Raw genomic sequence first — 72,089 nt, 5'->3', positions numbered from 1 at the left:
CAGTCTGACCCAGACGTGCATTCCACAGGCAGCCAGAGGCACGGGATGATTAAGCAAGAAAATATCCACTTTCTAAAAGTGGCATTTTCAAACAGACAATCTAAAAACCAAACTCTACCAAAAGATGTATTTTTAAATTGTGAGTTCAGAGACCCCAAACTCCAAATCTCTATCTGTTCCAAATGGGAAACTTCACTTAAAAGACATTAAAAGGCAGTCCCCATGTTGACCTATGGGAGAGATAGGCCTTGCAATAGTGAAAACAGAATTTGGCAGTCTTTCACTATCAGGACATGTAAAATACACTAGTACATGTCCTACCTTTTAAATATACTGCACCCTGCCCCTGGGGCTATTTAGGGCCCACCTTAGAGGTGATGTAAATGTAGTAAAACAGAAGGGTTCGGCCTGGCAAGTGAGTACACTTGTCAGGTCGAACTGGCAGTGCAAAACTGCACACACAGATACTGAAGTGGCAGGTCTGAGACATGTTTACAGGGCTACTCATGTGGGTGGCACAATCAGTGCTGCAGGCCCACCAGTAGCATTTGATTTACAGGTACTTTACTAGGGACTTACCAGTAAATCAAATGTGCCAATCATGGAAAACCAATTCATCATATCTTTTAGACAGAGAGCACTTGCACTTCTGTCCTGGTTGGCAGTGGTAAAGTGTCCAGAGTGTTAAAACTAGCAAAAATGAATTAGAGCAGTCCAAAAATAGGAGGTCAAAAGCAAAAGGTACATGGAAACCATGCCAAGAGCTGCCAGGTCTAACACACAACGATAGGGATTTCCCTTTAGACTGTATTTTTTCCTAGATAATAAACCAGAAACTGTGACCACTGGGGAAGAAGCGATGGCAATCCTCAAATTGAATGATGACCCGGAAGGCAAGAGCACTGGAATGAAGATCAGAGACCCTCATGGAGATGATAATAATCTAGGATGGAGCGACACTGACAGCTTACAAAAAAGCACCAACGAAGCCAACAAGAGACTGTGGGTGACACTGGTACCTCATATCTGTAACAGCTGGGAGAATTGACATGCGATCAAATCTTGGTGACAATGTGTTTGATGTTTTTAGATTCAATTGGCTGCTGAGTGGCTAGAGTGGCTAGAGGACGTGGGGAATGTAGTTGGTCCTACCAATGCTCTGTATACTTAATGTTGACTAGAGATGGTCGGGGGTGTGGAATGCAGCAAAAGCTATAATAGCGGGGGAATTAGCAAACCATACTGACTCTTTTGTTAGAATGGCTCAGGATAAGAAACAATATTTAGAAATGGAAATACTCCACCTGAAATCCAAACATATAGGGGTCACAGAACACTTACAAAGCATTACTTAGGGCCAGAGGAGAAACTGAACTTGTCCTACAGATACAGCCCACAGACTATTAGATGCAAAATAGCAATATTATGAAAAAGGCAACAAAGCAGATAGGCTATTGGCCAATCAAGCGCACCATCACCAAACAAGAAATTATATACGCAAGGTAAGAGATAGCATAGGCCATTCTCAGATTGCTGACTAAGGGTTATAGAGAATGTTTCACATTTTTATCACCCCTTTATATGAGTCAGAACCAGGTAATTCAAAATTGAAAGAACATGCATGATTCACAGAAATCACTCTGGAACAGAAAGAACAACTAGAAAATCCGATATTATTGGAAGAAGTTCAACAAGCCATAAAAACGTTACCTACTAATAATGTTTGAGACCAGAGACTTTCCCTAATTCCTTTTAGAAGTCCTGGGTGCCTACTTTGTCTGCTCTAATGATCAAAGTATTTAACTCCTTGGCCGAAACACAGTCTGTTACACCAACCATTACAGAGGCAATATTGACACTGATACTGAAGCCAGAAAAAAACCTTCAGAAGTGTGGAACATATAGGCCAACAGCCCTTTTGAATACAGGAGATAATGTTAGTATACCCCTAAATATTATAGACAAGACTAACTAGGACAATGCCACTAGATGTGGAAAAGGCATTTGCTGGAGCTGACTGGGCATACATATGAGAGACTCTAGCTAAGGCAGGGTTAGGCCCACACTTTCGGACGTTACTTTTGGCCACTTTATTGACCAACAGCATGATTAACACTTAGAGCTCATCTTTTCCGTCCAATAACACTTCATGAGGTACTAGGCAGGGATGTCACCTTTGATTTTTGTTCTTTGGATGGAGCTGTTTTTCCAGAAGGTACAAACTAACCCCGATATAAAGGGCATCCTCACAAACACAGGACAGTTGAAACCGGCCTTGTTTGCAGATGATATGTGTTACAATATAGTGGGATGTGGCAGCCTCAGCCTTCATAGTTACTTTGACCATGATGTCACAGTCTTATCTGGGGTGATTACAGAAGGTGACAGTTGATGTAGAGAAGGCGAGGGAGCTTCATGCATGTAGCTGACTTATGAATAAAGTGATTTAACTAATTTAGGTTAAATTTTAGTGATGTAGCTCGTCACAGAAGTTATCAGTATGTGACAGTTTGTGCACTATGTTAATCAAAAGCACTAATGGCTTAAACATAGAAATTGCACAGACAGGCCGTTATTAATGTGCATTCATTTACACTGTAGAGTTCGAAATACGTGGTATTTGAATTAAATGAAGTGTTTGCAAGATTTAAATGATACAATGTTATAGTTTAGGCCTTTGACTAACAGACTGTATTGAAACAATATTGAATTTCTAATGATTAATTAATTAGATATACGTTCAAACATGAAAGAAATGAATGAATGGAAGTAAATGTTTCAACCTGGATTAGTGTGATTGAATATTATAGGATGTTGCCACTTCAACGTAATGTGGACTGCTTTTCAGAGCACATCAAATTGCTTTATGAATGCTAATATATTGTTGATGAGTTGGATTTTGGTCAGTTCTGCAGATTTTTCTAGATACTTGCAGATTCCAGATGCCCTGCAAGTAGAACCTTTGCCTTTGAAGAACACCGTATGCTGAGCCTTATGCTGAGCCCCTTGGAGAGGCATCTTCCTCTCTGCTTGCCCCTTTGATATGCACAGCTGATACTTAGAGGTTTTTACCTAACCTCCTTAGACTCTTAAATGAGCTTCTGATATGCTGATGCTTTCCCTTTTTACCTATCTTCAGCCCACCTTAGTTAGCATCCTTTTGACAGTGATTATCTTTTTCCAGATTATGTTGTCCTTTTTGTCTTTTGCCTACATGTGTTCCTGTCCACACATGCTAATCCTTAATTTGGTCATGGAAGGGTTGTCCCTTTGCTCAGCTGAAAACTGCAACTTTAATGATTTGAAACTGACTGATGCTATTGAAGCCTGAACAACGCTTACTTTATGTATCTCAACTGATATTATTGATGTTTTGCATTTTCCTTATTGAATGCCTAGCTTTGTTAATGTTAGTTCACCTGAATTTATTTTATTTCCTAGGGAAACTCTTGGTGATTCTGTATCTTTATGATTTTGTCCTGAAAGTGATTTACATGACTCTGCGCTTGAGTTTGTAATAAATCCCTTAACTTTATTTCTGATGGGAGTTTTCCTTACAAGGCCAAATGGGTCACACAGTCTAATGTAATTAGTCTGTATTGAGATTAAGTCAAATGGTTTTACCACACACTGTTGCAGGGTCCAAAGGTCCATTGGCCCTCATGAGCATTGATGGGTGTGGGATTGGCAATGGAAAATACAAGACAGATAGCAAAACATCAAGGCTTTGACTCATCACACATAGAAATAGCCTACCTTGGAGTGATATTACCCCCTAAATTCAAAGATCTATACGATAGCAGAATACCCCCTTCATTGGAAACATAGTATGAAGATTTATACAAGTCAGGAAAGTTTGAAATTTCTTGGATAGGGGGATGAATTGTGTCAAAATGAATTCCATGTGAAAACTGCTCTATAGTTGTAGGTCTTTACCTATAATGTTCCCCCCTAAGATCACCCAAAAACTATGCTAAAAACGGTACAGACTTTATCTGGGATAATAAAGCACCTTGCATAGGGAAATCCTTCAGAAGGAGTCTTGGGCTTCCCAACAGAAAGATATGCATTATCCACCCAGCTACTGCAAGCCTTGGCTTGAGGGTCTGAAGAAAATGGCTTCTCCAATCTATATAAATCGTTGGTGCAGTTTAGCACTAGAGATCTGTAAAGCACCACACTTCAGGTTGCTGCTTCTCCCCCCAAGGACACATAAAATAGAAGGACAACTATGATCAACAACACTAATAATCCTACCCTACTTGACAAAGGCCGTCCGACCTCGAAATGCCACAACTTTCCCTTCCCCTCTGACCCCAGTGGTAGGCAATCTAGGGTTTTGGATCACTCTTTTATAGGCAGAAACATAAGGGCAGAGAACAATGTGCAAACACATTTAAGTTATGACCTATGGACCTACATGACTTCACACAGCTGTCACACTGGGCACAGAGTATGTGGGTGAGGGAGGGAGTGAGTAGGAAGTCAAAGAAAATTGAAGAGATGTGCTTAATGGAGGATTCAGTCCATATTATTTCATGATCTACAAAGCAAGGAATACCGAGTCCATAACTGAGGTATGCACAACAATTGTCAGAAGATCTGAACTGTAAGTTCCCTGAAAGTGATTGAATATTGATATGGCAATGTGCTGAAAAGTCACTGATATGTACACAAATACTAAGCTAATTCCATTACACCTATGTTATGACGGTAACTGACCCAAGTTCATTTTTGAGTGATCTACGGGTGATCAGATGGCTCTTGGCAAGGATGCAGTGATAGGTGGTTCAGACATGTATATTTTGTGGAGCTGTGTACAAATTATAGTCTTTTGGAATGAGGTACTCAATATGATTAAAGATATTACCAACACTATGTTACTGCTAGATCCAAGAATATTACTATTGGGTCATGTTGAGAAGGAGGTACTGTGCCTACTCGCCTCACTAAAACCCAGGACCTGATAGCTTTGATGGTGCGATTGATTAAAACAGTGACTCAAGTGGTAGAATTTGAGGAGGTCATTGCAAAAGATATTCAGAGAGTTCATCACCTTCCTTTTAAACTTTGGGAACATGTCCTTGTGGTGGCATTGAAGCAGAAGACATTAACTGTGGATGGGGTGTCCTTTGAAATCAGGTCCGATGTCTCTAGCATGACTCTCAATAGTCAATGGGAGTTGGGGAAGAGAATTGATTCATTGAGGAAGCTGGGGGCCTCCGCTCACCTGAAGCGTTTAGAGATGTTTACAGCAGAGTTTGGAAGGTTGGTGGGGTATTTGGTCAATAAAGATAAGAAAAAAGTCATGGTCTGGAATCTGCCAAAGAAGGGTGATCCACAGGAGGAAATTAAAGTAGAGGCAGGTGGAAGAGTTTCTAAGTTTAAATATCTCTAAATTCATAGCTGGATGCAGAGTCTGGACAACAAGGTAGGGGGTTTGAATGAGCTGGAAGAACTTTTATATCAAAGGATTCCAATGAAGAAGGAAAGTTACAAGATGGTATTGGTTAATGGTGGACCTCGCAGATGGAGACTTTATGCTACCAAAGGAACTAGAGAGAATGCTTGCCGGGGATCCAGATAAGAGATTTATGGCAAGTATCTATGAATCTTTTGTACAGCACAATTAAATGCTCCTATTTAAGGAGAAATCACTTGCTTTCCATCCACAGGGCCTTTTGGGCCCTAGAAAAGGCTTTCTAAAATTGAGACTGGTGGCATGGTCAGGTGTAAGAAATATGGGCTTGGGGTGCTAATGACTTGCATATGTTCTTGAAGTGCCCAGTAAATTTTGGAAAGATGTGTGCACTGCAGTAAGTGAGATTATTTCTTTAACATTTCAGGTAAGCCCCTTTCTGGTTATTTTTGGGAATCTGCAAAACCAAGTAAAGCTGAATAGTGACAGTGCTAAATTACTTACCTTTATGATCCTATTAGCTTGGAGGGAGATAATTAGAAGATAGCTTAGTATCCTTCTGCCTCTATATTCAGACTAGAGAGGTCGCTTACATATATCTTGAATCTCAATGTAAAGGATGTAGAAAGTACAAGATCTAAGTTCTGGCTCCCCAGGGCTAACTTTAATGAGGCCATATTTTCGCTTTCCCTCAATTTGTCCTATGATTATGCCTTATAGCTACATGTTACGTTCTGACATTGGGCTGAAAGCCCAGGGTACAACACAGAGGTGAGGCAGGTCAGCTGTTCTTCCTGTCTGAGATATGAGACAAGGGCGGTTTCCGCTAAAAGATCTGAAGGGGAATACCTGGAGGTGAATGAGGACAAACAAAAAAAGAAAAAAGATGCACCCTGTTTGTGACATATGTTAAAAGAACTGAGTCAGCTACAAGACTACCTGGACTACAAGAATTAGTGAGAGTAGTGAGGATGAGTCCCACATTGTCAGATACCTTAGAATGAAGTATAAAATGTGAGTGTATTTTGAAAGGTTCTTGGAAGTGAATATTGCTGTTTTGTCCTGATGTTTAAGGTATAAGATGGAGTATTGTTATTTTCTGCTCATTACGCTTTTGAAAACAAAAGCTAAGTAGAGTTTACAGCCCTTTGTCAATTCAAATGTACAAGTGTGTTCACTCTGGACTGTTAATGTTCCTATATGTGTGAAGCCAATCCTAAATGAAGTTGGTAAAAAACCTAACTGATCACACCTCCCACACTCACCTAACACAATTAAGCCAATTAATCAATCACTTCTAAATCTTCTTTACTAGAATTCAGTATACACCACTGGGACAGTTGGCAGCTCTGCAATCCTCTTCTCATTTCTCTTTCTTAGTTCACACTTCCCCAATTGTGACTCACCATGAACAACTCAATTCAAATACCACTCTTACATGCCTCTTGCACGCCCTTCCATAGCAGATTTCCCAATGAAGATGTTTGCTGATGAGCACGTGATCAATGAGAAGGAATAGACAAAATAACAACAATCTCAAGGAGAGCAAAGTCACTTATAAACTTTTCAGTGGAAAACCAAAGGAGACTTAGCACTGATGTTCAAAGAACCCCTTAAAATCTCCAAATGATATGACTTATTCCTGGCAGGATGGAATCCTTTCTAGGAAGATGCTCCTGCTTCTTTCTGAAGGTCTGCAATCATCACGGTCAAAGGAAGCAAACCTATCTCCTAGGCCACCATTTTATCTCTTTGGTCCATTACAGTCCTTCAGGTCTTAATGTCATGACAACACCGTCTTCTACCACATAGATATAATAGGAAAAAAGAACATAGCAACACTCAAATCTTACCTGAATTTGCTTTCAACTCTGGACCAAAAACAAATGTCAAACAGTTGCACGTTGGTTTAAGAAAGCATTCAGCGAGCTTCCATACACCAAAACACAACCCAAGATACTGTGCATCGTTTAAGAAAATTAAACCACAATTGGCTGCTGTGCATCAGTGGAAATATATTTAGAATAAAATTAACAAAATCCATAAGCAAAGATTCAACAATATATTCAGATCCCCCATCAAGAAAGCAAAACAGCTCAAAACAGGGTACCCAGAGCCAAGTGCCCAACTATGGAGTCCAACAAAACATGCTCAGAATTCTGCAACCTGGAATGCACCTCTTCAGAAACTCATCAATGAAAAGACCTCTGTATCTCCAAGACAAACACTTTTCCTTTAAAAAGCAAAGATACAGGAACTCTATATTGCCAGCAATGCATAAATGTATAAATGTATGTATGTATGTATGGTATGCACACTGAGTTTCTAAGGCATGAACATAGCCAAAAGTCAGCAGAGCCCTATATAGGCTCAAACACAAGCAGAAAGTCAAAGAGTGATAGGAGAGGTAGCTGAGTTGTCGATGATTAATGCATTGCAATGTACTGGTCTTCAAAAAAGGAGAGACTTTAACTCTTTCCTAAATTAGAGAAGTGTTAGGGCAGCCCTGATGCATACTTTCATGATCTTCCAAATCCGAAGTGCACAGATGGAAAAGGCCTGCTGGTTTTCCTTTTCACACTTCTTAGTTTACAGAGTGTTGGTGGCCCAGCTGAATGCACGAGCACTGTCAGATATGGTGAGCGTGTTGTCTGTGATTACTTTGTGAATGAAACAGCTGGTTTTGAAGATGGTGCAGGCAAGCAAGGGGAGCCAATTTAGTTGCATCAGAATAGGGGTGATCTAATCATTTTTGTTGATGCCCTGGATGAGGTGTGCTGTGGTGTTTTAGGATTCCCTTAAAGGGTGCCACTGTGGAGTCCACTGTAGACGCATACCTGGGTTTGGTGGACTTTTTGGCCTAGCAAAATTGCAGTACATAGCAACATGAACTGCTGATTCCCAAAAGGAGAAGTAAGGGGCTGATTTAATACCCTCCAGCACCATCCTAATGACACATTAGCATCATTTTTGTTTTACGCTAATGTGGCGTTAGATGGCCAAAAATGCTGTGCCATAGTTACAAAGTGGTGCAAAGCATGCATTGCGCCACTTTGCAACCCTTTGCGCTATATTATGCCTGTGTCAGACATAACGTATGCAAAGGGTGCCTTCCCCCATTAGGGGGAGGGGCTGAAAAAATGGTGCAAGGAAATCTAAGAGATTTCCTTGAACCATTTTTGTTGCACTTTTAACACCTGCTCAGAGCAGGCGTTAAAAGAGGGCATGTCATTGAATACAATGGGCCCCTATGTACTCTGCAGGATTAGCCCCAAAAATGTTGGTGCTACTCCTGCAGAGTACATCAATAGCATCAGGAATTCTGATGCTATTGTCCCCTACCCTGTGTCATGGTGCACCGTATTTTAAATACAGCACACACATGGTGGCGGTAGGGGGGCCACAAAGGGGCGCAAGGAAAGTGGTGCTGCACTGGGTGCAACACAACTTTCCTTAAAGCAGCCCCTTAGTGTCTACACTCCCAGTGAGTTGTAGTGGGATATTCTGACCACCTTCTTGCAGAAGATACGAAGATGTAACAAAACGTTTGTTGGGATTGTTGAATTTTGTACTGGAGTTTTAATTAGTTAGTTTTGAAATATAACTCCTTTGTAGATAACCTGTATATGGGGAAGAATTATACTTTCTGACGGGAATATACCATTCTGAGGTCAAGCCTTCTGACAAATATTCCAAATATTGGAATTCTAAGCACCATTATTGAGTTTTGGTGAGTCAAAATTGAATGTTTTTCTTTTCCATTTTCATTTCCATTTTCTTTTTCTTCTTTTTTCTCTTATCTTTCAGGATTTATAAATATCGAAGGCAGGTAATAGGTGCTTCCTTGTATAAACTGTCAGATATAATTGTGGGGCCAAATAGTGTTGAAACACAGTGGTATTTTTATTGAATCTGGTGGTCATGAAATGTTCATAATACCATCTTTCTTTACTGTACAGTAAGGCACGAACACTGTCATTCAAATATATTTTTTTCTTTCTGTCTGCTCTACTGGGAATCAGTAATATTCTGTGGGTATAAAAAACTTTGTTTAATTTCGATGTAAAGTGATTACTCCATTGCATAAATTAACTTTGAAGCATGATGTTGAACACCGCTGTTCATGGTATTTCTTCCACTATGATTGTGATTAATCAGAGTAAGAGGTACCCTTACCTTGAGACGAGATTGAATTTGGTATTTTAAGATTTTAATTTTCATTTGAAGTAGTGTTGTGATTATAAGATAAATACACACTGTTTTGTCGCTAGTGTGAACATGTGTTCATTTCTCTGACACGTTTTTTGTATACATTTTAAGAATATTGCATATTTATCTTTACATCCATGAAAAAGAGGACATTTCTCGAAACGCATGTTGGCTGGTTATTCTGTATGTTTTTCTTTTTAGATATAGAGAAATGAAGAAATGTACTTGAATTCCACAATAACCCCTTCGCTGCCAGGCCTTTTCCCCCTCCTGTGCCGAGACTTTTTTTGGCTATTTGGGGCAGTTCGCGCTTAGGCCCTCATAACGTTTTGTCCACATAAGCTAGCCAAGCCAAATTTGCATCCTTTTTTTCCAACATCCTAGGGATTCTAGAGGTACCCAGACTTTGTGGGTTCCCTTGAAGGAGGCCAAGAAATTAGCCAAAATACAGTGAAAATTTTGTTGTTTTTTTTAAATGGGAAAACGTGGCTGCAGAAGAAGGCTTGTGTTTTTTTTCCCTGAAAATGGCATCAACAAAGGGTTTGCAGTGCTAAAATCACCAGCTTCCCAGCTTTAAGGAACAGGCAGACTTGAATCAGAAAACCCAATTTTTCAACACAAACTTGGCATTTTACTGAGACATACCCCATTTTTACAATTTTTTGTGCGTTCAGCCTCCTTCCAGTCAGTGACAGAAATGGGCGTGACACCAATGCTGGATCCCAGAAACCTAAACATTTCTGAAAAGTAGACGAAATTCTGAATTCAGCAAGGGGTCATTTGTGTAGATCCTACAAGGGTTTCCTACAGAAAATAACAACTGAAAAAGAAAAATATTGAAATTGAGGTGAAAAAAACATCACTTTTTCTCTACGTTTTACTCTGTAACTTTTTCCTGCAATGTCTGATTTTCGAAAGCAATATACGGTTACGTCTGCTGGACTCCTCTGGTTGCGGGGATATATTGGGCTTGTAGGTTCATCAAGAACCCTAGGTACCCAGAGCCAATAAATGAGCTGCACCCTGCAGTGCGTTTTCACTCTATACCGGGTATACAGCAAATCATTTGCTGAAATATAAAGAGTGAAAAATAGCTATCAAGAAAACCTTTGTATTTCCAAAAAGGGCACAAGATAAGGTGTTGAGGAGCAGTGGTTATTTGCACATCTCTGAATTCCGGGGTGACCATACTAGCATGTGAATTACAGGGCATTTCTCAAATAGATGTCTTTTTTACACACTCTCTTATATTTGGAAGGAAAAAATGTAGAGAAAGACAAGGGGCAATAACACTTGTTTTGCTAATCTATGTTCCCCCAAGTCTTCTGATAAAAATGATACCTCACTAGTGTGGGTAGGCCTAGCCCCCACAACAGGAAATGCCCCAAAACGCAACGTGGACACATCACATTTTTTGAAAGAAAACAGAGGTGTTTTTTGCAAAGTGCATACCTGTAGATTTTGGCCTCTAGCTCAGCCGGCACCTACGGAAACCTACCAAACCTTTGCATTTCTGAAAACTAGAGACCTAGGGGAATCCAAGATGGGGTGACTTGTGGGTCTCTGACCAGGTTCTGTTACCCAGAATCCTTTGCAAACCTCAAAATTTGGCAAAAAAAACACGTTTTCCTCACATTTTGGTGACAGAAAGTTCTGGAATCAGAGAGGAGCCACAAATTTCATTCCACCCAGCGTTCCCCCAAGTCTCCAGATAAAAATGATACCTCACTTGTGTGGGTAGGCCTAGCGCCCGCGACAGAAAATGCCCCAAAACGCAACGTGGACACAGCACATTTTTTAAAAGAAAACAAAGGTGTTTTTTGCAAAGTGACTACCTGTAGATTTTGGCCTCTAGCTCAGCCGGCACCTGGGGAAACCTAGCAAACCAGCGCATTTTTGAAAACTAGAAACCCAGGGGAATCCAAGATGGGGTGACTTGTGGGGCTCTGATCAGGTTCTGTTACCCAGAATCCTTTGCAAACCTCAAAATGTGGCTAAAAAAACAAGTTTTCCTCACATTTCGGTGACAGAAAGTTCTGGAATCCGAGAGGAGCCACAAATTTCCTTCCACCCAGCGTTCCCCCAAGTCTCCCGATAAAAATGATACCTCACTTGTGTGGGTAGGCCTAGCGCCCGCAACAGGAAATGCCCCAAAACACAACGTGGACACATCACATTTTTTTAAAGAAAACAGAGGTGTTTTTTGCAAAGTGCTTACCTGTAGATTTTGGCCTCTAGTTCAGCCGGCACCTAGGGAAACCTACCAAACCTGTGCATTTTTGAAAACTAGAGACCTAGGGGAATCCAAGGTGGGGTGACTTGTGGGGCTCTGACCAGGTTCTGTTACCCAGAATCCTTTGCAAACCTCAAAATTTGGCTAAAAAAACACGTTTTCCTCACATTTTGGTGACAGAAAGTTCTGGAATCAGAGAGGAGCCACAAATTTCCTTCCACCCAGCGTTCCCCCAAGTCTCCCGATAAAAATGATACCTCACTTGTGTGGGTAGGCCTAGCGCCCGTGACAGGAAATGCCCCAAAACGCAACATGGACACATCACATTTTTTTAAAGAAAACACAGGTGTTTTTTTGCAAAGTGCCTACCTGTAGATTTTGGCCTCTAGCTCAGCCGGCACTTGGGGAAACCTAGCAAACCAGCGCATTTTTGAAAACTAGAAACCCAGGGGAATCCAAGATAGGGTGACTTGTGGGGCTCTGACCAGGTTCTGTTACCCAGAATCCTTTGCAAACCTCAAAATGTGGCTAAAAAAACAAGTTTTCCTCACATTTCGGTGACAGAAAGTTCTGGAATCCGAGAGGAGCCACAAATTTCCTTCCACCCAGCGTTCCCCCAAGTCTCCCGATAAAAATGATACCTCACTTGTGTGGGTAGGCCTAGCGCCCGCGACAGGAAATGCCCCAAAACGCAACGTGGACACATCACATTTTTTGAAAGAAAACAGAGGTGTTTTTTGCAAAGTGCATACCTGTAGATTTTGGCCTCTAGCTCAGCCGGCACCTAGGGAAACCTACCAAACCTGTGCATTTTTGAAAACTACAGACCTAGGGGAATCCAAGATGGGGTGACTTGTGGGTCTCTGACCAGGTTCTGTTACCCAGAATCCTTTGCAAACCTCAAAATTTGGCAAAAAAAACACGTTTTCCTCACATTTTGGTAACAGAAAGTTCTGGAATCAGAGAGGAGCCACAAATTTCCTTCCACCCAGCGTTCCCCCAAGTCTCCCGATAAAAATGATACCTCACTTGTGTGGGTAGGCCTAGAGCCCGCGACAGGAAATGCCCCAAAACTCAACGTGGACACATCACATTTTTTTAAAGAAAACAGAGGTGTTTTTTGCAAAGTGCATACCTGTAGATTTGGGCCTCTAGCTCAGCCGGCACCTAGGGAAACCTACCAAACCTGTGCATTTTTGAAAACTACAGACCTAGGGGAATCCAAGATGGGGTGACTTGTGGGTCTCTGACCAGGTTCTGTTACCCAGAATCCTTTGCAAACCTCAAAATTTGGCAAAACAAACACGTTTTCCTCACATTTTGGTGACAGAAAGTTCTGGAATCAGAGAGGAGCCACAAATTTCCTTCCACCCAGCGTTCCGCCAAGTCTCTCGATAAAAATGATACCTCACTTGTGTGGTTAGGCCTAGCGCCCGCGACAGGAAATGCCCCAAAACGCAACGTGGACACATCACATTTTTTTAAAGAAAACAGAGGTGTTTTTTGCAAAGTGCCCACCTGTAGATTTTGGCCTCTAGCTCAGCCGGCACCTCAGGAAACCTACCAAACCTGTGCATTTTTGAAAACTAGAGACCTAGGGGAATCCAAGATGGGGGTGACTTGTGGGGCTCTGACCAGGTTCTGTTACCCAGAATCCTTTGAAAACCTCAAAATTTGGCTAAAAAAACACATTTTCCTCATATTTCGGTGACAGAAAGTTCTGGAACCTTAGAGGAGCCACAAATTTTCTTCCACCCAGCGTTCCCCCAAGTCTCCCGATAAAAATGATACTTCACTTGTGTGGGTAGGCCTAGCGCCCGCCACAGGAAATGGCCCAAAACACAACGTGGATACTTCACATTTTTTGACAGAAAACAGTGCCTACCTGTGGATTTTGGCCTCTAGCTCAGCCGGCCCCAGGGGGGCAGAAATGGCTAAAATAAATACCCCCCACCCCTCCAACTCCCCCCCGGGGAGCGACCCTTGCCTACGGGGTCGCTCCCCCTGCGTGACATTGGCACCAAAAAAAAAAAATCCCCGTTGCCTAGTGGTTTCTGCCCCCTTGGGGGCAGATTGACCTAAAATCGGCCAATCTGCCCTCAGGGGGGGCAGAAATGGTCTAAATGCAATTTTCCCCCCAGGGGATCGACCCTTGCCTAATGGGTCGCTCCCCATCTCTGCAAAAAAAAAAAAAAAAACACTCAATGTTTTTTTGCCTTGGCGCCTAGAGGTTTCTGCTCCCGTTGGGGGCAGATCGGCCTAATAATAATATGCCGATCTGCCCCCAAGGGGGGCAGAAATGGCCTAAAATAAATCCCATCCCCAACCCCCTCCCCTGAAAGTGACCTTTGCCTACGGGGTCGCTCCCCCTGCGTGACATTGGCGCCAAAAAAAAAATCCCCGTTGCCTAGTGGTTTCTGCCCCCTTGGGGGCAGATTGACCTAAAATCAGCCAATCTGCCCCCAAGGGGGGCAGAAATGGTCTAAATACAATTTGCCCCCCAGGGGAGCGACCCTTGCCTACGGGGCCGCCTCCCCTGCGTGACATTGGCGCCAAAAAAATAAATCCTCGGTGCCTAGTGGTTTCTGGCCCCTTGGGGGCAGATTGACCTAAAATCGGCCAATCTGCTCCCAAGGGGGGCAGAAATGGTCTAAATACAATTTGCCCCCCAGGGGAGCGACCCTTGCCTACTGGGTCGCTCCCCATTTATGAAAAAACAAACAAACAAAAAAAAAACACATAAATAAAAATTTGCCCTGGCGCCTAGAGGTTTCTGCCCCCCCTGGGGGCAGATCGGCCTAATAACAATAGGCCGATCTGCCCCCAGGGGGGGCAGAAATGGGCTAAAATAAATCCCCCCCCAACCCACTCCCCTGGGAGCGACCCTTGCCTACGGGGTCGCTCCCCCTGCGTGACATTGGCGCCAAAAAAAAAATCCCCGTTGCCTAGTGGTTTCTGCCCCCTTGGGGGCAGATTGACCTAATAACAATAGGCCGATCTGCCCCCAAGGGGGGCAGAAATGGTCTAAATACAATTTGCCCCCCAGGGGAGCGACCCTTGCCTAATGGGTCGCTCCCCATCTCTGAAAAAACAAACAAAAAAAACAAAAAATTGCCCTGGCGCCTAGAGGTTTCTGCCCCCCCGGGGGCAGAAATGGCCTAAAATAAATTCCCCCCCCCAACCCCCCCCGGGAGCGACCCTTGCCTAATGGGTCGCTCCCCATCTCTGAAAAAACAAACAAACAAAAAAAAAAAACACAAAAAAAAATTTGCCCTGGCGCCTAGAGGTTTCTGCCCCCCCTGGGGGCAGATCGGCCTAATAACAATAGGCCGATCTGCCCCCAAGGGGGGGCAGAAATGGCCTAAAATAAATCCCACCCCCACCCCCCCAAATCCCCCTGGGAGCGACCCTTGCCTACGGGGTCGCTCCCCCTGCATGACATTGGCGCCAAAAAAAAAATCCCCGTTGCCTAGTGGTTTCTGCCCCCAAGGGGGGCAGAAATAGTCTAAATACAATTTGCCCCCCAGGGGAGCGACCCTTGCCTAATGGGTCGCTCCCCATCTCTGAAAAAACAAAAAAAAAAAAAAAAATTGCCCTGGCGCCTAGAGGTTTCTGCCCCCCCTGGGGGCAGAAATGGCCTAAATTAAATTCCCCCCCCCCCAAACCCCTCCCCCGGGAGTGACCCTTGCCTAATGGGTCGCTCCCCATCTCTGAAAAAACAAACAAACACAAAAAAAACCACAAAAAAAATTTTGCCCTGGCGCCTAGAGGTTTCTGCCCCCCCTGGGGACAGATCGGCCTAATAACAATAGGCCGATCTGCCCCCAAGGGGGGGCAGAAATGGCCTAAAATAAATCCCCCCCCCCAACCCCCCAAATCCCCCTGGGAGCGACCCTTGCCTACGGGGTCGCTCCCCCTGCATGACATTGGCGCCAAAAAAAAAATCCCCGGTGCCTAGGGGTTTCTGCCCCCTTGGGGGCAGATTGACCTAAAATCGGCCAATCTGCCCCCAAGGGGGGCAGAAATGGTCTAAATACAATTTGCCCCCCAGGGGAGCGACCCTTGCCTAATGGGTCGCTCCCCATCTCTGAAAAAACAAACAAACATTAAAAAAACAGAAAAATAAAAATTGCCCTGGGGCCTAGAGGTTTCTTCCCCCCCTGGGGGCAGATCGGCCTAATAATAGGCTGATCTGCCCCCAGGGGGGGCAGAAAAGGCCTTCCCAAAAAAATGCCCCCCCTGGGAGCGACCCTTGCCCAAGGGGTCGCTCCCTTATGTCAATTTCCCAAAACAAAATAATAATCCCTGGTGTCTAGTGGGGTTTCAAAAGCTGGATTGCAAGCAATCCGGCATTTGAAACCCTGGGAGAGACTTCAAAGGGAAGGAAATACATTTCCTTCCCTTTGAAGCCTCTCCGGGCCTCCCCCACGTGATTGAAAGAGAAATGCTGAGCAGAGCTTCCAGCGCGATGGGGGAGACCCTGTGACAAATCAGCGCGCGCTCGCGCGCTGACGTCACGAGGGGTGGGGGGGTTCGGGCGTGGAACGGGAAGGGCTTCCCCTTCCATCCCTGACTTGGGGGGTGGGGGGAAGCACACAGAGGGATCAAGAGCGCTCCCTCTGGGCTTTGTGCCGAGGACGTAGTGGTTACGTCCTCGGCACAGCAGCACTGTGCCGAAGGACGTAACCACTACGTCCTCGGCACAGAAGGGGTTAAACAGCAGTTCTGGAGTACTACAAGTGACTTTGGTGGAATGGGTGATTTTATTTTGAATTGGATTCTTGCATTACCTCCTATAGGATACAATGTGCTTTTCATCCACCAAAGGGTTCTGTGGAAGAAGCAAATGGTGCCGAGCTATTGATCCTGCTTACCTCTCTTATGGTAGTATCCATGTTGAAAAAATATTTTTTCTAAGATTTCTGATACACAAAGATCAACCATTGACCCAGATGGAGGGTATAACAGTAGGCTTCAAGTATATTTGAGGATAGGATTGTGGTCACAAGCATGCCCACTGGAACACATCACAACAAAGATGGATTACCTGCCCATCCCACCACAACCTGTCTCTAAAAATCTGGGTGCATGTTATAACATTGTTAGCAGAAATATGGTCCAATTGGGTGTTTGGTTATTAACTCCAAAGGTTAATAACCAAACACCCAACGATATTACTATACAATATTTCTCTCAGATGATCTTTTGGATATGATCTTTTGGTACTGTTATATGGTTCCTACTAAGATAATAGGACTGCATATTTGGGATGGCAGAACTTCAGAATGTGAGGTACTGAGTCCTTCCACACCATTGAAAACTGACAGCCTAATTTCTGGCTAACTCACAGTGCCTCACTTGCCCCCTGCCGGGGTGAAAGGTGATTGTGGCAACCTATACATAGCACTCTGACTCCTCAGGGAAGTCGAGAAAATAGATCTCATCCTTTCATTGTATTACTTTTGCATTCCCAGGTGAAACACAAGAGAAATATGAGATAAGTTTTCAATACATTTAGAGATTCAATCATAATCTTGCATAAAGAGAATGAGCTGTGATAATTAGGCAGAGGAAACAAAGCAAAGTTACCGGCATAAGGAACATGGTGAAGACAATCAACAATCCATCCATGGCAAGTGAGTTTAGAGGTTCTAGAGATTCTAGAGATTCATACCTGACCCTAAAACTATACCGGGTGTACACTTCTGCCTGCCTGATATATAGGATTAACCTCAGCCCCATACCTGGAAATGGTGTCAGGAGTCAGCCTGTAGTGTGGATGGCAATCCTTGCAGGAGGTGGTAGATTAGTGTCAGAAAAGCTGCATGTCAAACACAGCATTAATCCCAGGATGGTTGTGGCTGGAATGCCCCTCTGCCCCCTCCAGGTCAGTACATCATTTATATAATAAAATCACACTGTGCTGGAGGCACAGCCCTGATGCAATGCTTTGTCTAGATGGTAGAAGCTGTCTCCTGAACGGGCAATGAAAGCACTAGGATATTGTGTACAGTGTTCCTAGACTTGGACAGAATGTACTGATTACATGTCAAGAAAGGCTAACTAAAACAAGCAAAGCGTACAATATATTCCTAGAATAGTATCATGCAAACAAAGTGAAATAAAAGTGTGTAAAATGACATTGCAAAAAGCAATGTAGTTCAAATGTGTAAAATCTAAAATCTAAAATGAAGATAAGAAACATGGGGAACCATTTCGGGTCTGAGAGGTCCTCATATCAGTACCATACCCTAATATTTACCCAAAGCAAGAATCCTGAAACAGTCCTAGATTCTGCTGTGTGTGTTAGATCCACAAGGATGCCTGTGTACCTCCTTAGGGCACCAGCACAAGTAAAAAAGCCACAACAAAGCCCTCACAGAAAACTATGGGACACTACTCTCAAGAAGAGTGAATATTTAATGAACAGCTAAGGCACTTTAGTTTCTATGTGTGGCATTCTACTGCACTTTCCCTTTTATTTATATTTTTTGCTTTTCTGGGTGACGCATGGCACCTGCACCTTCTAACATTGTTGGGGGCAGCAGGGGTGGGTATCTGGCCCCCATGGCCCTGCTTGCTTTACAGTGGCAGAATCCGACCATTCTCTTTAATTTGTGGATGCCCTGCTCCCACCTGGGCCACCCAACAACTCTGAAACATTAGGAGCCACGGAGGGAGGCCCAAGGCCCCTGCAACACCACTGACTCCCCAGTCGGCATCCATCCTGTGTGCAGTTGGGAGCCAGCAAATGTGAATGTGCTCCTGCCTCGCAGGATCAGCCTTAATTTCTGCTCCTGCAGTGGTTCCACATTCAGTTCCCTGTCTGTACCCTCAATGATGTAAATGAACATATCATGAGTGATGTAATATGTGAGGTCATAAGCAGTGCATGATGAGGCCGCAAGTTATAGTCACAATAACTTTGGCACCATTTGATGAATCTTCAGGAAGCTTTGCAAAAAGTTTACTCTTTCAACCCCTTCATGAAAGTTTTGGGGTGCTCCACCAAGTGAGGGCTGAGAAATAAGGGGGTCCCAAAAAGGCAATTTTTCCAAGCAATTACCATTGGAATTTTTGAACAGCGCTACATCTAAGATGGCTGCAAAGAGTTCCACCAAACTTAGGAGAAAGCTAGATCATTACTCAGAAAGCATAGTTTTGTGATTTGGTGTATATCAGTTCAGCAGTTTTTGAAAAAATAAGGTTCAAAAAGATATCTGAATGGTTGGGTACTCAAGACTAGTGCTGGAGTCCAGCAGACATTCAATTTCAAATATTAAAGAGATCTTATCGGCCAATGGAGCTTTTTTCCCCTATCTACCACCTTGCTCCAGCAGGAGCAAGATGCTCTTGTGAGTCCCAAGGGTGCTCATGCTCTAACTTGCTGGTCACAACATGAGGAGAAATATTGTGACTGCCATGACAGCATTCGAGGTCTTGGTCCCTGTGTCCTGAATAGTAAAACCAAAAAAGTAGAAGAGGGTGGAGTAGAGGTCCCCAGACCCTCCGGCACTTGAAGGGGCTCATAGAAGGATCCCTCTGAGCCATGTTGTAGTATAGGTTCTTTTAATGTATTTAGCAGTCCCACAGGAGTTTTGCAAGTGTACTCGGGTGGTATTAGCTCCCGCGAGTGTCCCCAGGAATGTATGGAAACTAAAAGTCCAGTATATGATCACAGCAATTTGATACACTAGAACATACTTAAAGCACTTTGAAGAAAGATTAGTGCTTGACTGGACTCTTTAGTTCATGCATGTTGCCAAGGAAAAGTGGTTGGCCCAGAGAGGCCAGTCCCTACCCACACCCTACAGCACACACCCATTGTTCTGGCAAGCAGACTGATCAGAGAGTCCTGTCCCTTGCCATACTCTACAATGCACACTCGTATCGTGTCCTCTGCACAATTAATTATGTTGTTCATTTAATGTCAGCCCTGGCAACTCCTCCAGTTTGTGTGCATAGAAGCTACATCTTCCTATTCTGTCTTATTACTTGATATTTGGACTTAGTCTCAGTCTCCCACATCTGACTTTGTCTCTGTACAGGGTGAACTTTGATAGGCAGTCTCATCTGGTTGTATTTGAACTTGCTCTTTGGCACCAAATGAGTGTACTGATTTTGGCACCAAATTGCCTGCAGACGTTCTCTCATGTGAATTCTGTTAGTATCCAGGGATCTGATGAAATGTTCGATCAGCCTCAAGTGTGACCATACCTCGTCTGCACGATGAAACATTTGATTTTTTTTAAAGCAGGCATTTTGCCCTTTTACATGGAGTTGGCCAATCTTTTTGGAAATAGCAGCTTGTTGGTTCCTGAAATTGGAGCTAGAGTCATTAGTGGTTACCTGTGGTACAACTAAAATATGTGGCGTCTTCATATGCTGTGGTCACTTTCGTTGTCCTCTTAGTTTATTTCAGAAATGGGCTGCATGCAGCCACTGTCAGTTTGCACTATTTTTTTTATGTTGCTACTAGTGTACATATGCTGATGATTCTACTTTTTATGTGAGTTTTCCCCGCTTCTCCATGGCACTTTTACACTTGGATTTAGTGTCAATTTGGAATGTTTCATACAGTCCTTTTATGGAGTCAAGATCCTGCATGTATTGATTTTGCATTCTTAGGGATGTGTGGTGATCGAGACGATCAGGTGCACATTGCCATGAGCTCTGTTTTGCAGGTGACCTAGTAGTGTTATGAGCTGCACGTGTCTCCCATCAAGGTGATGAATTTTTTTAAGCGGGACTGTAGAGATAAAACACTATGAGATGGCGAGTCCTGATTGATGTGTGGATTGAATTCAAATATGGCTCCTCCTCCTGAATGGAACATGGACCAAAGGTTTTCAGAAAAGTTGTGGCCACCTTCACTAAGGTTTACTTGTTCTGATCTGGGAGCTATATTCGTGTAGGTGGTGCTAGATGCTTGTGGATTCCATTGGCATAACAGTACTTTCTGCATATGATATGTGGGTCATCCGCAAAGGGGGTTCTGTATAGGAGTGATGTTAGTGCTAATATGGACTGCTGTGCAGGTGTTGCTTTTGAGCCAGTAGCTGGAATGTACAGAGCTATAGTTGTAGACTGTACACCAAGTTTTGCCCTTCTAGTTTATTCTCTTTTAAAGGAAGTAGTATACAGTAACATCTTCATGAAGCTTTTTCTATGGATGATCTTCTAATAACACTGTAATCATTGGGTATTGAGAGTGGTGTCTTCATTGCACTTCACATGCCATCTGTCATCTAAATATCTGCTTTTCACACAGCCATTTTATGATTTGTGATTTGTTGTGGAAAAGACTGTTTTGTCAATTTCATCTACGTTACTGTAGAGAGCCATCTGGACTCTCACATACTTTGTATCCTGTTCCGCGCATCTGGACGGAGCGCGGAACAGAGGTTATATAAATAAACTCGGGCTGTGCTGATGCAGTTCTCCCCTGTACACTGACTACGTAGCATGTGTGCTTATTACAGAGGTAACACGCGGCCTGCTACATTGGTGATGAGTGGGCCTCTGAACTCCTGCGTCGCTTGATAAACGCAGGAGCAGGCGAGTGGCGCTGAGCGGAAGGGGCCCTGAAAAGCACAGTAATCCCGTGCCGCGCTGGTCAGACCACCTGATTCAGTCGGGACGGTCCGGGAAGGAAGCGCATTGCACGTCCTACCCGAAAGGTGAGCCCTGCCTCCACGTCAAAGAGAGCGGCCCGGCGAGGGTAGTCGCTGCCTCGCTTGAGCCAGCTGGGCGCCCGGTGCCTCGCGGTGCCCGCCGCGGCCTGAGGAAAAGGGCGAGCTGTCCTGCCTCCGGCGCTGCATCCAGCACAGCGCTCAAGACGGAGGCCCGAGAACACCACGTGGGGTAGGTGTGCGCTTCAAGGTGCACGCGCACACCCCGTTGCCTAGCAACGGGGAGCTCAGGCTGCGTTCCCTGGAGGAAGGAGCGCGGCACACGGAGCCGGAGGGGCAGGAGCCCCAGATTAACTAAGAATCAGAGACTTGGGATGGAGCCCCAAAATAAAAAATAAAAAAATAAATAGATAATGACTTCGGGGAGAAAAGACACATATGAAGCCCCACAAAAGAAAAAAAAATCCTTTGAGGAAGGCACACACACAAACAGCCTTTTGGGAGAAAAGACGCATATGAACAGTGTTTAAACAAGCCCCACAAAAGGGAAAAAAAATGTTTTTTTTAGAAAGGCACACAAACAGCCCTTGAACTGTACCACCCCAACATAGCAAAGTGAAGATAATATTGAAACAAGAAAGGGACAGCAAGAAGGAAACCTGCAGCATAACAGCAAAGTGACCACAAGTGGCAAGGTACAATGAGTGCGCCACCCCAGGAAAACCCCCAGCTGCCCATGCAAGCGTGCGCCAGTGCTCACTCCTCAATCACTGCGCTGCCCCCTTTTAGCCAACTAATTGACCCGGCCACAGCAGCGCCAAGATAGCGCCTGTGGTTAAATCGCTTAGAAAACTATTTCTGCGCCACAAGAGAAACAGACGGGGCAGTGCGCAGATTCCTCATGCTGCTGATGGGAGGAGATGAGCTGCAAGAGCTATTTTATTCACTCCGAGGTACAGGAGATAAGTTGGATTTCAATGCGGCAATTGAAGCCCTAAATAAACATTTTGACCCACAGCTGAACTCAGACTATGAACGCTTCAAACTCCGACAGGCTCAACAAACGGATGTCGAGTCAGTAGATATGTTTTATGCACGTCTGAGGAAGTTAGGAAGCCCGTGCATAGGGCTAAATCAACAAGAAGAGATTAGAGAACAGATTATTCAGGGGTGCCAGTCAAATGTATTGAGGAAGCTCATCTGACGCCAGCAAGGCATCTCCCTCGACGACATCTTGGTTCTGGCATGTTCACACGAACTATCAGCGGGCCGGGCGGACGCTATGGCGGCAGTGAGAGGACAATCGTTGGCAGCTGCTTCAACCACACGTCCAGTCCAGGTGAAGGAAGAACAGACAGACACCATTCAAACCCGACAATCGCAAGGACGCAGACTGAGCTCTTTTAGACCGGGTGAACACACCTGCCGAAGCTGCGGGTATGAACACAAAACAACAATGGGGTGCCCGGCGAAAGGAAAAACATGCAATCGATGCTGTAAAAATAATCACTTTGCGAAAGTGTGCAAGTCAGGGAGAGGCAGACAAGGAGACCAGAAAGGAAAGGACGCCAAGGTCAGGAGTGTAATCAAAGAAACTGATGACTCCAGAGAAACCACAGCCCAAGGAATTCCAGTCTTTGAAGAAGACGAGGATGAAGACATCTTTGTAATCTCATTCACTGGCAGAGACAACAGAAGAAGTGACCGCCACCCATGAGCAACGTACAGATCAACGGCACGTCAGCAACAGTGCTCATAGATACGGGAGCATCTGTCAATGTAATGGATGACACCCTATTTCGACAGCTGACCCCTACACCATCGCTTACCCCAACTACCACCAAGATATATAATTACGGGGGCAGAGAGCTGCTTCCTCTAAAGGGTACGGTGGAAGTGGCAGTAACTAGTGGACAAGTATCAACACAAGCAAAGTTTTATGTGGTGACCGAGACATTCTGTTGGGGTGTCACACCGCGGAAGAGCTGGAGTTGGTATTTTTCGCACAACAGGTATATGACTCCCACGTTGAACATCTTATCAGCGAGTTTCCGCAGCTCTTCGAAGGGTTGGGACGACTTAAAGGTAAAAGAATCAAATTGCACATAGACCTAGGTGTCACTCCAGTCGCCCTAAGACACCAACGTGTGCCGTTCCACTTGCGGCTAGCGGTGGAAAAAGAGTTGCAGCTGCTTGAAGACCAGGGAGTAATAGAAAAGGTAGAGGGACCAACACCGTGAGTTTCGCCTTTGGTGATAGCGCCAAAGCCCAAGCAGCCAGGAGCCATCCGCCTCTGTGTCGATATGCGCATACCCAACAAGGCCATCCGAAGAGAGAGACACATAACACCTACGATGGATGACATCATGGCAGACCTGAACGGGGCGCAGTGGTTCTCGAAATTGGACCTTAATGCTGGATATCATCAGCTGGAGCTGGATCCCGAGAGTAGGAACATTACCACATTCTCAACGCACGTGGGGCTCCGCCGATATAAGAGACTGATCTTTGGGGTATCCTCGGCAGCTGGGGTATTCCAGAATGCGATCAGAGAGACGCTGTCAGGACTGCCGGGGGTGATCAACTTGAGTGATGACATCCTCATACACTCCAAAACTAGAGAGGAACATCATCGGCACCTCAGGGCCACACTGCAGAGGTTAGCAGAGGCAGGGCTAACACTCCACAAGAAGAAATGTGCGTTTTATCAAACATCAGTGGAGTTCTTTGGCTATGTCTTCTCCAAAGATTGTCTACAAGTGGACCCGCGTAAAGCTGATGCCATTCGTCAAGCACAGATTCCCAAAAATCCCAAGGAGGTGAGAAGTTTCCTGGGCATGGCGACGTATTGCGGAAGGTTCATCCTGCAACTTGCTACGATGGCGGAACCCCTCTGACAGCTCACCAAAGGAGGGCACCGGTGGGAATGGAGACCAGCAGTGGACAAGGCGTTTACTGACATCAAAACAGCGTTACTGGATAAGTCAACCATGGTCTACTTCAACCCTCACCGACGTACCGAGGTGGTAGTTGATGCAAGTCCAGTGGGCCTTGGGGCCGTTCTTCTCCAGGAACAGAACCAGCAGGAGTGGGTTCCGGTTGCGTACGCCAGCAGGGCGTTGTCTTTAGTTGAAACACGATATGCCCAGATTGAGCGGGAAGCCTTAGCGATTCGTTGGGCGTGCAAACATTTTTATTTGTATCTATATGGACATGAATTTCAAGTGGTGACTGATCAGAAGCCTCCAGTGTCACTATTTGCCGGAAGCCCGCGTCTGGCACCTCCCGGAATAGAGCGGTGGACTGTTTTACTTCAGCCATACCAGTTTACCGTTGTTTATCGACCGGGGGTGAACAACCCAGCTGACTACTTATCTCATCACACATTCCCAATAACGACTGATGATTCCCAAGAGCAAGATGAGGAGAGCACCGAAGTGTTTGTCAACATGGTCATACAATCAGCATGTCCCAATGCCCTTGGTGTAATAGACATTGTGAATGCTACCAAAGGAGATGTGGTATTCAACCAGGTCAAGGAAGCGTTGGATCACAGAAAGTGGAAGCATTTCCTGGAAGAGACAAAAGTGTCCAACCATGAATACAAGGCAGCGATGCAGGGGATGTGGAGAGTGCGAAATGAGCTGTCCATGGATAGTCAAGGGCTGGTTCTTCGGGGCAGGAGAATTGTGCTGCCTTAAAGTCTGTGGGCTCGAGTGGTGGAGATAGCACATCAGGGTCATCAAGGTGCTGCAAAAACCAAGGCAAGGTTGCGAGCAAAGGTGTGGTTCCCTGGCATGGACTCTCAGGTTGACGAATTGGTGGGGAAGTGTCATTCATGCGTCATCACATCAGGGGAACCACCCAGCTGCCCAGTCATCACTGAACTGGCTAGTCAGAGGCCATGGGCAAAAGTGAGCATGCATTTTGGGAGTTTCCCGGATGGGCGGCTGACTGTCGTCCTCATTGCCTCATGCACAAAATTCACTGTTGTTGACGTCGTGTCATCTACGTCATTCGAGAATGTACGCCCAGTACTTCAAAAAGCATTCACCATGTTTGGGCTCCCTGACGAGGTCAGGACAGACAATGGGCCCCCATTCCATGAACAAGAGTTTCGGTCTTACTTGGATGGGCTGGCCATACATCATCGCAAGGTCATGCCCTACTGGCCTCAGGCTAATGGGGATGTTGAGAGATTTATGCGAACTCTAAACCGAGCCCTCAGAATAGGTGTCGAACAACGAGAAGATAGTGAACAATGTCTGCAACGATTTCTGAGTGCCTATCGCCAGACACCCCATAGTACTACTGGATGTGCACCTGCTGCGTTGATGTTCAAAGTCCCGCCTCGGTATTGTATCCCAGCTGGTCCTCATTGGGTGTCGCCAGAACTAGATGTCGAAGCCACCCAGCGTCGCTGAGAGCTCACGAACCAAAAAACTACTGAAAAACGGCGAAGTAGATTTAGAGACTTTCAGGAAGGAGATATAGTGGTAGTTAAGAGTCGCCGGCCAGGAGGGAAGTTCCAAACACCTTTTGAGCCTGAACCATGGAAGATCATCAGCGTTAGAGGCGCCATGATAACAGCAGCCCGAGGCAGGCAGAGGGTTACCAGGAACGTGTCACACTTCAGGAGAGCAGGGGCCTCGTTCCCATCTGGAGAGGAAGGAGAGATCGATGAACCGATGGCCACATCTCCGGGTGAAGATGGAGGGACAGAGAGTGCTCCGGTAGCGGTGTCCAGTGCACGTGATTCGCTCGCTGTGCGAAAATGCTGGTCATGAAGGATCACTCACCAGAGGTGGAAGGTATCATCTGCGCCCAAACCCTGTGCCGAACAGCCAGCTCAGAGATTTTGTCTGTACTCTGGGCTAGCAAAGGAGATGTCTCGGTGGAGCTGTCTGTCTGCCAGGCCTCGGAGCGTCAAACGTTGGAGGTTGAAGAACTATTCCAGAGTCTAGGGTGACCAATTGGCCACTATGAACTGGCAGGGTGTGTGATACCTGAGGCCCCTGTGTCCATTGACATTTTCTGTTCTGTTTTCAACTTGTTCCTTTTCTCCTCTCTGCGTTCTTATTTTCTCTTCTGTTCTTTTGTTTAAGTCTCAAGCACTCCAGTACTGGATCCTTTTCGTTGGTTATATTCTAGTGTATGTACTCCCTTACTTTTCTGTGTGAAGTCAAACATAGGAGGGATGTAGAGAGCCATCCGGACTCTCCCATACTTTGTATCCAGTTCCGCGCGTCCCTACGGAGCGCGGAACAGAGGTTATATAAATAAACTCGAGGCTGCGCTGACGCAGTTCTCCCCTGTACACTGACTACGTAGCATGGGTGCTTATTACAGAGGTAACACGCGGCCTGCTACAGTTACAACTACAACCTCATCATACTTGCTGGATCCGATCCCTAGGCGGCAAGAGGCAAAGTGTGTGATGGTGTACATTATTATCAGAGTCTCTTTAAGTATGTGTCCCTAATGCAGTCTCCCACTTCTAGCAACTTTTGTTACGTACTCCAAAGACACAAATAGGTGTGTAGTGCATACTGGCGAAAAACGCTAAAAAAAAATTTACCGTGCACATACACTGGCGGTGGAACGCTATGCTACGGTGGGGGCAATGCAGCTTTCCCTGCCCCTGACCTCACAAACTGTGGCTGGCTACAAACAAACTTACTAAGGTTAAAAAAAAACGCACGTGGAGGGTTCACTTTGGACCGTTTCTAATGTGTGTATAGTAGGGGAGCGAGATCCTTATGGGATGGAAAACATTTTAAACGCTGAGATTATGTGCAGAGCAAAAAAACGATTTTCGTGAAAATATGCGTGTTCAGAGAAGCGGACAATGCTTGGCACCGACAAGTGGTAGTTATGGTTTGAAATGTTTCTGTGGTATACCCGCTAGTGCAAGTTTGCTCTTAAGCCACGGTCCTGTCTGCTTTCGCTTCCACAATATGTTTCCTTCGTCCACGTCATAGCTCTGCTTCCCTGGGAAAATACACAGGAGATCATTTTTTTCCAAGTCTACGGTGCCTCGTAAACCCCTCGCCAGCATCAAACAGAGAGCAAAGGATGCTCATGTGTGGTTCCCAGACAAGCCATTTCCCTTTCGAAGAGTGGTTTCATCGCTTTTAAGTATATGTCTGTTGTGGTTACAGAAAACCCCCAAACCCTATCCAGAGATCAACTTTCATGCAATTCAGCCATCTTCAAAATACGCCATCGAAGCAATGTTATTCCATCCCGTCGCTGCGTCTGGTTCCCACACTACGTGGAATGCTGTTGTGGTTCACATTTATGTCAACTTTAAAAGAGGATATAGCTTACACTTCTTAGGGCTTTTAGTAGTAAAAATAATTTCAGAGAGCTTGTGCATTAAATCGGTTGTGTCATCTGTATGTAAATCATTCTTTTATTATGGGGGGTCGGTAGACGTCAGTCAGAGACAAATATTAGTAGTGGGGAAAAACATGTTATCAGTTATCACCGCCTTGTCCCGTGCAAGAGACGGTATACCATTTAGCATGGAAGCTCTCTCCTGAACTCCTCAACTTTGTACACCTCAAGGGGCAACTCTTAATCTTAAGAAGCAAAGAGGTTCAGTGGCATGGGCACACCTTCCTTTCATTGACAGGTTTTGAGAAAGTTATGAATTATAAATCGAAATTATTTACTACTCAATGACGACCTATCCTTTTGGAGATCAATTGAGAAATATTTTTGTTTGGTTTATCCTCAGTTTTCCACAAGTGTTATATGGATCTCAGCACAGAGTTGTCCCACTAGTACCAGTGATAGCAATACTATTAAAAATGACATTCATAAAGTTCCAATTTCCAACATGGCCAACCACAACAGTTAGTCAATTAACGGTCAAGAAAAGGATTGGTAAGAGGTTCAGGTCCTCTGACTACTGGAAGGTAACAGTGACAGCATCCTCACCTGTGATCTTCCTGTACTAAAAATCACTTTACATCACACACTTTCTTTTTAGATGTCTTCTTTTTCTTTCAGCACCCTATTGGAGTACATGTGTTTTTGACCGTCTCTCGTACATTATTTTGTTGTACATTTTTACCCCCTTTTTCTGTTGTGTTTGTTGGTCCTCCACCATTTCCTTCATTGTTCACTCATCCCTCCCAGCATTACCTTTAATTGTTTTTTTTTTTTGTTTGTTTATTGCCCCAGGAATCCTGCATGCCCAGCACTCTCTGATTCCTCACAAAACCTTCCCTACTCATCCATGGCGTAACCACCCTTCCACAACCCATGTTTGTTTCCTTGCCTCATAATTTCCTTATTTTTTGCTTGTTTGAGAGCGCCGCAACCGCAATACTTTACCGGGCCTCTTGTTTCCCTGTCCGTTGCTCCATTGCTCCGTTGCTCCTGCGCTCCTTCTGCTTTTTTAGGTCGAGCGCTCAAGTACTTTGACCTGTTGTAAGTATTGTGAGCATTAACCACGCCCACCTCCACCCATCACTTTCACTCGTTCATGGGCTTGCCTTTCAAAAATCCCTTGATGTCATAGTTAATTGCTGTACATTTGTCATGCCATGGGTTTGTTTTGTTACCGCCTTGAAGACTGACCCTTGTTACATGGATAATTGCACAACTGCGATATACTTCAGCGTGGGTGAACTATTTTTTCTCTTGTCTCTCCCCTTTGTGCTCCATGTGCGCTCACAGCGCAGAACAGCAGCGCAAACTCCATTGGCAGTATTAAAGCGCTGACTGACTGACTAACTGAAATGTATACTTCTGTAAAGCATACAACTCAGAATCCGTGATACACTCACCTCTGGTTTATCACAGGAAGCCTAAAGTTGGAAAATAGTGCTATACCCCACATGCCAGTTCGTGACGGAAAGTGTTAAAAAAACTTAAAAATGTTAACGTCTTGCACAGTTGTCTTTGTTTAATCCCTGGAACTACCTGTCAATATTTAGCATCAACTAAGGAGAGGTCAGGCGTCTAATCTCATAAATTCCAGCCCATCTGCTATAGTTTGAGCTACAGCCCTAGCTAAAAATCCAACATTTTGGGACATGGTATGCCTCAGCCTACTTAACTGGAAAGGCAGCCAGGAGTGGCGAAAGACTCCCTACATACCCCAAGCAGGCCATTCAGTTTACGCTGGTCTGCAAATCACCAGTGCCTTCTAGGGCCACTTCTGCACGTTGACAGAATTTTAAACATTTTCATCACATTTGATTACTAATGTGGATTACTTCCCCTTGAGCGCTCATTGTACTTTTGCTTTGTAGATTCTTGGAGAAAGTAGGAAGGGAGAGTGAGATGTTTCACAAAATACCCTCCGTGTTGCAGCCATTGTCTTTGAGGCCAGTGTGGTTGGATTACGTCTGTAAACTTGAGTGGGGTTAAAAAGAGAATTAATTTTAGGGGTAAACTGATCGAGGCGTTTTCCCTGTGCTCATTAAAGTAAAGCAAGTCTGGCTATGCATTTGAACAGGAAGCAATGAGCCCTTAAAAATAAAGCATTTTATATCTGGCATGGCAATGGTATATTTATTTTTTTAATCGTGAACTCAATTTTCACGATAAAATAATAGTCGCGTTTTTTTTTGCTTGACACTTCCTCGGACATTTGAAACTTAAATTTGAAGGTGGTTGTACAAATGAATTGTTGCTAATTTTGCAACGCATGCGGAATGAGAGCATTACACGATATGTGACTCTCTACATCGACCAAAATCAGACCTTTGGACTGATACTGTTGCATGGTCAGTGTTAACAGCTATAAAATGGCACACAGCACTTTCGCAGGCTTCAGGATGAGAGAAGGCGACGAGTGGAAAACTGCCTTTAAAACTAGATATGGGGGGTTATTACAACTTTGGAGGAGGTGTTAATCCGTCCCAAAAGTGGAGGTAAAGTGACAGATATACCACCAGCCGTATTACGAGTCCATTATATCCTATGGAACTCGTAATACGGCTGGTGGTATATCCGTCACTTTACCGCCACTTTTGGGACGGAATAACACCTCCTCCAAAGTTGTAATAACCCCCTTTGTCTTTCTATCCAATCACAAGACGAATGTTTGCCGTTGCAAAGTTGCTAACCCCAAGGGTGGTGTGGGTGGCTGCCGCTGCCTTTGGAGATACTACGCGGCTTTTTTTTTTTTTTTTAAACAAAGGTTGGCGGATCTTAACACCGTTTTCCCCGACCACTGATTATTGGAAAATATGTTTTTTATTTCCCAGAAGGTATTTTTAAGACGCTCCAAACCCCTGCTTCTGCGCAACTACACCACAAGTCTCGTTATTTTGTCAGTTGCAGATCTCGTTCAAGCCTACTTGAAAGGTAAGTTTGCATTCAATGTGCTACGTTATAACTCCTCGAAAGCGGACCGGATATTATCTTCAGCCTGTTTTTTTACTTATCGACTGGCTGTCTGTTTTTAACAATGCATGTTGTGAATTTCCATACTAACTGTATTTTATAGGATGCTAATATTATCTAAAGAATATCAATGCAGTTTTATATAGAGCATCGCACTTGAAATGTTGTCATTGTGTTTTAAGGGCATTGTTTGAAAAGATATTCTGGTAGTCCTACTAGCCCTTTAGTTATATGCAGGGCCACTTGAATCATGTGGCAGAAAGAATGAAAATATGCAGAAGGGTTGACCAGTTAATGTGACAAAAGAAGTCCAGTTATATATTTACAACGCAAATAGGTCCAACTCATGTAAATGCAAGACCTACTACATTGCAAATGCTTGTTTAATGAATGCTCTCTGTGAGTTGCAAACTGGATACTGATGCCAGGCCTCTGATTTTCTTGCCCTTTGCTCCTCACAGCTCCTGCGTTTTTTTTAGGTCTCAGCCTACCATACAGCAGCTGTGTGGTATTAGAAAGACATCTTGTGAAGTTTCAGTAAGTTGACCTGTTGATGAATTCTACCCATCCATTGGATTTGTGGTTTGTAACTCACGATTTCTTGCTTTCCATTTGCTCGCTTTATTTGCATTAGGCTGTCCAGGTTTATTTCGTCCTGCCCAATGAGAAAGCCGTTTTTACTGAATACTTCCATGAACTCCTTTTCTGTCAGCAGGCCTTTAAATCTTGTTCTTATCGATCACATTTGCTGGGCATTCAAAGTAGGCAGAGGCGTAGAACTCCGCGCTGCTGGCAGAGTTTGCGGAATTCGGGCACTTCGCGATACGCGGAGTAGTGCGGAGATCCCAAAGTCCACACTCCGGCACGTAACAGAGTTTGATCATGCTTGCAAGATTGGGTTTTGACCCTCTCTCGCAAGCGCGATGATGCTCCCAGGCCACTAGCGTGGTGTGGGAAATTTTGCATTCTCCTGCCTTGCATCCAGCTGCGCCAACGGCCAAAACAGGGCCACTTGCGAGCTGTAAACTCACTTCTGAAGTAGATTTTCTACTCCAGAGCCACTAAATCTAGTCAGAAAAATATCTTTTGATAGAGTTCTTCTCCAATGGACATTGCAATTTGTTTTTCAGACTGAGAAGCCTTTTTTTTCAAACAGGAAGGAAGTGTGTCAGAGATTCCAACTTCCTGTTCCTGTCCAGCAGGCTCCTCCTAGTGCTTCGTCCATCCCATGATCAGTTTTCACTTGAATTTCGAGGTGGATGGATCACTCTGTTTGTCTCCTGGATATACCTTTGGATTTGAGGACTTTGTTTTTGTGAAATCGCACAAGTAAGTTTTAAACTATTGAATAAGGGTGTTGTTTGTTTGATTTAGCATGCACCAGTATTTCTTTGTACTTTAATTTGATTTAAAAAAAATATAGTGGTGGGTGGCCTGGAGTTTAAGTAGAGGGCCTAGTTATTTATTTTCATTTCTTTGATTTTTCACCTTTTTAAAGGAAAATTGTTGCACAGCTCAGGACTCTTTCTACATGTTTGTAACATTTGCAATATTATTTTAGTATGTGGTTCTAAGATTTCCAAAGGGCCATTTAGCCAGTCAGCCCAGACCAGTACTAGTAGTCATCACTGCATGAAATAAATGTTTCAGTTGTATATGTTTTTAAAACTTTATTTAGGGCAGGGATGACATTAAATTAAATTGAAAATGCTAGCTATTGGTTGCATTTCATTTTCTTGCAAAAAGAGTATATATGGTGTGTAATAATATTTGATGGCATAGGAGAATATTGTGGGCCCACATGCCTGGTAGCCATTTGGTGCATGCAGCCAGTGTCACTTTGCTATAGGCTTGCATGTGTTCTTCTTTGTTCTCCTTGCTCCTTGTTGTTGTTGTTTGACCATGTGACTGACAGCCATTTTGTGCACGCAACCAATGTCCCTTTGCCACAGGCATGCATGAGTTCTTTGTGTGCTATGATCCTTGCTCCTTTTTGTTGCTTTTTGACCATGTGGCTGGCTGACAGCCATTCTGTCCATCCAGCAAGTGTCCCTTGTCATAGGCTTGCATTTGTTATTTGTTTGCCATGCCTCCTTGCTCCGTTTTGTTGTTTGACCATATGGCCCGCTCGCAGCCATTTTGCCCATCCAGCCAGTGTCCCTTGCCATAGGCTTGCATGTGTTCTTTGTTTGCCATGCCTCCTTGCTCCTTCTTGGTGTTTAACCATGTGGCTGTTTGGCATCCATTTTGCCCATCCATCCTGTGTCCCTTGCCATAGGCTTGCATGTGTTCTTTGCTTGCCATGCCTCCTTGCTCCTTGTTGTTGTTGTTTGATCATGTGGCTGGCAGCCATTTTGTGCATGGAGCCCGCGTCCCTCCCTTTGCCATAGGCTTGCATGTGTTCTTTGTTTGCCACACCTCCTTGCTCCTTGTTGTTGCTTGACCATGTGGCTGGCAGCCATTTTGTCCATCCAGCCAGTGTCTCTTGCCATAGGCTTGCATGTGTTCTTTGTTCTCCATGCTTCATCCTTGCTCCTTGTTTTTGTTTGACCATGCGGCTGGTTGGCAGCCATTTTGTGCATGCACTGTGCAGCCAGTGTGTCTTGACATAGGCTTACATACATACATAGTTGATTAGTGATCTGTTGTTTTTTATGTTTCTATTTTTATTTTATTCTATTTCAATGTTTACATTTTTATTTTTAATTTTAAATGTTTGTCATTTTAATTTCATTTTTAGATTTCTTTTTATTTTAATTTTTTATATATTTGTAAACTTTTTTATTTTTATATTATTATTTTTAATTTAATTTTAATTTTTAATTTATTTTAATGTTAATTTAAATTTTTTAAAATAATAAAAAAAAAATCTTACTTTTTTATTTTTTATTTTTAACATCTATTTATTTTAATTTTTATATTTTGATTTTATTTTTTATAATTTTGTATTTTTATTTAATTCTGCAGTTTGCCGTGATCCATTAATCCACATACATCCGATCCATACCATTCCTCCATCCATACACCAAAAACGCACAGCTGCTCTATAGCATTCAGTTTATTAGGTGTAATTCCATTTCCTCCTGGACACTCTGGCTGTGGAGCATGGCAGAGAAATCGACAGAATAATTCATTTTGTTTATGATTATTCGATTTCCCCTAGACCACCTGCCACTGTAGGCTATTTATATAAAGGATTATTCCATGTACCCACTCACCTCTCTCTGACTGCCCCAGTTGAACACTTTAAAACAGATGGAGATAAAACAAAGAGCTAGACCTGCCTGTTATGCTGTCTGATTTGAAATGTATTTTTTTTATTGTGTGGTGGTGTGGTTTACCTTTACAATGTTTATTTAAATAGGTATATAACGTAAGTAACCAACCACGCTAAGATTGCATTTCTCCACACTATTTTCAACCTACAACAATGCCACGTTTCAATAGCTACATGTTTTTCTTACTTGGTTGTTTTTAGGTGCACAAGAAAAGAGACCGCACACAACCCGCAGTACTGCAAAGAGAAGGCCTTACAGTTACTTCGGTCCACAGGAACCGCACTCTCACTTGTGCATCTTTGTGCTACTGCCAACCTAGAGCTTAAGAAAGTTGCTCCCAAGAAAGTGGCCAGTGAGAAAAAGGAGCTTTCCCCCCGTTGTGTGCCCACTGCAACCTTTTTCGGCACTCCCACATCAACAGCACCACCCAAGCCCAAAACCATGTCTGTTAGTGAGGCAGTCACTGCAATAATGGCAACGCTGATGAGCAGTGATGTTGAATTGGATTTGTCCCTTTCGGAAAGTAGTACCCAATCGTTTCAGGAAACAGAGCAAAGTGATGTCAAACTTTGTGTCGAGCAAGAACCTCGTCTTCTAGAATCAATGGCTCCCAGAGCTCTAGAAAGAAAAAGGAAGAGTACTCCTCCATGATCTTCTCCAAGCACCACTTCTGATGATGATGATAGGGACATGGTGTAGATCCCGACAGAGACAGGGAGAAACCAAGAGAGGGAAGCAAAACAAAAAGTTACAGAAAGCCTTAGAATCATGGAAGGGGATGATGAGGATGATAAGGACGAGCCAGTCATTGTGGAAGCTGGCACAGAGGAGTCCGACATTACTATCCAGCATGCTCCGAGGGATGTGGCACAGGTAGCACCAACAGCTCCCATATTTGTAAGGCCCCAGCAGAGACCTGCACCAACCCATACATCAGTAGAAGTATGCACTGCGGAGAGGCAATAAACACACCCAGCTAACTCCAGTTCTTCTTCTGGCATTGGCAGTGGCCGAATAAGAAAGAACTCCTCCCCAGTTTAGGAAGTTTTTTTTAGAAACAGCAAACAGGAGGAGAACAGTGCCAAATGCTCCATTTGCCACACAAATGTTCGTCAAGGTAAGCCAGGTTCAGAATTTGGTGCTCGAGGCCAGACGCCTCACATGAAAAAACGACACACAATCTGGTGGGAGGAGCAACTTAAAAAAAGTTGCAACATGATGGCGTTGGTGAAGTTGAGGAGAGCCAAGAGATATCAGCTGTAACTGGTCAAATCTCGGTGAAATATGAAGAAGAAAAGGGTGACATCCTCATGAAAAGCAGCCCTGTCCCCAGCAGTGCGCCAGAATCACCCACCTCAGCGATCTCAAATGGCACAGGAAGAATTAGAGTCAGATGGAGACACCACAGCATACGGTGACTGCACCACTATGCGCATCGAGTCTACCACCACCTATATCTCAAAAGTCACCTGCATCAGTGGCCCTACAAAAGAAGAAAATCCAAGTACAATTATGAGCATGTTTATGCAGGACCCTACAACCACACCTACCCAATGGCCTGTTTGTACAATGGAAGCTCGTAAAAATGTTAGCCCTGGACCTCCTCCCTTTTTCTTTTGTGAAAGGAGTAGGATTCTTATAGTTTGTGGCAGCCCTCTGCCCGAAATGGAAGGTTCCAAGCCAGACCTATTTTGCCAGAGTTGCTGTTCCAGTGCTGCATCACGATGTGCTGCAATTAGTTGGGCAAGCTTTGCAGCAAAGTGTTGTCCACACTTTCCACCTGACGACAACATGTGGACCAGTTGTCAGGTGACTGATTACATGTGCATCGCTGCACACCGGATCTCTTTTCTTGGGGTAAAGCAAAGCTATCTACAGGTCTTGGCCCTGAAGACATTTTTATGAGCATTCAGTGTCATGCAACAGTAGCCATGATCGCTATGGAGAAGTCACACCCAGCTGCCAACATCTTGGAGGAATGAAATAGCAAGGTGTCTGAATGGCTGCTACCCAGAGGTATTTGAGTTGGATTTATTGCCACCAACAATGGCAGTAACATAGGCAAGGCCATGGCAGATGTTGGCTATTTCAGGGTCCTGTGTTTGGTGCACTACATCAACCTGATTGTGCAAGACTTTCTTAAAAAAGAAGACGTAGTCAGTAATGTACTGAACACCTGCATACACAGCTGTACTCATTTCAGCCATTCTTTTAAAGACCAGAAACAGTTGCGAATTATTCAGCGTGATATCAGATTATCAGTTAAAGCACTGATACAGGATGTGCCAACACGTTGGAACTCAACATATTATATTATGCAACGTCTGTTTGTGCAGTACAAACAGATCAATGACTATGTCATTCAAAGAGGAGCTGATGCAATTGGGAAAGCTATGACCATGGATGCAGACAAATGGGGCCTAGTCAAATGCCTCACACAGATGCTGCTCCCTTTTGAGGTTTTCATGCGGAAAGTTAGCAAGGAGGGCAGTACAACAGGCCAAGCTATCCCATTATTGCATCTGGTACAGGAGTAGCTAAAGAAGATGTCTGAAAGGTTAGCATTCAGGGGGGGGTGACTGAAAACCCAGAGGCGCATGCCTTGGTTAATAGCCAAAGCTATTGCTTGACTTGTAACGGAAGGCTACAAAATTACATAATCTCATTCAAAGAGTACGTCTGTGCCAGCCTACTTGATCCAGGCTACAAAAAGTTCTTTCAGCTATCATTCCTTTTTGGAGGGGATGTTTCACAATACATGAGGTGGATTGTGAGCAAGCAGGAGAACTGGACGAAGAATGGCTGGAACTTAGAGTCCCACTCCGCAGTTCTGGGGTGCCACCTTCAACTTCCATAAAGGGCAGTCTTGTCTCACATTCACCAACCCCACCAACAAGAAAACTGGCAACTATAGAGATTGACCATGAACAAAATGAACCCACATTTTATACCATCTGATTACACCTTTCCTGAAACACCACAGGTGGAGGAAGAGAATGATTGGTCAGAATCAAGCATGTTAACTGACCAACCTCTGGGAGAACCACCAGAGTTTGAAGATAAATTCTACTTCCAAGATTGAATATACCAGTGCCACCATAGCACTTTTGAAAAATATGCTAGTGCATTATTAAGTTTGTCTCATATTTATGCTGTCCTGCCATGGATTTTATAGTCACATACAATTCAGGACGTTGGAGATGATGCCTGCCTTTCTCACATGCCACTGCTTGTCCTATTTTTACATCACCCAGCAGGGCTGCGGTAGAAGATCATTGATTAAGAGACTGTCAGTGCCAATGCCTAATTCCAATGTGTGGATACGATCAAAGAGGAGGTATTTTGTTCAACCACAGTGCATGGTGATTTTTTTTTCTTCCCTATAAATCGGTTGCTAAAAAAAAACCTTGGATGGGAACATAGCTGCTTTCTTGTGAAAGGTTAGAATCTCCTTTACTTGGTATAAAACTGCCTCTCTCACATGAGGAACTAATCTGAGATAGCTGATGAACCTGACTTGTGCTCCAAAAAACATCTAGAACAAGAGCATGTGCACATGTATCAGTCAATGGGACAGTAAGCAACTGGGCAAGTAAAGTAGAGCTAATTTGCTTCCCACAAAAGATTTTAAGCACCCAAGATATCACCAATGATGCTTGATGAAAATAACTTTTTTGCAGAAAAGGGACGTGTGATCTTCAAACAGCAATGGTGTAGAATATGTATATCAGTAAGTTTTGATAAAAGGGGTCATGAGCCCAGATCATACAGTTTTAGGTTTGTATCGTAAAAACAATACTTGGTGCAAATTTAGCAAAAGGAAGTTTGTGCAACAGGCAAGGCTGAAATGGCCGAAACAGGCATCCGGTGTTTTCCCGGGAGGCTGGAAAAGATGGGGCCGCTTTTGTTACTGGGGGATGGTTTTTGAGGCCACAATAAAAGTGCCAAGATAACTCTGGTGATTGATGCACCTACTGGAGAGTGACCTGGGTTTTGTCTAGTGGCAGTTTTGACTCATTTAAGGTAGTACAGTGGGTTTATATGCTTGCTGCAGAGAGTGTGTGCTATGCAGATAACAGAGCAGTATTTTATGTGCATAGCTCAGGGGGATACTGTTTCTGCCACACAGCTCCTTTTGTTACTGTGCAGTTCATATGTTATAATCATAATTTAGCACAGTGTGCTAGGAACTGTCATCAAAGAGATGCATGCAAACTACATGGTACAGGTTAGAAAGTTCATCTTTTTCCCAGTCTTTGATTATCGTAGTTTTGAAAGGGTTTGTTTGGGTAGAAATAAAATATTAATAAAGTCAACCCTAACCACTGTGTTACGTTCTGAATCCCAAGTTTGTGCTTCCCCAGACCAAGCACTCTTAAAAAATGCCTACCAGTATGGATGACCTATGCATCCAACACCTCGTAATTCCCTTTGATGAACACTTTCTATACACTGATTTACACACATATGATTCATTGTCTCTGTATGATGTGATGTAAAGTGCTACAACACTCTACGCTGGTAAAAGAGTCACTATAACCAAATGAAATACATGTGAGTGAGGGGCTATGGAGAGATGAGAGGCACTGTTAGAGGGTGATGGTGAGGGATTCATTGAAAAACCCTATTAAAGATTGCTGTATCCTGGTGCACTCTAAGGTCACAATTTACTATGCTTTAAAAACGAAGACGATTGAATATATAATGGAAACTGTGTTTTAAAATGCACTGTTTTTGCCATTATTCCCAGATTTTTGGGGGGGAGAACCCCCCTCCCCAAACCCCATTGTAGTGGTCAGGCTCCCTCGCTATGCACCCTATGGAAGCTTGTCTGACAACCTTTGCCAGGGCTGCTTTCAGTTCCCAGCCCGGCCCTGCCAACAGGAGTATTTAGCAGATTTAAAAAATGTATGTGCCTAATGGTGTCGTTACCATAAAATACTAAAAAATCATGCAAACCTTTTAAGTTCATATATACGTTCAGACGAATTATGATAGTTCAACTATTTTTCCTGATGTATTTGGTAGTGTGCTGTGACAGTTATTCTTAAAAAACTCAAAATGCAAACAAAACCTCAAAATAATCCAAGGGTTCTTTTAATTGGTCCCCACTTCGCATAGGCTTACTTTACAATATAAGATGACAAAATGTGTACGTGAGTTTTCATATTTAAATTCGCATAATTGTGAAAAGCCCTGAAATTCCATCATTTAGGCTGACGTATGACTTCAGATGCTGAAGTCATTACAAAGCAATACAGAAAACTGCCCCTATCTATAATATCACATGACATAGCATACCAAGAACAGGGACGTTGATGTATGAGTCATGATAAAATCTAAGAAAGGAAAAACCTCAGAACAGCTGAAGCTTTAATCTTTAGCTCATTCAGTTCTTAAAATAGCCGCTCCCACACAACTTTTTTTAAATAGGCCACCAACTCAGTGCTTAATGATGTACAGGGTCACTCAGCTTTGATGATGCACAGATTTATTTGGTTCTTCAAGAATTTCAGGGTAGCAAACCCTTGATAATTCCCAGACCTAGTTGGCTCTCCATGAAACCCAGGCCCGTACCCAGAGTCACTGAGCTCTTGATGTCTAATCTTACTCAGTTCATGAACATGCTCAGCCCCACACAGCTCTTGGAATAGCCGAGCCTCACTCAGCTGCTGACAAGGCCTGATAAACTAATGGTGAAGACCAGCTTCAAGCAGACGTTGATAAGACTCGGATTCAGCTGCCTTTTGCTACAACCCATGCTCACTCAGCTCTTAATAACGCCCAGCATCAGGCATCTTTTAATTTCTCTCCTGATAATGCCCACAGTCATTCTAAACCTCAGACTCACCTAGCTGTTGGTAAAGCCCAAACTGAATCAATTGTTTATAATTCCCTGAATCACTGAGGGGCATATTTATACTTGGCTTGTGCTGAATTAGCGTAATTTTTTTTTTACTCTAATTCAGCGCAAACCTAACTCCATATTTATACTTTGCCACTAGACACGTCTAGCGACAAAGTTATGGAGTTAACGTCATTTTCTGGACGTGGAAACCTACCTTGCGTCAATGAGATGCAAGGTGGGCGTAGCTGTGAAGAAAATGACGATATGGCCTTAACGCTATATTTATCCCCGTGCTAAATTCAAGCACGGGGGAATGGGGCCTTAAATAATGACGCTAAGCTTTCTTAGTGCCATTATTTAACGTCTGGGTATGGGCAGGCGTTAGGGGATCTGTGGGCATGTTTCCATGGTCAGAGACCATGGAAAGAGCCCACAGGTGCCCTTCCCTGGCCCCAGGGACACCCTCACCCACCCACACCCACACCAGAGGAACACCACAGAATGGGAGACCCATAACAGGTGGGTCCCAGTAAGTCTATTTCTTTTCTTTTTTTCCCTCTCGGGGGCCCTAACCTGGGGTCCCCTGCATGGCACTGCCCCAGTGGCCATGCCCAGGGGACATTTGTCCCCTGGGCATGGCCATTGGGGTGGTGGGCATGACTCCTGTCTTTACTAAGACAGGAGTCATGTCCATGGGGTTTGTGCGCCAGTAAATGGCGTTACTCTGCTTAGAGGCATTTTTTTGCCTCTAAACAGTCTAGTGCCATAATTCGGCGCACAACCTCCGGTTCTCCCTACACCTCCCCCACCCGGTTATCGTCATTTACAATGACGCTAACCAGGCATTACCGCTGGGTAGTGCCATTCCATAAATATGGTGCCCGTCTGGCATGCAGGAATGGCGCTAGCCGGCGCTATACTTTTACACGCAAAACTGCGCTAATGCAGTTTTGCACACAAAAGTAGAAATATGGGCCTTAGCTCTTCGTGATTCACGCACCCACTCAGCTCATAACAGAGCTCAGGTTCTCCAAGCCTTCCTAAAACCTAGTCATTTCTCATTACCTGTCCAGACTCAGCTACTGATAGCTGTCAGAGCTGTAGAGTGCTCAGTAAACCCATTCTCTTTCTGCACCTAATCCTAATACCTTTTAAACGCACCGAGCTCTTGATAAAACCAGCACTCACTCAGTTCTTATTGTAACCTTGGATTCACTCTGCTTGTTACAATGACCACGCCTGTCTGCCCAGACACTAGTTACATGTTCAGTTTACTCGAAATAAAAAAAACAATAGTCAAATGTTAATTTTAGACTACGCAGCAGAGATGGCTCAATCGGGGAAAGCACCTGTGCAAATGTATTAATGGTCAAAGTGTTAGCACTCGAACACACTTAAATAATAGACTTCTTAAATGTAGGGTGATGTAAGTAAGAGTCATACACGGGTTAAACGTTAATGTTCTAATACAACTGATCCTGTTATTGCCATGTTTCGGCTTTTAACACTCTTACCTGAACAACACAGTGACTGAGGCCAAAGAAACAGCAACGTCTCTCTATACTGTTAGATTCTTAGTATTATTGGCAGGTAATCTTGTGAGGAAATCGGCGTCAGGAGAGCGCTAAAATAAACACACCACACGCATTATAAATCTGTGTCAAACTGCCGTTCTAGCGCAAGCACTAGAACCTTTATTACCAGCTCCATGACGTCATGAAACAAACAATCGAAACCAAACATTTAGAGGGGTTTCTACGCGACCGCATACCAGTGGCTTGTGTAGATTACATCTAACAAACTAAACCCATCGGTAGCAAACATAACATTCCTCCTCCACTCAAAATAAAAATAACAAATTAACCAACAAAAAAAAACACTGCATGCATTTCAAAAATTCCTGAATACTCTAATTACACACATAGTGGGTTATTCTAACTTTGGAGGAGTGTTAATCCGTCCCAAAAGTGACGGTAAAGTGACGGATATACCACCAGCCGTATTACGAGTTCCATAGGATATAATGGACTCGTAATACTGCTGGTGGTAAATCCGTCACTTTTCCGTCACTTTTGGGACGGATTAACACCTCCTCCAAAGTTAGAATAACCCCCATAGTCTTTCATTTTAACAGGAGCTGATATTCTGGAACGTAAAGTATATCTATCCCTGCCTCTTCTCGGCACAGTGCCAATCGGGGAAGAACTGTCTAAAGACTTGCTAGTAGGCTTCTCTGTAACAACAACATCATCTGATGATTCAGCCTCATCCAGGGGCAAACACAGGTCCTCAGCAGGGAGCCTGTCCTGTACTGGAGAACCCTGAGTCATACATTCCTTCGGCAGGATAAACGGTGTACCCAAAACTGGCTCCAGAAAATCATGTATGGGCAAATAATAGGGTTTAAAGAAAGATATATTCCTAGTCACCATCTCCTTATCTCGTTGGGCAGTGACCATCGTGCCTTTCACATTCACAACTGTCCAAGGGCTAGCTTCAAATGGGAGCTTGAACTTGCCTCCTGCATGTCTATTTTTTACTAACACCCAGTCTCCCACTCTCAAACGTCGCACCCGGGCTCGCCTCTTCTGAGACATCCGATCATTCAGCACCTGACAACTTCGCAAACGACTAGAAACTTGATCATGAAAACCACTCGAGGTATTCACTTGGGGCAACGTATCTCTCACACCCTGTACACGACACACTTCGCTGGGAATAGCACCAGTGGTGCCATGGGGAGTCAGGCGGTACTCCCTTAGAAACTCAAACAGAGCACATTCCACATCCTTTTCCTGAGAAACCGCAATTCTCAGCACCTTATTTAAAGTTCTCATAAATCGTTCAACTTCCCCATTAGCTTGGGGCCAGCGAGGGGTGATTTTTCGATGATAAATATCATGTGACGCTAGGTATTCTGCAAACTCATTGCTCGAAAAAGGGGGCCCATTATCTGTTCTCAGCTCTTTGAATATGCCATGGGTGGCCATGATTTTTTCTAAACATGGCACAACTCGATCAGTAGTAGTAGAGGTCAAGACCTCCACCTCTGGGTATTTGGAGAAATCGTCTACGGCAACCAACATATGGCGCCCATCAGGAAGACTGCCTAAATCCACACTCACTCGATGCCATGGAGTTGGGGGAATTGGTTCTGTTATGATCGGAGCGGGCAAATCAGCAGGTCTGAGGATTTGACATGTGTGGCAATGTTGGATCGTCTGTTCTACCCTGGCGTCCATGCCAGGAAACCATACTTTACTTCTCAGTCTCGCTTTGGTCTTTACAATCCCCTGATGGGAGATGGGAGCTAAATCAATCGTTTGTTGCTGCAATGCTTCAGGAATTACCAAACGATGACCTCTCAGTAAACACTCTTCTGGTGACACCACCAATTCTTGGTGAATATTATGCAGGGAAGACAAAGTTACTTTGGCTTGTGTCGTTCTACGACCCATGTCTTGTTTTAGTAAATGCCACTTTCCATCACGAACACACGATATGGCTAACTGCAGCACTTCATCTGCTTGGGTGGCCTCTTGAATTTCCTGGACTGAAATGGGACGTGGTCTTGACCGTTCCACCACCAATCTTACGTACTCTTCCACATCCTCCGATTCCTTTTCCTCCTGAGTAGTGAGGGGTCTGGTGTGTCTAGACAGATAATCTGCCGGGTTTTGGGCTCCTGGTCGATACAGCACCACAAATTGATATTCCTGGAGCTGGAGGATCCACTTTTCTATCCTGGGTGGGGGTTGGGATGTTGACTTATTGAACAGGGGTATCAAAGGCTTGTGATCAGTATTTACTGTGAACGGATGGCCATAGATATACAAATAAAAATGACGACAGCCCCAATGGACCGCCAGCGCTTCTTTTACTATGTGAGAGTAACGTTGTTCTGTGGTCGTCAAAGCTCTACTCGCATAGGCTACCGGGGCCCATTCACCATCTGTTCCTTTTTGAGATAAAACTGCTCCCAGTCCTACAGGACTGGCATCCACAGATATCTCAGTGTCTTTAGAAGAGTCAAAATACACCAACGTGGTGTCTGCCGACAACGCCCGTTTAGTCGCTTGAAAAGCATCATCCTGGCGAGCCGTCCACACCCACGGAGTGTGAGTTTTCGTGAGTTCTCTTAACGGCGCCGTGAGAGACGTCAGATTAGGAATAAATCTTCTGCAGTACGTCACCATTCCTAGAAAACTGCAAACACCTGTGACGGAGGTAGGTGGACGTGCCACCTGTATGTCAGCCACTTTTCCTGGATCAGGCCGGACCCCTTGTGTCGAGAAATGATAGCCAAAGAATGCGATATCTTGTTTCAGGAACTCGCATTTCTCCCTGTGTAGCGTCAGTCCGTTTTGTCTAAGTCTGTGGAAGGTAGCACAGAGTCTCTTGAGATGCCCTTCCACAGTGGGGGCATGCACAAGAATATCATCACTCACATTGATGACCCCTTCGAGCCCAGCTAACACACCACGAATCGTGTCCTGAAACACTTCTGCGGCGCTGGCAATGCCAAAACTGAGACCCTTGTACCGCCTCAGCCCCACATGAGTTGAAAATGTGGTTATGGCCCTTGATTCAGGAGCAAGCAACAGTTGGTGATATCCGGCCCGAAGGTCCATTTTAGAGAACCACCGTGACCCACTTACCTCTGCCACAATGTCATCCACCGTTGGTGTGAGGTGCCGCTCCCTCCGAATGGCCACATTCAGCAACCTCATATCCACGCATATGCGCACCTCACCTGGTTGTTTTGGCTTTCGAGTGACAACTATGGGGGACACCCATTGTGTCGGCCCCTCAACTTCTTCAATAATGCCAGCTTTTTCCAATTTGACCAATTCCTCTTCCACCTTTGGCCTCAGGTGAAATGCTATGCGTCGATGTTTCAGGGCTACAGGTTCAATCGTTTTGTCGATGTGTAGTTTCACTTGTCGTTTCTTCAAACAACCAATGCCAGTATGTTTATCGAGGCCCCAGTGTCAATGAGAGCAGGCACTTGATGACTATCAATTTTCACTGTGCACCTTGGAATTCTCTTCGCTCTACCATTGCCTGGTTGAGTGGTGTGAATAATATACACTGTGCCTTCCAGTTCGTCATCCTCATCCATGTCTAGAACCTCATTCTGTTGTTGGATGGTTTGAGCTTCATGTATCATTTTCCGTCCCCCTGACTTAGGCTTCTTAGCCGACCTGCAGACTTTCGCAAAATGGTTGAGACGTTGACAATTTGTACATTGCTTCCCCATTGCTGGACATTTTCCTTGGTGCGGATACACTCCTCCACACATGTAGCAGGTGCGACCCCCTCCCTCAGATTTATTCTTTTCTTTTTTCTTTATAGGTGTCGCCGCCACCACTGCGTTTACAGGTTCTGTTTTTATAGGTTTTACAAGTGCTGACTCCATATGTGCCGCCCTCACACGCGACAATTCCTTGGAGCACCCCATTGTAAGTATGTCCACCATTGACATGCCTGGGACTTGTAAGATATGTTCCCTGAGCTTGGTAGAGTGACAGCCTTTAATAAACTGCGCACGAATCTCGTCAGCCGTATCAGGTAATGTACATGTGCTCGCTAACTCCCTGAGTCGAGCATAGAAGACATCTACAGACTCTTCTGGAAATTGCCTGGCTTGCCTAAGAAGGAAACGCTCATAGTCTGGATTCGCCAATGGCTCGAAATATGCTGTGATTGCATGTTTCATAGTTTGAAATGTGAATGGGGGACCATCTTCTACCACCGATTTGCTAACCTTGTGGACCGCAGGCCCTCCCAAATGTAAAAGCATCGGCCTTCTTCTTTCAGGGTGTATTGCTGCTGCCTCAAAATAGTTCTCCAAATGCTTCACCCATGTTCTCCATTTGGCAGTATGTGCTGATGGAGGACCATCAATTAGGAACGGTTCCAACGCCGGGAACGAATTCATGTTGCTGACAGGGTGTGCTTGCCAATAGGACCCACTTGCAACTGATGTTGACGTCCACTCAGTAATCTAAAGTGTCCCAAGTACTCTGTGTTGTGTGCACAGGCACCTAGTTATTTTTTTTTTACGCATTAAATGTGCAGTCCTACTGCCACGCCATGAAAACCTTTAAGATAGGTTTATTTTTCCATTTCCTCACCTGCACTGCCTCAATGTTGTGTCTTCTCCCTGCTCCTGTCACTCACCAAGAGTCCAGTGGCTGCAGCCTCTGCCTGAATTTCTTGAATAGTGCTCCCCCACGCACTTTCCTCTAATCTCCTGATGGGGGCGTGGTTGTTTTCTTCTTCCTTTCTCGTCTTTTTTTTTTTTAACGACGATTCTCCTCATGAGTTGAACGCACGTCAGCTCCTTCTGCCGCTGAGCAATTTAGAAAACACGGCCGAATGCCCGTGCTTCTACAGAGTCTACCGCTTGGGAGACTCACCGCCGGAGTTCCTGATCAGCAAAACACATCGAACGATGTCAATCAGCCGCGCACCCGCCTGTTAACACCAGCACCGCAGGCCACTTGAGGTGAGAAACAAAACTAAACTGGCAGTGATTTGGGGTGCGAGGGTCATCTCCCGGTCTCGTCGCCAATTTGTTAGATTCTTAGTATTATTGGCAGGTAATCTTGTGAGGAAATCGGCGTCAGGAGAGCGCTAAAATAAACACACCACACGCATTATAAATCTGTGTCAAACTGCCGTTCTAGCGCGAGCACTAGAACCTTTATTACCAGCTCCATGACGTCATGAAACAAACAATCGAAACCAAACATTTAGAGGGGTTTCTACGCGACCGCATACCAGCGGCTCGTGTAGATTACATCTAACAAACTAAACCCATCGGTAGCAAACATAACATATACGACAATTCCAAACTCAACCACAACACTCCACTCCCTGTAAAACACAACTCAAAGAAACAAAATGCAGGATTGAGCCCAAGTCGCCCTACCCAGTGCAGTCACCACAGCACACGAGACACGCCATCATCGAAGCCACACGTGTCACTCACGAAGACAACCTGACTCCTGCAGCTCTTACACTGTGGCTGTGGGGTAAGGCAAGATAATAAAATGACTGCATTCCTTTACTTTAACACACTTGAACTCCTACGTCCTATGCCTCACCCCCAATCCACTAATTAAATAGAACCAAAAGAACACTATCATGCAGCAAGCATAAGGCTAAGGCCTAGAAGCAGCCTGTGCCCACTGCCCGTCCACCGGCTTGCCACATAAGTGCCTGGAATACTCCTGCTACATGTGCCACCTCACAACACATTAAAACTATTTACCTCTCCAGCATGCCAAAGTTACTCCCTTCCAATCCATTGTATACACAAAGGTCAAACCACTGAGAAGGTGTTGCTGTAAACATAGCACTCCACTACTCTCCCAACTCCAAACCTTGGCAGCAGGTTCCATGTCCAGTTCTGCCCCACCACATCTAAGGTGCTCACAGAACAATCACGCTGCTTTCTATCAGTCAACCATTTAATCACATAGCCTTATCAGTCCCTGACTCGTGCATCTCACTGCTCTGAGCTTGTCCTGCTTCTACATCGTACAAGAGGGCGATGTGCTTGAGCACATTGATAGAGTATTTCAGGTGCTCTAAATAAGGTCGACAATTTTTTTCACTCTAAGCAGGGGATAAGAGATGGAAACACGACAATCATTCTACAGTATGACCAATTTGGCCAGACAAACACATCTAAATGGTTCAATAATAAATCTTGTCGAATTTCATGTTACAGTAAATTGTAGAAGCAAAATAACTTGTTAAGCCATGTCAGTAAATATAAACGGGAACTACATTTTTTCAACATTAGCATATAACATTTAAAGCATATGTGATAAAGAAATCAATTATTATTTCAATAATAACTACTCTCTAATATCATAAGGAAACATGTCTATACAACAAACGTTAAAATACTAGCCTATAGTGAATGCACCTCAGCACAGGTTTTTAGTGCACCACTTTCCAATTAGCTTGTTATCAATTCCCTCAATATAATGTCAATATGGTCATGTATAGTTGAACATTGTGACGTGAAATGGTAACAGCCAAATCTCCGCTGCACTAACATTCATGCAAGAGTATAGGGGCATGGCCAGGGAAAATGGTTGAATAGCTGTTTCTTGCAGAGGCTACTGCCGGCAAATCAAAATCCATCACTATCATGCTACGTCTGTGACTCCTGAAGCCCGTGCAGTATTCCCCAGCTTGCACAGACTGATTGAGACCATGTAAATGGAAGGGGAAATGGGTATCCCTGACAGAGCGTGCCACTCTGAGTGTGCTGCTAAGGGCCCTGTGCAGTAGTGTGCAGCGAAGTAGGGAGGAGCGGCCAAGAGACAAGACCATAAGTGAAAGGCCGGCCTACTGCTCTGGCAATTGGCACCTTGAGGCGGAGCTGGGCTCTGTCCATGGCAGTAGCTCCAGGTGCAGCACTGAGAGGCTGGGCCGTGAAAGAGATGAGGCTAGTATGGACAGATTCTGGACCGTGGTCACTGGCCTTGGCATGTGCTCCCTGGGGCCTTGGGCAGTCTTGAGTTATATACCGACAGGGAGTGAAGACCTTCCCATTGTACTCTTGCTACACCCTGACACTGTTTGTGACCTGGTAGAGGTGCCTGCAGCTTGTGGAGGCAGGGCACAATCCACCGGGTGCTCCAAGCGGCTCGGAGGCCATGGAAAATTGAGGTGAGTCAGGCGCCTAGAACATTCTCCACGGGCCGGTGGCGCTGCTTGGCCAGGACAAGGGGACAGCCAGCAGCACTCAGATAGAATTCCGGCACTGTGGGAGGCCTGGTAGGGGTACCAGGTAATAAGCTGTGGGGTCTAGTGGTGGCTGGATAGGACACCCCTGGGAGCAGGTCAGCACAGGGACAGTAGGCACCTGAGGTGGGATTGGGCTAGTGGTGGAGCCCAGAAAGGCCAACCCACAGCAACGCCCAGTCGAGAGCCCTGAACCTGACACAAAGCTTGACGTGAGTAGGGAAACTGGAGATTGAAGGAAATGATGCCTGGGTGGTTTGCACAGCAGCAGGGCCATCTGCCTACAATACTACACCGAGCCCAGTGAAGGGACACATGGCAGATGCACTGAAGCCCGTGCCCAATTGCAGAGGTCTAGTCTGCTGGAAGGATAGGGGTGTGGACACCGCAGCTGGCCTGTGACTATGATGAGATAGGCGAAGCACGCTGGATGGTTGACAATTGCTGCTGGGGCTGAGCCCGTAGAGATGCAAGCCCTTTCTTGCTCTACGGATTACAGTGATAGAACTGCTGCCCCGTGCCCCTGCAGAGAGGGATCTGCTGATTGGGGGAGGAGGGGGATTGGACACCGAGGGGGTCATTATGACCCCAATGGTGAGTGGTAATGTGGCGGCAATACTGCCAAAAGGCTGGCGGTACATAACGCCACAATATGAGATTAGCGGGTTGGCTGCAGCCAACCCACCTCTTCCCAATCATACCACTATGGCAGTAAGAGCCGCCGGTCCAGAGATGTCAATCTCCAGCCCGGCGGCCGGCATAGTACCGGCAGCCAGCATAGTAACGTCGGCGGCATTATGAGCCTGCCTACCACCATGGATTTTGTGGAATTGACACCACGAAAACTATGGCGGTAGGCCCTACTGGTGACAGGGAATTCCATCCCTGTGACCGGTATGTGGCTCACCCACCCCCACCAACACTCACCTGACACCCCCATCCAAACTCCTCCTTCCATCCCCTCCGATCCTCACATATGCCCCCCACCCCCTCAGATCCTCACACACACCTCCACCCTCTCCAATCCTCACACACACACACCCCCATACACGCACACACCCACATACAGCTACCACGCATACACCCAGTCATTCACACTGGCATACACGCATTCATAAACACACTGGCATACACGCATTCATACACGCATACTTCCAGACATGCTCACACACATTCTTACAACGATCACACTGACATGCAGACACGCACTCACTTCACCATTCTGATACGCATTCACTCACATGCATACAACCATGCAAAGAACACAACACACACAGACGGATTCACACACACTCACACACAGAACACTCCCGTCCTCCCAACTGCCTCCCCTGTTGGAAGTCCAACTTACATTGGTTGAGGAGGTCTTCCGGCAGGGAACGGGAAGGGGTACTGCTACCACCAGCAGCGCCTCATCAGCAGAACACTGCTAGGCCATATTACTGGACATAGTATGGCTGGCGCCATTCTACTGGCATGGCGGTGCTGGTGGTAGTGCCAGCTTACCACCGTCTGCTAGTATGATCACTGCTGGATTTCCACCCTTATTGTGGAGGAAGCCAGGCAGTGCCCATAATATGGCAGATGGATGGTAGCCGCAGTGACGGTATGTTGGCCCCGTCACCACGGCTGTAGGCAGTTTTTATTGCCAATGTCATAATGATGATCCGAGTGTCTTTGTGGGGCAGGAGCTGGGGACGACTCTGAAAGGACTGCTTCTGGGAGCGTGGAGAGTGCGTTGCTGGGAATGGATTGAGGAGATGTGCACACAGTGGGGTGTACCCTGCCTGGACAGCGGTCTTTTGCAGTGCAAACTGAGGAAGGAGAAAAATCCCAAGCCTGCGCAGGCAAACAAAATAGTAAACTACACCCACATGCTGCACCCCGAGGATACGGCTGGGAGCCTGGGAAGCCATTGGGGAAGGGCACAACACCAGGACCCAATTTTGCAGATTTGATTGTGGAAATCAAGGGCACCGGTGAGGCAATGGTGGTGTAAATTGACTCTGCAGCATTTGAAGTCGACGTACTAAAGACCAACCCCAGGAAGGTGGTGAGGAGGGAGACCACAGTGGAGGACAATGTAGAAGAATTACAAACAAGAAGTTAAGATCCTGAAGAGATGGTATTGACTCTGCGCAGGGTATCAGAACACAAGGAGGGTTGACTTAAAAACTCAAAAGGTAGATCAAGCCAGAACAACTTGCACTTTATTGAGTTTCTTGCACTTTATTGAGTTTCTGGAAGAAAGTTGAAGGGCAATGTGCGGAACTATTCCTTGAAGATTGGATTTTCAACATACTTCGCCCTAAATGTTTTTTTTAAATTCTTTACCATTGAACGAGCACACAGGGCGCTGGCTCTGCCGCCATGGCCGGGGCCCTGGCCCCGCATTGCGCCTGTTTGACTTTCGGGGGGACCACAGTGCCTTCCTGCAAGAGCTTTGGGTGCTGGCTTCACCCAAGTTCGAAGGCAGGAACATATCAATCTTTCCAGATTATACTATAAAAGCACAGGACTTGTTCTTGACTGTTAAGAAACGGTTCAGTGACTCTCCTTAAAATACAGTTTGCAAAGTACGAGTGAGGTATGAGGGGAAGGTTTTGTTCATTCTCATGCCTGGGTAGGCAAACGATTGAGTGGATACTCTTGCAGAAGTTCCACTTTGGACCGGCTCCAGCACGAAACGGAATGCTTTGAACCTGGTGAGACAATCTGCACTCCTGCAGAGGAGGAACATGCAAACAGAAAGCCTGGATGCAAATAGGCCGTTATGCCAGATTTTTGTCTGTCCTGTCAGCATCCTCATGAACACCCGAAGTGGTGCTGGGCACAAGGAAATCCTTTCATGCAGCGTAGAAGTGATCCTGGTTCCGGCAGTGACAGCATGGATGTGGTCCTGTTTTAACACTGAGGTAGACATGTGAGAGGACTATTTGAGGTTTTATGGGAAAGGCTACTGCCAGCACGTTGACTTTTAATTTGGAGATCAGACTAGTCCATTTTACCTGTATTGCATTGTATTTGCATTGTATTTTTATGATGTCTGTAGTGTTACACTGTCTTGTAGGTTTCACAAGTATTAGCTACATAAGGGTTAATATAGGAACACTAGGATATGTCAGTAGTAGGATTATAGTTCATCATATTGGCATGTGTGGGAGCAAAGGCAAAGGTGCTTTTCCTGCATGTGGTCTTGGATGGGGTGGTGGATGCTATCTCCCAGCCTGCTAGTTGCAGTGATAGGTTCTTTAGATGTGCTGCCCATGGATGTGGGTAAGTTGTGCGTGAAAAGTGTTGTAGTTGTTTTTTTGCTCTTTCAGGTGTTGGCCTGCTCTAACACAAACCAGTATCCATTGAGGTTCACATGCCACTGTCTCAGTCAGATGTCAGGAGTGGAGAAGGGTGCTACTAGATGAAGGGTGTCCGACACACCAAAGATGATGGCTAGCAATACGCTGAAAATGTTGACATGGAATGTTAGACGGCTGGGTTGGGTCGATAAATGATACAGAGTGCCTGCAAATATGAAACAGTATGGAATTTTCATCCACTTACTACAAGAAACGCACGTCTGGGGGTATTATAAGGCACACCTCCGGAAGAGTTGGAGAGGCCAGCTCTACAACACTTTCTACTCTGGATGATTTATATAGCTCCTGGAGTCCTTTTTCGCTATCAGAGTCGAAAGGTAGAAGTGGAGGGTCAATATGTGATACTATTTGGGACACTGGAGGAAAGGGATCTATACTTGCTGGATGTTTATGCTCCGAACATGGATTGCCCGGACTTTTATGTGCAAGTAATAGCCGCTGCAACTTAGTACCTTGCAGCATGTCTTATTATGAGAGGAGATTACAACTGTGCCTTGAATAGTGCGATTGATCAGGATCCCCCAAGTTAAATACTAAACCAACCATGAGACGGGCATTGGAGGACACACTGTTGGGGCTGGTTGACATTTGAAGAGTGCGACACCAGGTGAAAAGGGCATACTTCTGCTCCACACCTGCTGCCAGGACCTGTGGCCACTATAGCCATCTGGATTACTACTTCCTGTCCCCTGCCTTGGTTCAGGGTGTGACGGAGACACCGTACCTGGCCAGCTATCTGTCTGATCACCCTCCACTGCTGGTGGGTTACACGCTGGAGGGTCAGCGGCCAGTGATTACACTTTGGCAGCTTAGGAGAGAGGCACTCACAGACCCTGTGCTTGCAACTATGATGACGGACACAGGTCATTATTATGCCATTGGTGGTATAAACCACCTTCCTCCGCGGTGACGGCCGCCAATATAATGCCACTGCGGCTACCATCTGTCTGCCATATTATGAGCACTGCCTGACTTCCACCACAATAGGTGGCAGTAATACGGCCTGGCGAGGCACTGCTGGCGGTAGCAGTGCCCCTTCCCTGCTGGAAGACCTCCTCGACCAAGGTAAGTCGCGCTTCCAATAGGGGAGGGAGGTGGAGGGGTGAGGGGTGTTGTGGGTGTGTGTCTAAGTGTGCGCATGAATGTGTGAGTGTGTTTGTGAATGCGTCTGTGTGTGTTGTGTTGTTTGCATGTTTAAATGCGTGTGAGTGAATGCATGTAAGAATGGTGAAGTGAGTGCGTTTCTGCATGTCAGTGTGATTGTTGTAAGAATGTGTGTGAGCATGTCTGGAAGTATGCGTGTATGCCAGTGTGTGTATAAATGCGTGTATGCAAGTGTGAGTGATTGGGTGTATGCGTGGTGCATGTCTACGGGTGTGTGCGTGTATTGGTGTGTGTGAGAACTGGAGGGGTGGAGGGGTGTGTGTGAGGATCTGAGGGGGTGGTGAGATGTATGTGAGGATCGGAGTGGGGGGAGTTTGGATGGAGGGGGATGAGGGGTGTCAGATGAGTGCGGGCGTGGGGGATCCGCCTACCAGTCACAGGGAAGGAATTCCCTGTCACCGATAGGGTCTACTGCCATGGTTTTTGTGGCTTTGCAAACGCCACGAAAATCATGGTGGTGCGCAGGCTCATAACGCCGCCGGCAGTACTATGCTGGCCGCCGGGCTGAAAATAGACATCTCCTGCCTGGCAGCTCATACCGCCATGGCGGTATGAGTAGAGAAGTGGCGGGTTGGCTGCAGCCAACCCTCCAATCTCATAATGTGGTGGTATCTACTGCCAGCCTGTTGCCGGTATTGCTGCCACATTACCACTCACCGCCAGGGTCACAAAGACCCCCACAGTCTTAATATTTCTAGGAAAACTGCAGCAGTTTGAGGAGTAGAGCCGTAGACTGGGATACCATGAAGATGGTTGTTTGAGGGGGTGGTTAAAAACCACCTATGCAGTCAAAGAATTACTAGAAAGGGACTTAGGGAGACAAGATACAACCTGCGTAAGATTATGCGGGATTTGTATGCAGATCCTAGTAAACTTCCTGACTGGCAGCAGTGAAGGAGAGACCTTCTACATGACTGGTGGAGGCTTGAGAAGTACACATATACCGCCTATCGTCAGAGGCTACATGCAGAGGGGAATAAGGCAGAAAGGATGCTTGCACAGCCAGTACAAAGTGAAGTTCAACACACCCCAATATTGTCAGACAAAGATGATAAGGGAGAGCTCATAAGCATGCAGCGATCTATCAGTGATACTTTTTCAGTGTATTTGCTCAAAGTATACTCAACCCCACTGGGTGTGAGAGCGGTCACTGGGCCGATGTATGTAGCATGGGTGGAGATGCTGCGACTGGAGGCAGGAGATTGCAAGATCTTGGATGGTCCCTTATCCAGAGCAGAGATTCTCACAGCTATACATAGACTGAAGACTGCTGAGGCCCATTGGGGGACAGGCTGGAATTTTATCATAGTAACACTGGCACACTGGCAGAAAGCTGCTTCAGGTGTACACTAAGGCCTTTGAGAGGGTTAAGCTTCTGGCCTCCATGAGGGAGGTGATTGTGGTTGTCATTCCTAAGATGGATCTCCTCTTATCGTCTGTCTCTATTTTAAATGTATATGTGAAAATACTGAGTAAAATCTTGGCGACCCGTTTACTGGAATATCTCCCATCCCTTCTACATTTGAATCAATGTGAGTTGATTAAAAAAGGAACACATTATGTAACCTAAGACGCCTTGCCCATGTGTATCATTGCCCGCAATTATCAGAAGATGCATACGCCTTGGCATTGTTGGATATCAAGCAGGTATTCACTTCAGTGTCCTGGGGCTATTTATCGCTGGTGTTAGTGAACGTGGGTCTCGGCGACAAATACATCCAATGGGTGAAGCTTTTGTACACAGACCCGCAGGCAAGAGTGAGAACAGGCAAAATGGTCTAGGCTTGGTTCCTGCTGCACAGAAGCACGTAACAGGGCTGCCCCCTGTCACTACTGCTATTTGCATTGCAGGGGAGCCTCTTGCCTGTAAGCTCCAGCAGGTACTTGGCCCCTGGGGCGTTAAGGTGGGAGCGACCATACATGTGATCTCTCTTTAGGTGGATAATGCTTTTGTTGTACCTGCGCCAGCCAGAATATTCTGTGCCCAGTTTGATACACCAATGATGGAATTCACTGAAGTCTTGGGACTACACATCAACAGCAATAAGTCTAGACTGTTCCCCTGGGCACTTTGAGAGAGGTGCAGGTAGGTCAGCTGCCACTCGTTGGGCTACTCTGGGAGATGAAGATAATGTGTTACCTGGGTATCAGGACAGCACACACTGATCAAGACTTTACAAACCTCAATATTGGTAGGGTGGAAGAAGGGTTAAGACTGGTAGTTCGGTTTTGGAAGTCACTTCCACTGACAATGATGGGCAGGGTTGCCCTGGTAAAAATGATCATGCCGCCAAGGTGTCTATATACCTTGCAGAGCACGCTGTATGAATTCCCTTTATGTTATTTTCTCAACCTAGGCAGGCTAATTATAGAATTGATCTGGGTGAATAAATACAAATGGGTTGGTTTCTTTATGCCCAAGAGGCTGTGAAGGAATGGGGGAGTAGTGATACCTAATATGGAAATGTACTATATGGCGGTTCATTTACAGCATGCCATACACTGGCTAGATCTAGATGATAACTGGGAAAAATGTCTCCTAAAGGGCACCTTTGGTACTGAAACACTGCCTACTCTTCTGATAAGTGGGGGGCCAGTGTGCCGTCTGACTTGCCATAAGAAGTGCAACAAGTGTGTACAATGTGGAAACAGCTGGTGTAGCGTGTGACAAGATGGGCTCTGTATGCACCAGACATGCCCATCTGGCCACTGCAACCTTTTGTGAAAATGGCTAGTACAATGTTGGTTGACCGATGACTGATGAACAGCTGCTTCTCCCTCGGGGACCTCTACCCAAATGGTTGTTTTGTTACCCAGGAAGATGCAGTCGCAACTTTTGCCCTTGCATTTGGCAATTTCTTCAATATGCCAATCTTGCGGCAATGGCTCGGGAGATCTGGCTGTGCTTTCCAGAGGTGTTGCCCTCATTGCAAACTTTGTTGGTACTGCTGGCTATGCCTGGAGGACGACAGCTGGTATCCAACATATATCTGGTTCTGCAAGAAGATCTTTCTGTGCCACCATTAAAAATATTTGATAGATGGGAGGTGGTGACATCGGACTCTATCAGGGCCGCTGAATGGGAGAATGTGTACAAGGGGGTGTGGAGAGTCTCATCCAATGTCTGTTTTAAATGAATACAACATCATTATCTACACCAGGATACCTTATGCCCAAAACCCTGCATACCTTATACTCAGCCCATGCAGCATGTTTGTTACCCCCGTTTAGGGGGTAGGGAGGCAGATTTTCTTCATGTGGTATGGTCCTGCCCATCCCTGGTACCATTCTGGCAGGAAGTGACAGATAAACTAGATGGGGCTACGTGTTGGAACGTACAACTCAACATTAAGCAAGCAATGTTGAGTGTTCTCTCATACCAGACAAAGAAAAAACTGAGTAGAAAGTTTCTGCTTTTGCGGTTGGTGCTGGCTAAGTGCTGCATTGCTATCAGATAGCTGGCACTTGAACCACCAAGCTATAGAGACTAGCTTAGAGATGTCTCCAAGTGGGCAGTGATTGAGAAATTTCACATGGAACATCTGAGGACAGATAAGAAACTGGAAGATCTGCGGGTGGTGGAGGGCTATGCCGACAGCACTGATGGACCCTTCGAATGTGCGAACGCGCTGAGGGCTTGCGATGAAATGGAGTACATGGCGGTATGATGGTCTTGGATACTGACACTAGGTTGATGTGCTTGATGGGTCTTCGCCTGTTTCTTCTGTGGTTCTGGGGTTGGTATCGGCCTCCGTATATAAACTGTTTTTGAATAGGAAGGCTTCCTTGGAGTCAATGGAAAATAAGGAAATTACTTCTCCAGATTTCAGGTTTATTTTACAGGCGTGTGCATGGTTTTGAGCAGGGGAGGTGGTGGGGGGACTGTTGTGGATCTGTTTTCTTATTGAAATTAGTTTGATATCAAGACTGCATGTAAGCAATTCTGTTTACTCTTGTGAAATGCAATAAGAATTATATTGGGGAAAAAATGCAAGATTATGAAAACATGTACAGAATTTCCTGCACATTCACGCTTATGCATTATCTGAGCTATGTAACCTCCTTCAGGCTGGTTCTTAAGCCCTCCAGAGCCATTCAGCCAGGCACACTCAGACTGCTCAGACACATGCAGAAGTCAACATTTTGACAACCTTGAAAACACATCTAGCTTAGTATATCAAAAGCACTTAGGGCCTGATTTAGATGTTGGTGGTAACGGCCTTGCCATCGAATTTGTGGCTGTAAACCCGCCCACTGTTGCAACGGTCCACCCACCATATTTAGATGTTGGCAGTCCGACAGAAAAAAGAGAGCATTTGAACCACCATCTCCACCAAGAAACATTGGTCACGTCAATGGCAGGAAAAGAAACAAGGGGATGCCGGCAGGACTGCAGCCAGTTTTCCCACCATGCAGATTTAGATGTGCCTTACCACCAAGGAAAAAGTGGAGGTCTGACCGCCACTCCTTAGTTGGTGGATTGACTGTAAAGGGGGTTAAAACTCATCTTTTTTAACACTTTCCACCGCCCCATCTTTGACTGGCCACGACTCGACAACACCTGCCCTCACTGTTGCTAGTGACCCACGGAGAAAACATGCACACCCCCCGTCAACAGACTACAAGGTAGGGATGCTGCATTGCCAGCATACATTGGGTGGGCACTGCATTGGAGGTAGGGACCACTGGAGACATATACAGGTCACAGTAATTTTTTTAATCCCTGTGACATGCATATGTCAAGGTTACAAGTGGGTCAGACACTGGTGGGAACACCTGGGTACACAACACATATCGCACACATACACACGCACACATATGCACAACTGTCATTCTGATGCCACTATTCATCCACAATGAAGGTACATTAATACCTGTCAACTGTGTCCATGTATGCACATTGCCAGGGGACCTGAACCTGTCATGTTGTGCTGCGAGTTGTGTGTGTGAATCACTATGTGTATGTGTGTACGTGATTAGCAGGGTGTCTGTGTGTTTGTGTAGCTGAGTGTGTAGTTGTGTTGTTTGTTGTGGTTCTGTGGTGTGCGGGTGCATTGTCAATGGTGTGTGTATGTTGTGTCATAGATGTGTCTCAATGTGTGTTTGTTGCAGGTACGTGTTGTGTTGTGTCAGACTGGCAATTGGTAAATGTGTGTATGTGTTGTGTAGTGTGTATATGCTGGGGTGCAGCTATGGCTAAGGGACAGTATGTGTGTGTCACTTACCTCCCTTCTGTAGCTGCTGCCATTGTATGAAGTCCATTGAGTTCCTCCACCGTCTCCCACCGTCAGAAAATCGTCACTAGTACACACTTGCAGGACTGTAGCATCTAAATACAGCGGACGAACACGGCCATCTTGGCGGTCTTCTGGGTCTCCGTCTTAGGCCGCCAACATCTAAATCAGGCCCTTAGTCAAGCCACGCTTGTGGCAGACATCTGCTTTAAACATAACATAATATGACATAAGGTCCAAGGAAGACTAATACACCGTCTCTTTCAGTTCTTAATAAAAGCAGGCTTACTCATTTCTAGACAAATCCCAGATTTGTACACCTTTTGCCGTGCTAATGAAATAATGTATGGGTTTCTAGGTAAATATACATCTGCTGCCATCTTTCTGTCAATTAGGCAACATTTGATTCATAAAGGGGCATAATGGTGCCCCCATGCCTATGCTGCCCTATGCAACTGCCTTCTACAGCCTTTATATTGTCCTGCCTCTTGTGAACCCAATCATACTCATTCACCTTTGTAGATGGTCTGCAATAATGTTCATTCATAGCAGAATCACTCAGTGCTGTTGCAGTTGTCCCTATTCATTAGGTACTTGACTGTTGTTCATGGTTCTTCCCTATGGGGCTGGCCACATTCTAAGGAAATGTACTGCTCTTGGTTGCTCAACACCTAAAAACCAGGGTTACCTCTCACCTAACACTCCACGAGCAATCAATCATTACAAAGCCATTAATCTTTGTGGGGACACAAAGGTTTCCTATCAGGGAAAGTGTGTGCCGCTGCCTTGTGTTTCTTATAGTGAGTTTCTGAATTGTTTTTAATTATTGGCCTTGCAACCAAGCATGTGCAATGAAAGTTCGCTGTGATGCAGAACTGAGCCCTGTGGTCTTTATTGAAAATGACTACTGCCAGCTCACCAGGCTGTGAAGAAGTGAGTGCTGGCAGCAACAAATTATAGTGTAAGGTGGGTATTTTCACCTGTCACTTGCGAAGAAGAGTTGCCTGCTGATCTCTATTGTTTTTAAATTGATCTGTCAGCCCCCCCAACTGGGTCCTTTGCTCCGTCCATGTGGAAAATGGGTGGTGCAGGTATAAATACTGATACATGATTGTATCAGCTCAGGAGATCATTTAGATTTCCTGCACATCAGTGGTACCTAAAATGAAGGCCGGAGAGAGCCAGCCACACAGCCATGTCAATTGCAAGACTCCTCCAAAGAATTCCTCAGGTCCTTTCTAGTGAACCAGCCTCAAGGGTGTGGAGGATAGGAGAAAGAGGGTCCTTTTGTACTGTAATGACATCCTTTGCTCCTTTTATGAACCACTCTTCCCTAGGGGTATTACTCCCATAAGGCTTGGGAGGAAATTGAGTTAGGAAGCCTCTCCCTCTCACCTCTTGGTTTTCGATCTTCTCCTGACAGAGAGCTCCTAGCCCCGCCTTCCTTTTGACACTAGAGGGCAAAGACTGGGTCTTGACCAGTTTTGGCAAAGTATTGAAGATCAGCAACTGCTTGAAACTGGTAACAGAGCTGGACATCCAGAATATGCAAATACTGTCTGCTAACTGTGTATAAATATCGATCAGAAACCTCCAATATGTGTGCCAAGAGTTCTCAGTAACCCAATCACGGAGGTCCCACTCCTGTGAAAGCCCAAAAAGTTATCTGACCTACAACATTGGGTCCCTGACTAGCAACTCTCCTTGTCAGGGTCAGGAACAGAAACTAGAAGAAAGTTCTGCAACCCACCAGGAAAAGGTGTTGTGCAATCTTTCAATCACCTTGCAAAAAGGAGCCCAACTGACTACCAAATCCCTGAATGTTGAAATTCCTGAATAAAAGGAAGGCTACCCAGAAACAAGGAATTTGAGGAGCAATGCAGAGCAAGTAGAAAAGCGGCCCTCTGTGGACCAAGAAAGTATTTGCACTGCTACACTGTGTAATGTGGCCTTGTGCCCTGGTCCACCTTCATAGAGCAAAGCAGTCCACTCCAAAAAGAAGCTGAAGCTTCTGTGATGGCATGGCAAGACTCAATATTGCAACTGCATTTGCTGTTTTTTTCCATGCATGTTAAAGGGCCTATGACAGCTTGGCACTAAAATAATTATCCAAGCACAATCGGCAGTTGGCCAGGCAGTTGGCCATAGTAGACCTTTGACCAGGATTGCTGCTGCACCCCAAAAAGGGCTATTTCACTTTTTTGGTTGGTGGGCTTAAGTGTTGGCCCAAAGAAGATACAACAATGAATATTACATTCCCCACATTGAGTTCAGGTGACTCTACCCACCTCCCTCAAAAACAACCCTCCCAGACAGAACTGTATCTGAAGAGCCAACTTATTCAGGAATGAAGATATGAATCTGTGGATTCATCGAGATCTCAGAGTCCATAGCAAGAGCCTTTTGGGATGGGACCAAACCAGCATCTTACTCCATAAGGCCATTTGCAAATATTTACACCAGAGGGAGCAACTCCTTTCCCCGAGCTGGCCAATCATTGCAGAAAAACACTGCTCCATATGCTCAAGGTAATATTTGCAACGGAAGGTGGTAAGAGGCACACATGGACATCAATTGACAGAAATGCCAGTGGTACCTGAAGTGATTTCACACACCCTTTGACATCCACTTTCACTCATGCACACATACACATACACACAAATGCACACTTACGCACACTCAGTGGTGGCTGCCTCAAGTGTCAAGATGGAGGGGCGGGGGACGACGGGGACTGGAGAAACAATGAAAAAAAAACACTTCCCGTTCTCGCTGTTCCCACCACCGCCGCCAACTCCTGCTGCCTCGCTCATCACTCCTCTTCTTATGGTGTCCCAGCATTCACTGAGACACCAGTACAGACTCCCCAGAAATCCTGGTGCTGCTTTTATGCTAAAGCTGGCATGAAAGTAGCACCAGAATGGGTCTGAGAGGTTTGGAGTGCCGCTCAGACACAGCACTGGGGTCTGTGCAGTTTCTCCGGCCCAGCTGTTCAACAAAGCAGGGTTGGAGAAACCTAAGTACGAATGTGTGTTTGGCCAGCATGAGACAGCCAGCCAAACACACATGCGCACTTAGGTGCACTCTCTCCTCCCACCTCTCACAACCTAGCCCCGCCCATACCTGTAATGCTGCCTGAGTCAGCAGATGAAAAAAAAATATTATAGTAAGCTATCATATTATTTTTCATCTCCTGGCTTTTGGCCAGGGAGGCGACGCTCCTCCACCATTGTAGAGAAGTCGCCCCTGCACACACTGTCTCTCACATAACTACAATCACACCCACAAGCACACACAACATCTTTTTTAAAGCATTTTTTACTTACTCAAACTGTCATGGAATGGCTTATTTCATTCAATTGTACTCCATTTGTATTCCACTAATATTGAATAATATACCATTATTAACTATTAGTGCAATAAACACATTGACAGGAAACAAAAAAAGTGGAGCCTCAACTGACGTCCATAAGGACGAACTGCTGCTGTGTTCCTGGCACTAAATGTACCATCTCTAAGGTCAGGGGTCGCAAAGACAGTGCCAGGGGTCACAAAGGGCAAGAGACCCCTGGCGACCCCTCAATGAAGTCCACTGGGGGGCACAATAACTCTACTACTGGAACACCTATATAGAGAGAGGATGGTAGAAAGCCAATACCCCTCCACTTTACCAGTAACAGATCCATAACCTGGGAAGAACAGAGGGAACATTGTACCCATTAGCCTTGATGTAGCCCGACTCCATTGTGCACTGATTTTCTGTCGCAGTGCATGTCAGGAATCCCACACTGATTACTAAATGCACTGTTTTCTTTTTGCCCTCCACATTATATGCGCAATTTTTATTTGTGTGTCAGAATAAGGTACTTGCACTTTCCTAATTAATCGTACTGGTTGGACAATGATTCACTGAGTGTTACGAGCTATCTTATTGACTCCAGGCTGCTGTGTCTGTGTGCCCTCCTTGGACACCTCCAGTCAAGTTTCAGTCAGTGACCCAACAAAGAATTAAACTGCCTGTTGGATCAGGTACTTTCATGAAAATGGGCCAGCCGCGTGAGGCCCTGGGCATGCAGAATTGCAGAAACGATCTTTAGAGATTAAAGCATGATTTGGTTCATTCCAATCACCTCGCTGTGGATGGCATATGTAATCAAAGATGGTATGAAGGGTGGCACTGAGCAGCACTTTAGTATCTCTGCCAGCACCAGCACCAGCTGAGCTCAGGTGACGGATTGGTAGACCCACTGTATTTTGGAACAGCTAAGGAACAAACTCTATGGGATAAGGTTATTCAGTAGATTCAACATCTGCACCAACAATCAATTTTTCATCTGCAGGCTCCAGTTTTTAACACAACGTTGGGTGTCACAGTTGTACATCCTTCTGAAGTTACTAAAATAAATGCCTTTAAATTGGATGATAACTCTTATAATTTAAGCTCCAGACCACAATTCTGTGCGCAGTGAGCCTTAAAGGAATGGGCAATAGTGTGACGGGCATGAAAACGTAAATCTGGAAAAAAAAAACACTTGGCCATGATAGATATATTGTGTACAATGTGAAGGACTGCATCGGTAACATCATTATTTAAGGGATATATATGCACTGTTGAGAAATCGATCTGTGTTTTTACCTTTAAAGTTAAAGACATTAATTTAAGTCCCAGTAGGGGCTTGTTTTAAATTAAGCGCCAAATTTATCAAAGCTTTTGTGCCGCCCTTGAGCAAGGCAAGATGACGCAAGTTGACTCAAAGCCTAGATGAGATTCACCAAGTCACACAAGGCCACCATGTGTGGCTCTACCTGGTTTGGTAAATCTGCAGTAATGCACAGCATCGTTAGTGCCTTGTGTTACTCTTCCCCAGGGAGGCATTCTATGGGTGGAGCCTGGGTGTTCACAAGCTTTCACCCATGGATTCTGAAGCGTTCCCAGATTTACCAATGCTGGAATGCATCAGAATGCTACGGCTTCCCAAGGGAAGCATAAAAAAGAGAAATATCTTTATTTCTTCTCGTGTTCCTCTTTATACATGTGCAGCATTCTGTAGCTCACATAGAAAGAGGAAAAGCCTCAGAGGATGGATTTTCTGCAGAAAGGTGCCTCTTCCTGCACAAAAACAATCCTGCCTGCATCGCAGGCACTATTGCACCATGGTGCAGTGGTGCCTGCTTTGGCGCTAGGCAGCACTGTGCCAGTGCAGGCAGAAAGCAGAAATGCACCATAGCTTGATAGATTTGGTGCATTCATGCCCTTCTCTCTTTTATGCAGCAAGGTGTTTTGCTTTGTAGCGTTGCATGAAATAATGATGCATTTGGCCTTACATGTTTGGTTACTGCTGAGTTTGAGCATTGACATTAGTGCTCTGATTGCAGCCTGCAAGGGTCAGCGCACCTTCTCTTCACTGTCCCCATACCAAACGGAGAAGGCCTATTTATCTCTTATAATAATGGAACAGCCTTCCTCAGCGTGAAGCACAAGACAGAGATAACAGGCCCAACTGCACTCCCATTGTGACTGTTCACATTAAAATGAAAAAGTCAGCGATAGTCATTATGCAGGTGAGTCAGTCAGTGAGGTAGAATGCACGTGCCTAGTGTACACATGAAGCAATAATAAAAAAAACACAAGTAGACCCCCTTTTCATGTCATGTGTAGATGGGCCATGGATGGGCAAGAGAGCTCCTTGGGAGGGCCTGGCCCTCTTGTTTCCCTCTCTAGAACAAGCCGTGAATTGAGATTATTTTTCCGAAGTCTCTATCTTTGAGTCTTTGCGGCTCCTTCCAGCAGCAGTCAACTTCTGAGGGCCTCAACTCGAAATGATGTCACTTTGCCCTGTCTTATTCGTCCAAGGTTTCATCATACATGTTTTTTAAAAGGAGGAACAGAAAAACACCCAACGCTGCACTGTACAAACACTTGAAACAGGACCACCCAAAACACTAGATGAAACAATGCCCTTGAAACAGCATTGACCTTCAGAATGGAAAAATGTAGCACTCAAAGGTTAATCATTCTGCTTGTGATACGTTTTTTATGAGGCCCATCATTTCGATGCAGATATCGCGCAAACAACAAACGAAGAGGAAGCAGGTGGTTTGTTTCCGAACGAAAACCATGAAGCAAATCCTCATACCGTTTTAAAGAAATACAAGAAATACACACTATGCGTTATGTGGACGTCGAGATTTGCACACCGATTTGTGTCTGTGCGGCTTCATTTTTACCTCTTTATTAATTCACACTTCGCTACATTTTCCTGACAATTGTATTCAGGAGGAAACTACCTGGTGACAGATCACATAAATTCAATACGGTCGGTCAGTGCTAAATTAAGGCATGGTTCAGGCAATTATTAGATATATTAAGTTATGGAGCTTGAGAAGAGGTACTTTACTACCGTAGACTGTGGTAAATGGTTGTTTGTCACTAGAAATTTAAAGTGTTATGCTGATTTTACCTGGTAATCACACAGCATTTGTTGACATTCCTAAAGTAATTATAGCGAACACAATAACATAACAAATAGAATAATAATAACACAACAAAAACATGACAAGGCACAACACAAAAATGTTAAAGCAAAATATAACACAACAAAAACGCAATGCAATAATGCAGCAAAATAAATCAACAACATAAAAAAACAGAACAACACATCAAACCACAACAAAACATCACAACAAATATGCACAAATGTGTTTGTCACATATTACCACCTTCACAAATATGCGTTCATTATACAGTTTCAAAAATTGTTTGCTGCTAAACACTGCCTTACTTACCACCAAAGACATGTAGGAGCACCTGTCAAAAATGTTTTTTGGGCCAGCGCAAATTATAATCTAGATTTGGGCAAAAGCACCTGTTTCCATTCAGTATGAGATGACAATAGGATTTAGGGCCTGATTACGAGTTTGGCGGTGGCACTGTCGTACCGCTGTACTGCCTGTCCCAAGAAGACCAGCAGTCTTCTGGCCACCGTTTACAATGTTACTGTTGTGCTGGTGGTCTTGCTGTGGTGGTCTTCCGACGTAGGTGGATCGTCGTGCTGGAAACCTCACTTTTTCTAGATGGTGTTTCACAGTGCAAACACATATGTGTGTATATACATGAAACAAGTCTGAAAATGCATACATTTGTATTTCACCTATGGAAAACATACCTAGTCCAACAGCATGGGCACACATCTATTGTAATAGTGAAGAAATGTATTAGTGGCTTACCTCAGGAGTTGAGGGTGTGGATTTCTTCATGGGCAAGAGTCTGCAGCAAAGGGAGGACCTTGTTGAGGAGCTTTGTGATGGGAAGAGGAATGGAATACTAACACCACACAACATTTCTCATGTAAAGCAAGGTGCCAGTCTTCCCTGATGTTTGACAGTGCTATTTCTGTTCACTTCATCTCTTAGAAGGTGGCTGGTCATTATGGGCAAAGAGCCTTATTACCACATTGGTGGTCCGAGGAACGCCAATGCCGCTGTGGCAGTAAGACTTCCGCGGTTGTGGAGGTCCAACCTCCGCATTACGAGGTTGGCGGGCAGACCTGCCAACCTACCGCGGTCCCTGCCAGGATGTTCGATCCCAACGGGCTGACAGAACGTGCAGGTTGTAATCAGACAGGGCGGTGCTAAAGTCAGTAACGCCCTGCTGATTACAACCTTGTTCTCTGCCAGCCTTTTCATGGCAGGACCATCACCATGAAAAGGCGGCAAAGAACAGGTGCAGGGGGCTAAAGGGTGGTCCCTGCACTGCCCATTCCCATGGCATGGACAGTCAGGAGTCCCCCTGCCCAGCACCCTCGAAATGCGCACTTTCTACTGTGCAGACAGTGCGCATTTTGAGGGTGAAGGTGCCCCCTGCGTGCTGCAGCACTGCTGCTGGCTCAATTATGAGCTGCAACAATGCTGCCACCACTTTCCCACTGGGCTGACCATCAGAAACCATGGTTACTGTTAATCAGCCCATTAGAAAAGTCGTAATGAGGCCGCTGAGGAGGTTGCCAGCAGGGCGGTGACAACCCCATCGTGAGTTTGGCGGACAGGTGTTCCCGTCCTTCAAACTAGTAATCGGCCCCTAAATAATGGTGTCCCATTTTGTCGTAAAGTTGTCTGGTCACTTGTTTGTTTCTGGCTACTCTTCAACTGGGCTACTACTATATTTAAACATGGCCTTTAAAATACCACACCTTTACAAAGAAGTCACAATGTCGCTGTGAGAATAGGAACACAGGCTAAAAGATTGATGTCCAATGATGAAATATCTAAAAGATCCTACAGGGTGTTTGGACAGAATATTGAAAAAACGTATTGTGAGTTCAAATAAAATTGTTGCAGGCATACAGTGATGTCAAACATATTATGGACATAAATATTCAAGGTACGTATATTGTTTTAGTCTTCTTTTTAATGTTGTAAAATATATCTTTGCTAAAATTCCATTTCATATTATATAATTTTTATGATATTTTTGCTACATAGTTTGCCATTTGTGAAATGTATTTTATATTTTTAATTTTACAATAGTTTGATGTTATGTGCATTTATTTTAATAGATTATTATACTGTTTATTTTTTTAATTTTAGAGTGTATTAACTGATTGAAAATACATGTATAATAACATTTTATTACCAGGAAGTTGTGTTATAGGGGAAAGAGGTGGGGGATTTTTAAAGTGTGTTTGTGTGAGTAACTTTTTAATTTAAATTTAAATTTAATTTTTTTAATACCTTTTTTGTGATTGAAATTCTAAATATATATTGAAAGGAGAAAATTATTTTTGTAGTTCTTGAAAATGTCTTAGTGCTAAAAATCTATTTAATTTAAATTAAAACATGTTTTAAAATATCTTATTTCTAAAAATTTTAAAAGTAGTTATTCTTTTTGAAAAGTGTATGTTAATGTTGCATTATTGTATGCATATTTTATGTATATGATAAATTAGAAGGGTAATATTTAGTAAAGATTTATTTCCATTTAATTTGTAAAAAAATAAAATGTTATTTACATTTGTTTTGTTAAAAATTGTGTATTTATTATATATTGTGAAAATGTACTTTGGGTTAATAGGGGAATGGAGTGGGCATTGCTTTTAAGTATTTGATATTGGATTTAATATTTTTAATGCTTTGTATATACAGTATTGCATTTAAATATTTTGAAGTGGAAAGTTTAATATTGTTTTTTACAATTGCTAAAATGTGTGCTATCATCTTATGTTAATTATTAAGGAATTTCACATTTTGAAATCATTTAACATTATTTACATATTTAAAATATATTATTCTTTTGTTTGTCATATATATATTGTGTTAATGTGTAAAGAATATAAGGCATTTTAGTACATTAATACATTTTTTAAACAATTATATTTTTTAATTTCAAAATAATGTAAATTCAATCTGTAATTTGTTTAGTTTGCAATTAATTTATTTATGTTGTTAGAAAATGTGTTGTGGTAAAATACAATGTTATATTATTTTTAAAATTTAATGAGATGATCTTTAAATATAGGCTTTTCAATGTTCATACTTTCTGGATTTTTTTTATATTGGTTTGTGTTTATTTTCTGGAGAATTTACTTAACCGCTTCGCTGCCAGGCCTTTTCCCCCTCAGGTGCCAGGCCTTTCTTTTGGCTATTTGCGGCAGTTCATGCTTATGCCCTCAGAACTTTCTGTCCACATAAGCTACCCATGGCAAATTTGAGTCCTTTTTTCCCAACATCCTAGGGATTCAAGAGCTACCCAGAGTTTGTGGGTTTCTCTGGATGAGACTGAGAAATTAGCCAAAATGCAGCTAAACATTAATTTGTTTTTTAAAACAACTGGATAAACGTGCTGCAGAAGAAACCATGTGTTTTTTTCACCTGAATATGGCATCAACAAAGTGTTTGCTGTGCTACAATCACCATCTTCACACCTTTCAGGAACTGGCAGACTTGAATCAGAAAACCTAATTTTTCAACACAATTTTGTCATTTTACTGGAACATACCCTATTGTTACTAGTTTTTGTGCTTTTAGCCTACTTCCAGTTAGCGACAGAAATGGGTGTGAAACCAATGCTGTATCCCGAACAGCTAAACATGTCTGAAAAGTAGATACAATTCTGAATTCAGCAATGGTTCATTTGTGTAGATCCTACAAGGTTTTCCTTAAAAAATAACAGCTGAAATAAAAAATATTGAAATTGAGGTGAAAAAAACAGCCATTACTCTGTAACTTCTTCTGTGATGTTAGATTTTCAAAAGCAATATACCATTACATCTGCTGGACTCTTCTGGTTGCGGAGATATATAGGGCTTGTAGGTTCATCAAGAACCCTAGGTACCCAAAGATAATAAAGGAGCTGCACCTTGCAATGGGTTTTCATTGTATACTGGGTATACAGCAATTCATTTGGTGAAATATAAAGAGTGAAAAACAGGTATCAAGGAAGCCTTTGTATTTCCAAAATGGGCACAAGATAAGGTGTTGAGAAGCAGTGGTTATTTGCACATCTCTGAATTCTGGGGTCCTCATACTAGCATGTGATATACAGGGCATTTCTCAAACAGTTGTCTTTTTTATACACTGTCTTACATTTGGAAGGAAAAAATGTAGAGAAAGACAAGGGGCAATAACACTTGTTCTTCTATTCTGTGATCCCACAAGTCTCCCAATAAAAATGGTACCTAACTTGTGTGGGTAGGCCTAATTCCCGCAACAGGAAACGCAACATGGACACTTCACATTTTTACATTGAAATCTGACGTGGTTTTTGGAAAGGGCCTGGCTTAGTCGGCACCTTGGGAAACAAACCAAACCTGTGCATTTTTCAAAACTAGACACCTAGGGCAATACAGGATTGGGCGACTTGTGGGGCTCTCACCAGGCTCTGTTACCCAGAAGACTTTGCAAACCTCAAAATCCAAAAAACAACAACTTTTCCCTCATATTTCGGTGACATAAAGTTCAGGAATCTGAGAGCAGCCACAAATTTTCTTCCACCCAGCATTCCCCCAAGTCCCCCGATAGGAATGGTAACTCACTTGTGTGGGTAGGCCTAGTGCCCGTGACAGGAAATACCCCAAACCACAAAGTGGGAACATCACATTTTCCCAAAGAAAACAGATGTGTTTTGGAAAGTGCCTAGATGTGGATTTTGTCCTCTAGCTGAGCTGGTACATAGGGAAACCTACCAAACCTGAGCATTTTTGAAAACTAGACACCTAGGGGAATCAAGGATGGGGTGATTTGTAGGGCTCTCACAAGGTTCTATACCCAGAATCCTTTGCAAACCTCAAAATGTTGAACAAAAACACTTTTTCCTCACATTTCCGTGCTGCAAAGCTCTGGGATATGAGAGGAGCCACAAACGTCCTCCTACCCAGCATTTCCCCACATCTCCTAATAAAAATGGTACCTTACTTGTGTGGGTAGGCCTAGTGCCCGCGACAGGAAGTGCCCCAAAAGACAACGTGGACATAGCACATTTTCCCAAAGAAAACGGACTGTTTTTTGCAAAGTGCCTACCTGTGGTCTTTGGCTTCTAGCTCCGTCGGCACCTAGGGAAACCTAGCAAACCTATACATTTTTTAAAACTAGACATCTAGGGGAATGCAGAATGGGGTGACTTGTGGGGCTCTCACCAGGTTCTATTACTCAGAATCCTTTGCAAACCTCACAATCTGGCAAAAACACTTTTTGCTCACATTTTGGTGATGGAAGGTTCTGGAATCTGAGGGGAGCCACACACTTTCATCTATCCAGTGTTCCCTCAGGTCTCCCGATAAAAATGGTACCTCACTTGTGTGGGTAGGCCTGGTGCCACCAACAGGAAATGCCCCAAAACAGAACATGGACACACTACATTTTCCCAAGGAAAACTGACCTGTTTTTTGCAAAGTGCCAAGCTGTGGATTTTGACTTCTAGCTCAACCGGCACCTAAGGAAACCTAGCAAACTTGTACATTTTTAACAACTAAACATCTAGGGAAATTCAGAATGGGGTGACTTGTGGGGCTCTCACCAGGTATTCTTACCCAGAATCCTTTGCAAACCTCAAATTTGGCAAAAAAACACTTTTTTATCAGATTTCTGTGATGGAAAGTTCTGGAATCTGAGGGGAGCCACCAACTTCCATATACCCAGCGTTCCCCCCCCCAGGTCTCCCGATAAAAATAGTACCTCACTTGAGTGGGTAGGTCTAGTGCCCGCAACAGCAAATGCCCCAAAACACAACGTGGACACATCACATTTTCTCAAGGAAAACTGAGCTGTTTTTTGCAAAGTGCCTAGCTGTGGATTTTGGCTTTTAGCTCAGCCGGCACCTAGGGAAACCTAGCAAACCTAAACATTTCTGAAAACTAGATATCTAGGGAAATTCACAACGGGGTGACTTACTTGTGGGACTCTCACCAGGTTCTATTACCCAGAATCCTTTCTAAACCTCAAAATCTGGCAAAAACACTTTTTGCTCACACTTTGGTGATGGAAAGTTCTGGAATCTGAGGGGAGCCACAAACTCCCATCTACCCAGTGTTCCCCCAAGTCTCCCGATAAAAATGGTACCTCACTTGTGTGGGTAGGCTTAGTGCCCACAACAGGAAATGCCCCAAAACACAACATGGACACATCACATTTTCCCAAAGAAAACTGATCTGTTTTTTGCAAAGTGCCTAGCTGTGGATCTTAGCTTCTAGCTCAGCCAGCCATACATTTTTGAAAACTAGATATCTAGGGGAATTCCGAATGGGGTGACTTGTGGGGCTCTCACCAGGTTCTATTACTCAGAATCCTTTGTAAACCTCAACAGTTGGCAAAAAAACACTTTTTGCTCACATTTGGTGATGGAAAGTTCTGGAATCTGAGGTGAGCTACAAACTTTCTTCTACCCAGCATTCCCCCAGGTCTCCCGATACAAATGGTACCTCAGAGTGTGGGTAGGCCTAGTTCCTGCAACAGAAAATGCCCCAAAACACAGCTTGGATATATTAAAATGATCTATTACAAAACTACCTGTTTTTGCGGGTGGGGGCACCTGCGTATTTGGTCCTAGGTGCGGCGGTCATCTAGGGAAACTTACCAAACCAAGCCATTTTTTAAAACTAGACACCCAGAAGAGTCCAGGGAGGTGTGGCTTGCATGGATCCCCCAACATTTTCTTACCCAGACTCCTCTGCACACCTGAAATATAGCTAAATAAATCAAATTTCCACATTTTTCTTTGTTGGATCACCGTGCTGGTACAAATGTCCTACCACCCAATGTTCCCCTCGGTCTGCTGAGAAAAATGATACCTCACCTGGTGCCTGCAACAGGAAAATGCCCAAAACGTGTAGAGATTGAGTGGATAGCACAGCAAATTGATAAGCACAACTTTTATTTTATACATTTTTATGCTGACTCTGCTTTGGGGAACCACACAAGTGAGGTATCATTTTACTTGGGAGACTGAGGGGAATGCTGGGTAGTAGGAAAGTTGTGCCGGTGTGGTGATCCTATAAAGAAAAGTGAAGAAAATATGCTTTTTTGAGCAAAGTTTGAGGTTTGCAGGGAGTATGGGTAAGAAAATGTCGGTGTTTG

Source organism: Pleurodeles waltl, chromosome 7 (genome assembly GCF_031143425.1).
Source record: "Pleurodeles waltl isolate 20211129_DDA chromosome 7, aPleWal1.hap1.20221129, whole genome shotgun sequence".
Taxonomy (NCBI): domain Eukaryota; kingdom Metazoa; phylum Chordata; class Amphibia; order Caudata; family Salamandridae; genus Pleurodeles; species Pleurodeles waltl.
This window is presented reverse-complemented; position numbering follows the sequence as displayed.